General features: G+C 37.0%; 4 protein-coding genes across 4 annotated transcripts; 2 read left to right on the top strand and 2 right to left on the bottom strand.

Annotated features, from left to right (window-relative positions):
- The first annotated feature begins 14676 nt into the window (after window positions 1–14676).
- Window positions 14677–19549, top strand: LOC105040266 (syntaxin-32). The gene is made up of 5 exons (XM_010916722.3): window positions 14677–15327; window positions 17104–17354; window positions 17481–17650; window positions 18163–18366; window positions 19256–19549. The coding sequence occupies exons 1-5, from the start codon at window positions 15090–15092 to the stop codon at window positions 19413–19415; spliced, it is 1023 nt and encodes a 340-aa protein (XP_010915024.1). The 5' UTR covers window positions 14677–15089; the 3' UTR covers window positions 19416–19549.
- A 17166-nt stretch (window positions 19550–36715) lies between these two features.
- LOC105040267 (uncharacterized) lies at window positions 36716–45718 on the top strand. The gene is made up of 3 exons (XM_010916724.4): window positions 36716–37612; window positions 44532–44781; window positions 45072–45718. The coding sequence occupies exons 1-3, from the start codon at window positions 37307–37309 to the stop codon at window positions 45452–45454; spliced, it is 939 nt and encodes a 312-aa protein (XP_010915026.1). The 5' UTR covers window positions 36716–37306; the 3' UTR covers window positions 45455–45718.
- Window positions 45719–48184: 2466 nt separating this feature from the next.
- Window positions 48185–49555, bottom strand: LOC105040268 (F-box/kelch-repeat protein At1g80440). Its single transcript, XM_010916725.4, is given in 2 exon segments — window positions 48185–49363; window positions 49366–49555. Coding segments are annotated over 2 exon segments (1086 nt in total). The 5' UTR covers window positions 49394–49555; the 3' UTR covers window positions 48185–48305.
- A 6923-nt stretch (window positions 49556–56478) lies between these two features.
- LOC140856356 (uncharacterized) lies at window positions 56479–69006 on the bottom strand. The gene is given in 7 exon segments (XM_073253465.1): window positions 56479–56630; window positions 56633–56755; window positions 56925–56974; window positions 56976–57066; window positions 57069–57099; window positions 57193–57260; window positions 68985–69006. Coding segments are annotated over 7 exon segments (537 nt in total).
- Between the last annotated feature and the right edge of the window lie 3083 nt (window positions 69007–72089).

Below are 72089 nucleotides of genomic sequence, written 5' to 3'. Positions count from 1 at the left end.
CTGAGTTATTACAGGGTATTAATGCAAATGAGTAATATTGTTCTTTTATATGTAAACTTATTGGTCAAAAGACTAATGGGAGAGGCATCACACCAAAAATAAAAATAAAAATAATATTGAGATGTATATATAAATAGTAATTTTTAGAGAGGGATTCTTTAAAATTGCATTTGGTTCAAGCATGTTTGTCAAATAATACTTTTAAAAATAATATAAGCAATGAATAGTTATGCTAGTCATGTTTACGGTGGACATGACTATTTCAAGAAGAGTGGTCATAAGTTATTCATTAATATAAAATATATATATATATAATTTTTTATTTATAATATATAAAAAAATTATAATTCAAAAGTAATTTCATAAAAATATATTTTATTATTTAAAATTAAATTAAATAAAAAAACATAATCAATGATGTGACTATTTCAATAGACATTAACTTTTGCTGCTCTTATTTTTCTTGTCCTGAACCAAACCCAGACCAGCCCAAGGTATATGTTTTCTCATAGTCATTAGTTCAGAAATTAACTTGCGGTGACTGAACGTGGCCGGTACGACGGTGGGGCCTACTTGCGAAATACGTTCTATCCTGTCCTTGAAACCACAATCTATACCTGCTCAATTCAATCATGGACCATTAATCGATGCACATGTGGTAGGTGATTAAATGTGACCCAGGATCTGCATTCCATTCCCTGTGCCCACGGTTGTCCTGGTGACAGGGATAATGGGCCACAAGCTATAGAAAGTAGTCCAAGCATGAGCAATTAGTGCGTATCGTGTGCGGTGATTGAATCATGAGCAATTAATACGTATCGTGTGCGGTGGTTGAATCATGTATAAATTTTTTTTTTTTTTTTTCATCATCTCTCTAATTCTCTCTAATTTCATGGGTGATCCAATCATCATGTTCGGTGGATAATTTTCTATACCATGCATGGTGCATAAAAAATTTCACATTCAAGCATACGGATCATTCTACATGGATGAACCGATCTGTTGCTTGGCTAAAGCAATACCAATTTCTTATAATGGAAATGAAGCAACAAGCTCAAAAGAAAAAGTCATGAACGGCCTCAAGACGATAATCTATTCCATCGAAAAGATGCTTATTTTATCTCGAAATTTCATGGATAAATGAAATGATGGACTCTCGGAGCTCTTAAAAATCTGCTTAACCTATTGGTTTTTTTTTTCCCCTCATTTTTTTCTCAGAGAGCTTTGGTTATCTTTGGATGATAGAACAGATATCCAAGCAGGCCTAAAACAGTCCTCGGGCCAGGGCCCACGTTTTAGTATTTGTTCTACTCTCTCTCGATGTGGGGAATTATACTCTACCAAGTGCACGACAAAAGCTGTCCAAATCCCACGATAAGATAAGGGGGCAACAATCCAAGACAAGCCGGATGAAGCCCATGGGAATGAGATCTCTAATTGGTGTGCTTTATGGGTGACATGGTGTAGAAAATAATTTCTCCAAGTGCATCCAAAGCTTATGAGATGATTGTCTTCGAATGACCTCCTTGTAGAGTGCTTTTACAATCATTATGTTGGTTTGCATAATGGGATTTTGGCCTGATGACTTGGAGCTCCAATTTCCACCTTGCTTCGCATCTTGGCTGATCGATTTCAACTTAGGCAGTTTGTTCCTACGCCTGGAGCAATAAAAAATGCTTTCATCAAGCACGTAGCTCGTGCACTGTTAAGTCCATTCCATACAATACTAACCAACGTACATGGCCTCCCATACCGGTCCAGCCTGAGAAAGGGCCACCTTAATGTCATGGGCCTGCTACGAACTAACCAGGCTCGGGCTTGTCCTGGCTGGTTCTTCGGGCCAAGTCACGTTGCGCGGGCAAGTAAAGCAACGTCGTCTCCTGGGTAAGAGATTATAAAAACGCCGTACATAAAAAGAAATTATAAGATCGCTAATGTAAAAAGTAAAAGTGTATCTTGAACTATTTTGATCCTAGAAGAAGTTCAAACAGCATTCCAGAACTTAAGAAAATCCCCGTAAGTAGGGGGTTTTTATCATTTTATGCTTACACCTCCTTCATACTTGCTTTTTTTAATGCATATATGTTGGATACTACTGCACATTCAGCATTGCTATTTTATTTGATTTGTACAATCCTATCAACTTCTAGTCACATGATGTGTTTCTCTTCATGCACCTAAATACCTCGCCTTTGGTCCACGTAAGCGACATTCCATAAGCACCACATGTAGGCTTCCAAGTATGATCCTAATTATTTATTGGCGAGAACGGCGAGGAATGAGGAAGGGTCCTTCCTACATTTCTACGTGGTCCATCTGTAGGTAAGCTTGCACCTATCACTGGAAATGAGAATTTACATGGACATAAAAGAATACCTACTTGGTAGCATTCCTACTTAAAAAAGAACGTCGTTCTGTGATAGAAGTCCGGTGGATTCTCACCTCCACCGCAGTGAGAGGGCTATGGTCCTAAAAGAGGGCCACCCTATCCTAATCCGTGCCCGAATTTGTTAAAAAGAATCACCGTATTGTCATTTTTTTTTTTTTTTGTATAAATAAAGTATTACAAGACTTAATTTATTTTATATTTTTATAAAAATAATTATTTTTTAATTTTTATTGAGATGAAATAAGGATGAGAAATTATTAGAGGGACCAGAGCAATCCAATAATTACTCGCCATGTAACCTCCCTTCTGTTTCAACAATTCAAGACGACAAAGATCAAATCAAGGATGAGGATTCATCCTCCTAGAGTCCTTTTCCTAAATAATATAAAAAAAATTATTTATCTAAATAATATAAATTCTAACTTATTTACGAATCTAATACAAAAGGGATAAAATGCTATTTTGAATGACGTTTTATCCAAGCCACGTCACCCACAATTTCCAGGTAGACGTCGTCCAAAAAAAAATAAAAAATAAAAAATATCATTTAAAATGACGTTTTCCAATTTTTCTCCCCTAAAAAAAAATAGAAAATAAACGGAAAAGAATGAGAAAAAAATAAAATTTATAATTTTAAATTTATAAATAAATAAAAATTTTAATTTTGAATGAAATTTAAAATATAAAAATTCAAATTTTTTAATTCAAATAAAAAAGATAATTTTAGATGATTTTTTTCTTTTCAAATTAATTTTTTTAAAAAAAAACAAAACAAAAATCTTAAAAATTTAAAAAATTAAAAATATCATAGGAAAAAAAAGGAGAAAGAAATGTGAAAGAAATAAAAAAATATAAATTTAAATTTTAAAAAATAAAAATTTTAAATTTAATTCAAAAACATCATTTCAAATTCTTTCCCCATTTCAAATTAATTTTAAAAAAGAATATTCAAAAAATTAAAAAATTAAAAAAATAAAAAGTGCCATTAAAAAATCAAAGATTTAAAAAAATTAGAAAAAAAATAAGAATTATAATTTAAAAGAAATAAAAATTTAAAAATTAATTAAAATAAATAATTTAAAATTTATTTAAAAAATATTCCAAACAAATAAAAAAATAGCCTAAAAAAATTTCATAAAAACAGAAAAAAATGAAAAAAAATGAAAAAAATATATAATTATAAATTTGAATTAAAAAAATTAAATTTTTAATTTGAATTAAATTTTGATAAAAAAATAAATGCCATAAAAAAGTGAAAAAAAGAGAAAAAAATGTGAAAAAAAAGAAATTTATAAATTAAAATTTTTAAAAATAAGAATTTTAACTTTAATTTAAAAAAAATTATTTCAAATTACGTTGTCAATTTAAAATTATTTTTTAAAAAAATTATCTGAAGAAAAAAAAATATTGTAAAAAAATAAAAAATACCATAAAAAAAGGAAAAAAATAGAATTGAAAAAAAATAGGAATTGTAATTCTAATTGAAAAACAAAATTTATAATTTTAAATTTTAAGAAATAAAAATTGTAATTATAATTGAAATAAAAAATATCATTTTAAATAAATAAAAAAATGAAAAAGAATGGGAAAAAATAAAATATATAATTTTAAATTTAGAAATAAATAAAAATTTTAATTTTGAATGAAATTTAAAATATAAAAATTTGAATTTTTAATTAAAATAAAAAAATAATTTTAAATTATTTTTTTCTTTTCAAATTAATTTTTTTAAAAAATATCTAAACAAAAATCTTAAAAATTTAAAAAATTAAAAATATCATAGAAAAAGAAAAAAAGAGAAAGAAATGTGAAAAAAATAAAAATTATAAATTTGAATTTAAAAAAATAAAAATTTTAATTAAAAATTATAAATTAAATTTTTTAAAAAAATAAGAATATTAACTTTAATTCAAATAAAAAATATCATTTAAATTATTTTTATCTTTCAAATTATTTTTTGAAAAAAATATCTGAAGAAAAGAAAAAATTGATGCAAAAAAATAAAAAATTCCATAAAAAAAGAAAAAAGAAAAAAATAGAATTGAAAAAAAATAGGAATTGTAATTCTAATTCAAAAATAAAATTTATAATTTTAGATTTTAAGAAATAAAAATTTTAATTATAATTCAAATAAAAAACATCATTTTAAATAACTAAATTAATTTAAATTTAATTTTTTAAAAATATTCTAAATAAAGGAAGAAAATACCTAAAAAAATGTCTAAAAGATAAAAAAGGGAAAAAATAAGAAAAAAAATAAATTATAAATTTAAATTTAGAAAATAAAAATTTTAATTTTAATTCAAATAAAAAAATAATTTCAAATTATTTTCTCCTTTTATTTTTTTAAAAAAATATTTTAAATAAAATCTTAAAAAATTAAAGAAATAAAATATACCATAAAAAAAGAAAAGATGAGAAAGAAATGGTAAAAAAATATAAGGTATAATTTTGAATTAAAAAAAATTAATTTTAATTCAAATAAAAAATATCATTTCAACTTACTTTTCCCATTTAAAATTAATTTTTTTAAAAAAAATATTAAAAAAAGAATAAATTAAAAAAATAAAAATGCCATAAAGAAGCCATAAATTTAAAAAAATAGAAAAAAATTAAATCATAATTTTAAATTTGGAAGAAATAAAATTTTTAATTTTAATCAAAATAAAAAATATAATTTAAATAAGAAACATCATTTCAAATTATTTTTTCTATTTAAAATTAATTATTTTTTTCATACCACACCGTACGTACCTGTTCGTACCTGTATCAGATCGAGATGTATCAGTACGATCCAATTCATCTCATAATTAAATTATTCGATATATTATTATTATTATTTACATTATAATTTTTATAGTCCTTTTAGCATAACTTTTTCTCTCCTAATGTTCTGAGACACATTCGAGTATGTGTATCCATATGCACAAAGCATAATATCTGATCACTTAAAATTAAATAATATAAAATAAAATTAATATTTAATATTATTAAATAGAATAAAAAATCAAACGTATAAAAAGTAGTACAATAAAAATATAAAAAATACTAAGTACAAATATAATAAAGACTAAGTCCTACAAGGACGTCGCGGTGCTCGTGCTCGCTTGGACCTTCTCAAGAAGGTCCTCGCCAGCTGCTCCTGCTGTGATGGCTCCTCCTCTATATCAGTGGAGGAGATCTGCTGATCATGCTGCTCAGGAATAACTGATGCTGTCGGATCGTCTACGGACTGAGAGACTTGTTCAACCCTCTCATCTGGATACACGGATGGATCTGAAAAGAAAGTATCATACTCATGTGGCCAACTGGTACCCGATGATGTTATCTGGGGATGTAGGAAGAAGAAGGCGCTACCATCTGTGGATCAAAAGATGGTGGCATCTGTGCAGCATCTAATGATGACATCTGCGGAATATGCAGTAATGGCATATATGAAACATTTGGTGACGGCATATATCTCATATCTGGCATCGAAGCTGCTCCATACCAAGGTGCACAGCTATATAGGTCAACACCAATCGCCACCAATATTCTGAAACTTGTTCTCTCTATCTCTCACAGTATCTGAATCCGTTCGTCCTCATCAGTCGTAGATAAAGCACGACGAGCGTCCAACACAAGATCCGACATAGAATCAGTCTACAAAATAAAAATAAAACAGTTAGTATACTGTAAAATATTAAACAAAAATATAACATAAATAACATAAAGTAATTTTCGTAATCTTACCAAAAGACGCACAGTAGAACTCTCGCCCTCGTATCTAGAAACTGCATACCGAGGCTGTCTAATGACTCGCACCGTAATGCTAAAAAATCAAGCCATGTAGTCATCGGTATATGAACGGCCTCTCAAAATTGGATCACCATGAACAATGTGATCTCGACGTGCATCCCAAATATCGATGTACTCTGCATGTCAGATACGTTAGTCAATACGAGCTCTCCCTTGTCGATCAATACGATGAAGTCCTTGGCTGGTATCAAACTGCTCTGGGATGCCCTGAATCTGACCAAACTGCCGCAAACACGATCGAAAAGATGCCACTCTACCACATCAAAACAAATAAGTGACATCCTAGCAGTCCATATGTCATGTCCAACTGTATACATCTGTGGCAGTATAGCAAATATCTCATCTGTATATGGCTCCCACAAAAACTGATAGAGTTGAAATAAAAAAAATTAGTAAGCTAAAATTTTAATAGATTATGAATACTATAAAATGATATTTGTAAAAAATTTAAAATTTATCCGTCTATATGTATCAACTAATGTATCCAACTGGCACCTATAAACCCGTGCCACTCTCGTCGATACGTGATGAACGTTGAATGCAACATTCCATCTGTTTCACAATCTACTCATGTTAAATAAATTTTATCAAATTTAAAATAGTAAGTTTGAAATAAAAAAAATAATATTTCGATACCTATATTCCAATGGTCCGTCTAGTTTGAATGGAACATCAGGATCCTACTGCTCTGATGGCATCTCGAGCAACTGTCGTCGTAATGAACTGATAGTCGGTATACGTTCCATACCCAAATCTGCAAATTTCAAAAAAATCATACATGATATACCCAATATAAAATATAATTAAATATTAAAAATAAAAATTTTTAATTCACATACCTGTAATAATACAAGATAACCACCAATCTCGCTCTGATCAGCATAAGAACCCCACACATAGCTCTGTATAGGCAAGCTAGTACTGCACTGCCCCAACTGAGTCGACGAGCGAAGTCTAAATCCTTTAATAATGGCAAAAATATCAACTTCATTTTATTCGATGAAGTATCGGATAACAGGACACCACTTAACAAACGCAGCACCTGACCCCTAACATACTGCTGCACCATCTCCTCTGATGCATCATCCGCAATATGAAAATATCGATAACAATCATCCAAACACTCAATCCTGAGTCATGAATGATCGAAAAAATATGCGTCGGACTTAAACCATAGCAATCGCAAGCACAAAGCCTGCCACTCCGGAATGGTAAGCGTGGGATCAACTCCGGTAACTGGATCGTCATCAACTGGTAGTCCAGTAAGGATGCCGACATCCTGTAAAGTGATGGTCGCCTCACCAAATGGAAGATGAAATGTGTGTGTCTCTGGACGCCATCTTTCAAGCAAATCGTAATAAGATCAACATCCATCTGTATACGATCAATCCGATATACTCCATAAAATTTCAGATATCGTAAATAATCTAACACTCTATGTGGGATGTCTTCTGTCATCTAGAAGTCAGCATCGGATCGTCGTAGATGAAGGTGTCTGGGCTCCTGTAATAAAATATAATAATTAGATAATATATTTAATTTTTAAAATAAAAATTTAAATAGTAAATAGGATTGGAATGCTTACGTCACCATCTAAAATAGTCTGTGATCGATGGTGCTCCTGCAATGTAAAAATACTGCTATCTTGAGGATCGAAATACCACAGATCGTAAGTCATAATACGCTAATGAATCTAAAATAACGATATTATCACAGGTGTATTAAAAAATAAGACACAATATATTTTAAGAGAAATATATTTTAAACACAATATTATCACACAATACAACTTAAACACAAAATTCAGTTCATCTCAGGATATTAAACACGTATATTCAAATACAATCTCACAGAAATACATAAAATAATGACGAAAATAAATCTTCGGAGCCTTTAATTTCTTCCACTGCTTGAAGTTGAAGTATGTTGAAATATTCTAGGACAGCGACGGTGGTCATAACCCTATTCTCTACAAATGCCACAATGGTTTTACTTCTTATTTGCCTATCATCCATCTCATTTTGTAGTCTTGTTGACTTTGGTCTACCTTTCTGCTTGGGTCTCAAACGATGATGATTAGAAATATATTTGAACATACGTGTATGCATCCAATAATCTTCATGTGGTAATGGATTAAAATCACCGTTCCAAGCATTCATATATGCTGTAATTGTATATGCATCATCCACAAAACCACTACAATGTACAGCAATTTTTTGACACACAGCTAAAATATGTGAACATGGATATTTATACATGCTCCACTTTCCACAAGAATATTTTTTTTCAGCTAAAGTAACAGTATGAAAATTTTCTCCACCTCGTAATCTTGCACTTGCTCTCCTCGTAAGCACTTCATATATACCTCTTTGAAGGTTGAATGCTGTTACTCGGTGCTGGTTAGCTTTAACTTGATCTTCAGCAATCTTAATTGCAACATGAGGAGTAAAAAGATTATTTGGATTCTCCTCTACATATCTCAAGGCTTGGGCATGCCTCGTATTGAAGTATTTCACAAGACGATATATCATTTGAATACAAGCTGTAATTGGCACATTTCTAGCTCCTCGTAAAATACTGTTAAAAATTTCCGACAAATTTGTAGTTAAGACACCATAGCGCAGGCCATCATCATATACCAACGTCCACTTCTCTTTTCTATCTTGGACAACCAGCTCTAAGCCTCTTCATTTACTGTTCTGATCCTACCCATGATAAAGTTGAACTTGCGAACTTGATGAGCATTTCTGCTTGCCATACTGCTCTTTTCAGCTGCACATTTTTAAAATGAGTGTTGAAATTACTGCAGATATATCTTAAACAGTATCGATGATAAGCACATGGTGGATTCCATCCAATAGACTCATCTACGATGGTATTTAATATACCTGGATGCCTGTCAGAAATTAAGCATATTCTATTTCTATCTTTAACGATATGTGTTCTGAGCTGGAAAAGAAACCAACTCCAACTTGCAGTCATCTCCTCATCCACAATTGCATATGCTAATAAAAATATCCCATTCTCTGCATCAATTTCTGTTGTAATTAACATCTTACCTTTAAACTTTCCATACAAGTGCGTGCCATCAATGCTGATTACAGGACGGCAGTGCATAAAATCCTGGATAGATGGTTTGAAAGCCCAAAAAATATAATTTAAAACTCGAACATTGAAATTCACAGTTTGAAAAAAATTTTATGAAACAACTGTACCGGGATTTGCATGTTGAAGTGCGGCTATATAATAGGGTAATTTAGCATAAGACGGCTCCCATTCTCCATAAATATCAATCAATGCCTTCTGCTTTCCACACTATGCTTTCCTGTATGACACTGTATATTAAAATTGATCATTAACGGTTGCCATAATAGCTTCAACTTTAACATCGGGATCTTTCTCAACAATATGTCGGACTAATGTACTAATCATCCTTCCACTGACATGTTTGTGGTCTCGACTCAATTCCATAAACAAACAAGTGTGAGGACCCTCATATTTTGTGATTTAAAAATATCCATATTTTTTCAACAATGCAGCACGAAGTCTCCATTTATAATTTTGAACATTATCTGATGATGCGCATCATACGGACCATAATTTCGAATGCGATTGAACTACATTGTATGTCCGATGCTTCATAATGTGATAAAGATCAACAGCACTCCTTACATAATCTTTATTCTCAAACATTAGACCTTTAGAAAATTCAGTCATCGAGGAGTCCCAAAATTGATTGTCAGAGTTCAATCTTCGACCAGCACTAACACAGCCACCATCATCTAAATTTATATCGTTAAAATATTATGGAGGTTCGTGCAAACGAGGTTGAGGTTCTTCCACATTAATATTAGCCTGAACATCTTCATCATCATTTTCATCTTCACCATCATCATCATTACTGCTACTGTCCTCATCCATCCAACAGTCTTCATCTTCACTTTCATCTGACTCAAAGCCTAGACTATCAAAATTTATTCCACCGACTACCCAATCATCATTTTCTATATGAGTGTCGTCTCCCGCACTTACCACTACTTCTAGCAAAGGAGAAGTCACCATAGCAGAAGACATAGGAGAAGTTACCATAGGACTCTGAATAATTGGACAACTAGGGCCGGCAGTAATGGAATGTTGTTCTACAAAAATGGCCTTAACACTATCGGTTTGCACTATAGGAGTTACGAAAGGTGAGGAAGGTCCAACATTATTATCCGCTTGAGTTAAAAGCCGACTATGATATCCAAAGCTTGGTATATCTTCCTTTTCAATATATAATTCTAAAAATCGGCATTCTGAATATTTCAAAGAAAAGATCAGCATTTCTTCGACATCTTCATCATCATCAATTGGAACTAAGATATATTTGCTCTGCATTAACTGTCCCGACAGATTAGGAGATTTCTATTTCAATTTTATTTCATATTTTTCTTTATCTACAGAAAAACTGCTGTATAAATGATCCAATAATTGTTGACGTGATAATGATGAAGATACTCTAATCATCCGATTTGCAGGGTGACTGTACTGCACATCAGTTTCATCATTCTGTATAATACCATCATAATACAATAGTACACGAACTCGAGTACTAGCCATTTTCTCAGAGAAACCTACAATAAAATCAAAATCAAAATATTTAGTATTATTAATTATTTTATCATTTCAAAAGATTTACATGATACATGCATCATATCATCAACAAATAGGTACAGATAGATCCTATCCCATTCGGGAATTGTATTAATTCTATAGATTAATTATATTAATTAAACGATACGCAAAAAAGATCGAAAGAAATTTCGACAGTATTTCTCCTTAGTTCTCCCCACATGACTCAAAATGTGTGAGGAGAACTAAAGAAAAATACTGTCCGAAATTTCTCTCGAACCCTCCGCATATCATTCGAATAATGTAATTATCTATAAAATTAAATACAATTCTCAAACTGTCCAAACTGGACAATCAATTGACCAATGTATATATTTTATGGTACCCGTACAAAAATATATATTTAAATATATATTTTATACGGATATTGTAGAATATTTTACATTAGTCAATTGACAGGTCTACGTTTTCATGAAATACAATATATTTTAAAATTTTTAAATTACGATCGAATTGAATTTTAAAATACATATGAACCTAATGAGATAAAAATAAAAATAAAAAATAATGAGATAAAAAGAAAAAATAAAAAGATTGAAATAGACGGCCCGCCGCGGGGGCCGTCGCGGAGCGACCGTCGGGGCCCGATGGGGCTTGCTGCCATCGCGGCCCATCACATGGGACCTGCCGTATCCCACTGCCGAGCCCGCCGCCGGAGAAGGGGAGGGTCGGGGCCCGCCACAGGGGGCCACCGCCGCACCCCAGTGGGGCCCGCCGCCCCGACCCCCCGACGGGACCCACGCCCAGCCCCCGCGGGGCCCGCCCGCGGCCCATCGTCGGGGCCCGCCGTTGGGGCGCATGGGCCGTCGCCGGCCGTCTGTCGTCGGCGGCCAAGGAAAAAGAGGGGCAGAGATAGGAAGAGAGAGAGAGGAAGAGGGAGAGGAGGGGTCAGCCAAAGGAAGGGGCCTGTCGGGGCCCGCCGCGTCGGGCCACCGCCGGGCCGCCGCCGGCCGTCTGTCGCCGGCGGCCAAGGAAAAAGAGGGAGAGAGAGAGAGGAAGAGGGAGAAGAGGGACTGGCCAAGGGAAGGGGCCCACCGCGGGGGGCCGCCGCCGGCCGTCTGTCACCGGTGGCCAAGGAAAAAGAGGGAGAGAGAGAGAGGAAGAGGGAGAGGAGGGGCCGGCTAAGGGAAGGGGACCGCCGGGGCCCGCTGCCGGCCGTCAGTCACCGACGGCCAAGGAAAAGGGAGAGAGAGGAAGAGAGAGAGAGGAAGAGGGTGAGGAGGGGGCCCGTCGTCGGGGTGCGTGGTCGGCTGCCAGGGCGCGCGGCCCGCCGGCGGCCCTCTAACGCCGGCGGCCAAGGAAAAAGAGGGAGAGAGAGAGAGGAAGAGAGAGAGAGGAAGAGGGAAAGGAGGGGCCGGCCAAGGGAAGGGGACCGCCGCGGGGGCCCGCCTCCGGGGTGCGTGGGTCGCCGCCGGCCGTCTGTCTCCGACGGCCAAGGAAAAAGAGGGAGAGAGAGAGGAAGAGAGAAAGAGAGAGGAAGAGGGAGAGGAGGGGGCCGGGGCCCGCCGCCAGGGCGCGTGGCCCGACGCCGGCCCTCTGACACCGGCGGCCAACAAAAAAGAGGGAGAGAGAGAGGAAGAGGGAGAGAGAGGAGGCAGCTCACCACCGTCGGGAGCTCGCCGCCGTGCCGTCGTGCCGTCGGAGAGACGTCGGAGAAGGGAGAAGGGAGAAGAGGGAGAGGGGGGAGAAGAGAGAAAATGCCATTCCCTTTGGCATTCTCTCTTTTTTTTCTCTTTTCCTTTTTTTTAATTTTTTTATTTCTTTCTTAATTTCTTTAATTATTTTTTATAATTTTTTAATAAATAAAATTAATTAAAAATAGGGATAGTAATTTGAATGATAATTTTTAATTTGAATTAAAATTATTTTTTTTAATTTATAATTATAATTTCTATTTTATTACATTTTTTCCTCTTTTATTCATTTCTTTTATGGCATTTTTTCTTTGAGAATTCAATTTAAAATTTTATAATTTTAAATTATAATTTTAGTTTTCTTCCATTTTTATCTTTTTGGCATTCTATTACTTATTTTTTATTTAAAATATTTTTTAAATAATTAAATTTAAATTAATTTAGTTATTTAAAATGATATTTTTTATTTCAATTATAATTATAATTTTTATTTCTTAAAATTAAAAATTATAATTTTTGTTTTTGAATTAAAATTACAATTCTTATTTTTTTCAATTCTATTCTTTTCTTTTTTTCTTTTTATGATATTTTTTGTTTTTTACAATATTTTTTTCTTTTCTTCAGATATTTTTTTAAAAAAATAATTTGAAATGGAGAAAGTAATTTGAAATGATATTTTTTATTTGAATTAAAGTTAAAATTCTTATTTTTTTTAAATTTTAAATTTACAATTTTTTTTTCACATTTTTTCCTCTTTTTTTCATTTTTTTATGGCATTTATTTTTCTTTTATCAAAATTGAATTCAAATTAAAAATTTAATTTTTTTAATTTAAAATTATAATTATATAATTTTTCTATTTTTATGAAATTTTTTAGGCTATTTTTTTATTGGTTTGGAATATTTTTTAAATAAATTAATTTGAAATGGAGAAAGTAATTTGAAATGATATTTTTTATTTTAATTAAATTTAAAAATTTTATTTTTTTTAAATTTCAAATTATAATTCTTATTTTTTTCAATCTTTTTAAATTTTTGACTTTTTAATGCCATTTTTTTTAATTTTTTATTTTTTTGATTTTTTTTTTAAATTAATTTGAAATGGGAAAGAATTTAAAATGATATTTTTGAATTAAATTTAAAATTTTTATTTTTTTTAAATTTAAAATTATAATTTTTATTTTTTCATATTTCTTTCTCATTTTTTATTTTTCTATGATATTTTTAATTTTTTAAATTTTTAAGATTTTTGTTTAGTTATTTTTTTAAAAAAATTAATTTGAAAAGAAAAAAATAATTTAAAATTATATTTTTTTATTTAAATTAAAAATTTAAATTTTTATATTTTAAATTTCATTCAAATTTAAAATTTTTATTTATTTATAAATTTAAATTTATAAATTTTATAATTTTTTTATTTTCTTCTATTTTTTTTAGGGGAGAAAAATTAGAAAACGTCGTTCAAAATGGCGTTTTTAAAAATTATAAAATTATAAATTTTTATATTTTAAAAATTATAAAATTATAAATTTATAAATTTAAATTTTTATATTTTAAATTTCATTCAAATTTAAAATTTTTATTTATTTATAAATTTAAATTTATAAATTTTATAATTTATTATTATTTTTTTTTAGAGGAGTAAAATTAGAAAACGCCGTTCAAAATAATATTTTTAAAAACGTCATTCAAAATGATATTTTTAAAAATATTATTTAAAATAGTATTTTTAATTTTTTTTTTAAACGATGTCTACGTAAAAATGATTGATGATGTGGTTTGGATAAAATGCCTTTGAAAATAATGTTTTATTTTTTTTATATTAAATTTTTAAATAAATTAAAATTTATATTATTTAAATAAATAATTTTTTTTATATTATTTTGAAAAAGGACACCATCCTGTTATCCACCGTAAACGTGTCCTGTAATAATTTATCGTAACAATTTCACAGCTGCAACGTGTAGTGGCAGTTTGGGTGTACGGCGTAGCCATTCGTGCGTATTTATTTTTCCAAAAAAATGGAGATCAGAAAATCACAACCGTCTGCAGTATCATACACGTGTATCGGACGCGCTGGATTCTGCTAGCCACGTAATAATGCCCGCTGTTTGTTCCCATGTAGCTCAGCGTCGGCGTGGATAAATTAATTTCATGGCTCTTCATACCACCGTTCTCTCCAGCTGTCGGGGGCATTTTGCTCCTTCACCACGAAGGCAGGCCAAAAGCTCCCCTTCTTCGGATCCATCGTTTCTAATCGCGAATTGGAAGAGTTTCTTCCAGTTTTCTTTAAATCGTCCCGATCGATCACTTCTCCGTCCCCCTTGGTTACCCAAAAAAATCCCAGTCACCCCTCATTCCGAGACGCCGAGCCGGATCTGGGGTTTCTTTCTTCTTGAAATCGCGATTTGCATCGGTTCCTGGCGTGATTGGCCTCAGATCTGGAAATTCGGGGGGAGTTGGTGACGATTTGGAAGAAATTATTTGGAGAAGATTGACGCTGGAACCCTAGTAGTTCGAGTGATTTGCGGTGCTTCTTGGCCGAATTTGTTTGCCGTTGGTGCTGGATTTTGGAGATACCAGGGTTTCTTTTTGGAGATGCATCCGAGATCAGGACAGGCGTCTTATCGGGATCGGACGCAGGAGTTTCTGACCGTCGTCGAAAGGTTAAAGAAGTCTTTCTCGTCCGCGCCCGATGCGCCGAGCAGTAGCGCTGGATCGAAATTGGAGGGGCAGAAGACCGCGGTATCGATTCAATCGGAATTCAACAAGAGGGCTTCAAAAATTGGGCTTGGGATCCATCAGACTTCACAAAAGCTTGGGAAACTTGCAAAGTGTAAGTAAATAATTCACCGATAGTCTTGCTTCGTGGGTGAATAGTCTTTATCGTTGCCTGAGGACCACACTTTCGTGTTTCTTTACCCTTTTCCGATGATCGCCATAAGTTAGAAAAGAACGGGGCTAGAATTACTAGAGATTTGCACCATCTTGGTTTCTTCTTGTCCAAAGGTTTCCAGTATACGGGTGTTAGAAACTAGCCTAAACTTTGTGACATCTTTGTAAGGTCCCTAACTAAATGGTGCTCTAAGAAGAAAGAATGTTAGATCGTCAAAGAGAAAGATAATGCTCAATTTTGTCAAAATTAGTCTTTGCATGGTGTCATTGTGCTTGACAACTGTACTCCGTTAACGGCCTATAACTTGGTCCTTGTGAAGGTTCCATGAGTGATGGTAAAATCATGAATTAGTCAAGAGTGATATAAAGGTGAAGGTGCGAGAAGCTATTCGGAGTAAGTGAAATGGCTTTAGTACCATCCCCTGGTCCCGCTTCTCATGGCTTTATGCTCTTATCTTTGATTTTTATTCCACGATATTCAGAATTCTCATCTATAAAATGATGAAACTTTTTGTTTAAAACTCTTATGATGTTTGGTTCGGTGCTTCTAAAATTGAGATTTTTCTTAAATTCAGTGTGATGTTTAAAGCATCTCAAAATTACAGAATCACCAGTGTGGCTTTTCTTGTCTACATAAAAACTAAGGTTTTATGACGTTCTTTGGAAGGCATCAATCTTTCTGTATCTCACGTTCATAATTTTATATGACCAAGATAGAGTTACATCTTAAACACCAAGAAAAAATTGCAGACATTATATCTAGTTTTGCTTTTCATGATTTCACTTTTCTGGTAATTGGTGGTCTTGGGACAAGAATAGTGGGTAAGGAATAGTTCACTAAGCTTGTAAAGAGTTCAAAGATGAGAAGGTCTTGTCCAAGCCCGATCGTTTCCTGAACCTTTTTACTGATGTCTGCCGAATTCATTAGTAAATACCTCAACTTTTAAATTTTAGAAGTTTTTTGCAGCAAGATCTCTGAGTGATCATTTTAGAGAAAATTTTACACTTAATCGGCCTTCAGATAGAAATGTTAAGATTATTGTGAAAGGTCTGATAGATATGTTATAACTTCAAATCAGAGCTATATTATCTTCTCCAATTGATTTACTTTATCATTAGTAATGTCTTGATGACCTCCTATTTATTGTTGATGCACAACATAACATGAATAATTGTGTATGGGATGAACTTATAATTGGCCTGCAATAATATGGACGATTCTCCTTTGATAATGGCAGAGTGAAAGCCAATTGGTCTTGTATACTAGAGGATTTATTGGACTAGGAATTGTATGATGGTCATTAGATTCTCCTGCTGGTGGGCATGATTATGTTTGTTTGTGATTGTTAGGGTTTTAAGGGTAGGGAAGCTTTTGTCTTTATGATTGTTTAGTTCTACTAGTCAATGCTGTCATTGGATAATGGCAGAGTAAAAGCTATTATATCTTCCTGCTGGTGAGCATGCATATGTTTGTGATTTTTAGGGGTCTGGAGGCTATGGAAGCTTTTTGCCTTAACCATTGTTTGGTTCTACTAGTGAATACACGACATCAAAGTGCATCAGTGTCATGTGTATCATTATAAGTGACCACCCTCTACACAATCTTTCTGTTTTGAAATATGTCCCGGAACTAAGTCCTTCAGATATTGGTTGTGCAGCCATTTGTCTTTCCAATTGGAGATGGTCAACTGCTGCTAAAATCTTTTCGTTTTTGCAGTGGCAAAGCGAACATCAGTTTTTGATGACCCCACGGTAGAGATACAAGAACTGACAGCAGTTATCAAACAGGATATTAGTGCTTTAAATTCTGCGGTTATAGACCTGCAACTCCTCTGCAATTCACAGAATGAAAGTGGTAATATTTCCAGTGACACTACCAATCATTCAACCACAGTGGTTGATAATTTGAAGAACCGCTTGATGAGTGCAACAAAGGAGTTTAAAGAAGTACTGACCATGCGAACAGAGGTAAATTAAAAAGTTTACCTCCTTCATGTTTGGCTTAACCTGCTTTATTCCTTTGGTTTGTTTTTTCTAAATGTTTGTATTCTCTAGGAGCATGAAATCTGACTCTTGCATTTATTATATATATAGAATTTGAAGGTTCATGAGAATAGAAGGCAGCTGTTTTCTTCATCAGCTTCAAAGGATTCAACCAATCCTTTCATTCGACAACGTCCTCTGGTTTCCAGGGGAGCACCTGATTCATCTGCACCCCCAGCACCATGGGCAAATAGCTCAACATCTTCACCGTTATTTCCCAGGTAATAATGTCATGATATATAAGGGTCATAGTGGTGGTAACTGTTACTCATGTTATAATTTGTTAAATCATTTAAGAGATGGGAAATTTTTATTATTTTTATATAGAAAGAGAAATTACATTTCTCTCTATGCATGCATCTTGCAAGATGAGGGGTCATAATATGTCACTTCTACTAATCATCTGGAATCTTGCTGAGAAGTCTTGCGAAATGCTATTTGTCAGTGTTGTTTTCCTGGAAAATGGATTACTCTCTTCTTTTATTTATTCTTTCTTTTGTATAGCCATTCTCAAACTTTTGTAAGCTCATATTTCGATCCAGAAAGCTACCACCTATAGATGGAATAAAATTTGTAGCCTTTCAATAAAAAAGATAGATCTAACTGTGCCAGGGCACTTTTATTTATGGAAGTGTTCATTACTTTTAACAATTCCTGACTTCAGTCCACAAAATCTTCTCTGATGTCTGCTGCTAATTGATATGCTCCTGATGTTTTTTTCCTGGATTGCTAGAAAGAAGATGAATGGGGACCATTCCTCATCAACTCAGCCATTGTTGCAGCAGCAGCAGCAGCAGCAAATGGTTCCAGTACAGGATAGTTACGTGCAGAGCAGAGCAGAGGCTCTTCAAAATGTTGAATCAACAATTCATGAGCTGAGCAATATATTTACACAACTAGCTACCATGGTGTCCCAGCAGGGAGAGCTTGCCATCAGGTTATGTTCTTTTTATTTTTCATTTTGAGCTACCTATTCTTTTATTGTTGTTTTATGCTTGAGACCTTAACTTGATTCAGTTTGGATCGTCTTGCCCTGGCGTTTAAGACCTACAATTCCCAAATGTTTAGGTCATTTCTTATATTGGTGCACTCTAACTTTCTTATGCTTGACTTTTCCCTTTTAGGAAGTCATGATTGAGTGTAGAAAGATGAACATTTTTTTGTGCCCTTCAGGCTGCTCTGTGCCAAAAACTGTAGGAAGATCTGCATTGTGTGCCTGTAATTAAACAAATTCTAGGTTATGTGCATTTTATCTCCACATATACTACCATTTGCTTCTGTTCATTGGAGTGTTTTGTTTGCAACTGAGTTCACTGGATTGCTTTGCTTCTTTGTTAGTTCCCTTTTTTCTTTATACATTACTTTCACATCACATATTTAGACACACAGACCCCACCAGAGCATGCGCATGCACACATGCATAACCCAAGCAAAGAATATCTCCTAGATTTATTTTGTGAAAAGGTCTCAGCATAAAAGGAATTAACAAATTAGAAGACAAAAGTCTGTAGTGAAATAGCTGTAAAGTGTCTAATGAACTTCAGTTTTACAACAAATATGCCAGTTTTTTTTAGCCTCCTTTTTTGTCTTGTGATAGACAATGATGGCTTCGGATACATAGAACTGACCCTAATGGACTGGTTGTTATGGTTTCTTTTTTTTTTTTTTTTTTTTTTCCTTTTTTGGAGTTGGGAGGGGGTGGGGTGTGTTTCCTGGTATGGCCAGTGAGTGTACAGGATATATAAAGCTGACCTTGATGGACTGATTGTTATGATTCTATGATCCAGTGTGGCACTTATGACCAACTGATGTTAAAACTATGACAGGATTGATGAGAACATGGACGACACCTTGGCTAATGTAGAAGGAGCACAAGGGGCACTGCTAAAGTACCTTAACAGCATATCATCCAATAGGTGGCTGATGATCAAGATATTCTTTGTGCTGATGGTTTTTCTTATGATTTTCCTATTTTTTGTTGCATAATTCTTATCAAGGCATTAAGATCACCATCTTTTTGTCCGATAATTGGCTATGCATAGTGTTTTTTTTTTCCCTTGCTCACAAGTTATTGCCACATCTTTTCCATCGAATGATTAGCGGCTTTGCCGTATTTACCATGGCTTTGCTTTCATTGAGTTTGTCCTGTTTCTTCCGATGAGGTAGTTGATGCATGGCCCCGCTGTCTGAGCAGAAAGCGCATAGGTTCTTCAAGACTCCGTGGCATTGCGTCATGATAACCAGCCCCTATTGAGGATGACTATGTTCATCTCTGCGTAGTCTGTGATACATGCGCTTCCCAATCCTACGAGGTTTGGATGGTTGCATTGATGCTGCAATCTTTCTTGTGTGCTAAAGGGCAATTGTTTATGCTTTTTTCTATAAGAAAATGTGAAATTTATTGTTCTTAATTATATCTGCCTTGGAATCATATTTGTATCATTCTTGATCCGAGTTTATTTTGAGTAGGATGATGGTTTTGCAGTGGGAGTGGAAGTTGAGGAACAGAATTATATTTTTGATAGTGTAGTTGGTCACATATTTGGATTTTCCTCTTCAGCTTCCATTATCACGAGAAAAAAAAAAAGGCAGCTTCTGCTTAATTAAGCGGTTCTTGTTTTCCTGTTGTGATAATTTTCTTCCAGGACCCCAAGTATTTCCAGTAGGCTTTGGCACCGCAAAAGATCCGGAAGATTTATTTGTGAACGGGCACGCGGTGGGAGGCTCAAATCACAGTAACTGAGTGGAAATGTAGATACGATAAACACCTTGCCGGGTCAGATGATGTTTGATTGGGGATGGGTACCCGGTGGAGGTGATCCAGGATATTTGGATTTTGACACTTTCTTTCTCTCATTGGCTGATCTTCTTCAGTAGTGAGATGAGTGATGGCTTGCGGATTTGTGATCTCATTATCGAAAATGGTATGCGCTGGCGAGTGCAGGAGATCATTCGATTTTTTGATGATCTTCTTACTGATTGGATTTTTGCCATTTCGATTTCTGTGCACTTTAGCCAGGACGTTAAGATGTGGGATCATTTTTGTTGCATGAGGGTTCCTCTTAGGGATTTCTTCTTGATGTGTAGTTCGGTATCGATCAGGAGGATTGAGGCTGCATGGATTTAGAGAGTTGTCACTCATCCGAGGATGAAACTCTTTCTCTGAAAATTCGTCTGGAACCATCTTTCGATGCGGATACTTCTCAGGGATATGGAGATCCCGATCTCGTGTCCGATTTACGGTTTGGAGGACGAGTCAGTTGAGCATGCCATTTTGCATTACCCTAGGGGTAGTTTATCTGGAAATAGGCAGGCAGCCACCTTTGGGAGTTGAGTATGGATTCATGATTTGTCCCTTTTTTGGATTTCATTCGTCAAAGCATCATCGACAAAATGACTGCTGTAGGTGGTCGGATGGTCTATATCGTCTATCAGATCTGGCTGTCCAGGAACAGCTTGATCTTTGAGGGTGATGTTGTTCCTGCTCATCAGATTTTGAAGAGAGCTATCTGCCTTGCTGTGGAGTACATCTAGTTTGATACTGCTACATTGTCCCTCGGTAATCCCAACTCTTAGAGCTTCCTTGCTGCTCCGGCAGCGATCCGCAGGGTTTTATCCATCTCCTGGGAGCCCTCTCTTTTGGGATTTGTTAAGGTGAATTTTGATGGCAGTGTTAGAGATGGAAGGGGTGGTGCATGCTTCATCATTCACAGTCTTAATACTAGACTTTTTACTGCTGTGTCTCTTATCTTGTTGAGCTTTTCGTTTCGGAAATGAAGCTTTATGCCGTCTGGGCGGGCATCAGCAGCTTCAGATGGATAGGATCTGTATTGAGGGTGATTCTGCTACCATCATCTTTTGAATTCAGTGAGGGATGAAGTACCTGGAGGCTCACCCACTCATCCGGGGTGTCTGGACTACTCTCCATTAGGCTGCTGCGGTTCAGATGTGGAATGTCTATCGGGAGACAAATACTACTGCAGACTAGGTTGCAGCTTTCATTGCAGAGCATTCTAGCGATTGGGTCTGAAGACAAGGTGATGTTTGTCCTTTGATCATGTGGGATTTTTTGTATCTTAACATTTTGGACTATTCTCGCATTAGAGTGGTGTGACCTTCATTTATACAAAAAAAAATAAACATCTTGTCGGGTCACAGTTGCGCGCTTTTGAATCCACAGCCGTTCATAACAATTTTGTGGAGGGTCACCGAAGGGTAAGAAGATCAAAGATTTTTTAATATTTTTGGCACCTCTCTGGAGGGGAATGATTCTGAGCTGGCTTGGGACAAAAGAGGTAATATTAGTAATGAAGTTGGGTTGACGAACATGCCTCCGTGGCCGCTCTGCTCTAACGTGCATGACTAGTTCACAGCAGCTGCCCGTAGTACGTGCCACGTGGATTTTTCTGTTTGCTAGCTAGTTTATGCATGCAGGCATGGATAGAGAGGATGTTTAGATATTCGGAGTTTGAGAAAGAAAAAGGAGATCAAGTTCACTCCAAGCTTTTACTTGCAAGTTTGCCTGATAAGTGGCGGACTGGTGGGAAGGATGTTACCGGAAAGCACCCATCATGGACGCAGCGTCGGTGGAAAGTTTGAGCTGGTTTAGTTTTGCTTCGTTAAAAGATATTCACTATTTGCCAATGTGATGCTATGATTTTGAAGTTTTACATAATATTTCCTTTCCTCAAAAATATTTACCTGCCGCCTTAGGTCTCCTATTACAACCAAGCAATTCTGAGTAAGGTTGAAATCAGATCAAATACAAATCATATATTACTCTATTTGTATATATATTTATTTTGTTTGACGAAGGTAAATATGAATATAGATGTTAACGGCATGCAAAAAGAAATTATATTTATATTTATTTTAAATAAATAAGAAGAAATTAAATATTAAAAGTATAAATATAATTATAGATATAATTAAAATAATTAAAATTTATGGTCATAGAATTAAAAATATTATTAATGAGATGATAAATCAAATTTGTAGCAGATTAATATAATTATTTATTTTTTAAAAAAATTTAATAAGTACCATATAAAATTAAATAAAATTATAAGAGTTGGACATCCACATACTGAATGAATAGTTATTTATCCATATTAGTATCTATATTTCTTTGACAGATATGAATATATATATATATATTAATTGAATGGATGATTTTCTATCCATATCACAGTAGATTCGAATAACAAAACAAATTCAGACACATATTATCCAAATCCACTTTCACCCCTACTTTTTGGGTAAAAAAAAAAAAAAGTAGGAATTTAACATCATTAATTATTACAAGAGGATTTGAAGTATTATAATTGTGTTTAGATAACACAATTAAGACTGAACTAACTACTCTAGTGCCATATATGTAGTCTAAGCTTCTTTTTTTTTTGGTAAGAATATATTTAGTTTAAGCTTTTAGAATGCAAGATACTGCCAAGTGCAACAGAGTTGTAGATCCAAAATGAGCCACACTCAGAAATCATACCCTTGGTCATGTTTGATGACAGTATATAACTGACTTTGGAAAGGCAAATATAAATATTCCCTTGTGCCTTGGTAAGAGGCTGTTTTAAAATTGGGAGGTGGATCCTAATCCTCCCACGATTAACCTTCTCAACACTCTCCCAATGCCAGTTTTATGAAGTTCTTCTCAAAAGTAAAATAAAATAAAAAAAAAATCTATTGAGACAATTCAACTGGCCCCCAATTCTGACTATAGATTGGCTTCATAAATACAGTACGCTGACTCACAATCAGTTGACCAACCGACAGTCGAGCATTCTCAACTATCAACAAACAACCATGATGACTCAGTTAATATTCGACTGATGATCATCGACATATCAGAATTACCGACCGATGCTCATTCGGATCTTCACGACTATTGACAAATAGTCGGCTTATCTTCCCACAATCACATAAAGTCGGAATGTACGGAACCTACATATCTAACTGTTATAAACGGTTATCAACTACGTGTCATGGTCATTAGTGGGCATAAACAGCCCATTAACTCCATGATTATGGCTCGATAATTTAGTGCCATAAAAAGTGAGACCATATGCTCGATGGTTACATCTGAATCACCTATAAAAGGGAGGTAAATGAACAGCATGGATAAGACAATTCTGGACTGAGACTCTGCCATTTCACATATTCTTCATCCGCTGTTCACCACTCTCCACTAACTTAGACATTGGAGGGTTCCTTCCAGACATAATTTCGATCTGTGTGGACTTTGTTTTACAGATGCTCTTCACCAGCGACAGGTGTAATAGGGGATTGGCCGCAACAGATTGGCATGCCCGGTAGGAGAAGAATACAAGCAATCATGCCAAAAATTAGAGCTCAACACTCGACAGGATCAGCAAGGCAGTCTTTCCATCAGGAAGATGTTCCTCCCCCACCTCTAGTGGCAAAGTCCAGTTCTTTGCATCCTATGGTCACTATGGATGCGTAAATTAAAGCACTTATGCAGTAAATGAAGGTATTAATGGAGGCGGTCTAAAGCCTCCAGCAGCAGCTACTGACGGAGGAGCCGGTAGCTCAGTCAGTGCTATCTAGGCACAGCCGCCGCCACCACGGCGTTCACCCTCCTCTTCTCTAGAACAGCGACCGTCTCGACACTCTCATTGAGACGGACAATCCCGTTCTCAGCACTCCCACCATAACATCCATCATTTGTGGTGTTCTCCCTCTCTTTCTCATGCACATAGTATCAGGAAGGGGAAAAGGCCACGGACGCCTTCTGCTTCTCCATCTTCAAGCTCTTCAAGGGGTTCTAATCCTGATTTTTTCCGACAACGGTAGTTCGATGACTATGAATGCAAGTTCAAAGAGATCGACCGCCGACTTGTCCGACTTCAGATGGAAGGTCGGAAGTCTTCGAACGACTATGACTTTTACACTGCTCAGTCTCTCTCTTAATGCATTCTGGATGAACTGATTCCGTCTCGATTCAAGATGTCGCAGATAGAGTCATACAATAGCTCCACCGATCCCATCGATCATTTAGAGAGCTATAAAGCTCTCATGATGATTCAGGAGGCAACCGATGTCCTCTTATGAAGACTCTCATGATGATTCAAGGGACAACCGACGTCCTCTTATACATTGGCTTCCTGGCAACTATTCGAAAAGCTGCTTGAGTCTGATATTTTGGGCTTCAATCGGGAGCATTAACTCCTTTGAGCAGCTTAAACAATCTTTCGTGACCCACTTCAGTACTAGCCGAAGGCCGTCATGAACATCAGACAGTCTCTTCTCTATTAAGCAATATGAGACAGAAACGTTGAGGGATTTTGTGGCTCGATTTAATACGACCACATTTGAGGTCAGGGACCTCAATGAAGATATGACCATATCGACAATAAAGATGGATCTAAAGGGATCCAGATTCACCTATTCTCCAGATAAAACTCTTTTGGACCTATGCTGAATTTTTAGAGCGTGCGTACAAGTATATTCGCATGGATGAAGTTGCTTCTGACTGACATCAAACAAAAAAAAGATCAGAAGAAAAGTAGAGCTCTGATCAAATTAAGTCAGCCAATTATCAATAAGCGAGCTTCACCTTGACGACGGAGTCCAAAATCGAATAGCTATGACAGGTATGACTCCTATACTCCTCTTTCTGCTCTCCATATGCAGATCTTGATGGAGATCGAAGGAGAGAAGTATTTACAATACCTCCCGCCAATGAAAGCACTGTCGAAGAGCCATGATAGGAAGAAGTACTGTCGGTTCTATCGTAATCACGGTCATGATACCAAACAGTGCATCTAGCTCAGAGACGAGATAGAGGTCCTGATTCGATGAGGTTATCTCAAAAAATTTCGATGAAATCATCTGACTCAACCTTCCATCGACTAACAACTTCAGCCGCAAACTAAGAAGATAATTAATAATCGATCAACGATGGGAGTAATCAACATGATCTCGGGATGATCAAATAACTGGAGGGCAACTTTCGAAGAAGAGTCGGTGAAGAAACGATGACTCAATAATATAATTACTTTTTCAAAAGATGATATTCGGAGAATACAAACTTTCCATGATGATACTATCATTGTCTTGACGATGATAGCAAATTATAATGTAAAAAAAAATTTAGTTGATAATGAAAGTTCAACAGATATTTTTTTTTACTCGACTTTCTTCCGAATACGACTACTGACTGATTGACTTAGAAGAGTCTCGACGTCATTAGTCGATTTCACTGGAGATACAGTTACTGTGGAAGGAGAAATCACTCTCCCATTAACTGTAGGAACATATCCTTAACAAAGCACTATTTTTCTGACATTCACTGTCGTTCGAGTTTCATCGACTTACAATGCTATACTTGGACGATCTGAACTTAATGCCCTGAGAGCAGTAGTTTTTACAAATCATCTATTGGTCCGTTTTCAACTAGAAATGGAGTCGGAGAGATACGTGGAGATCAACAACTCACCCGATGTTGTTTGCTGGTCTCCACACAGAATAAATAACCTGAAGACTCTTTATCCGTTGACAAGTTGGATCAAAAAAAATGAAGAAAGGGGTGAACCAGTTGAGCAACTAGTTTTCATCCCACTAAAAGAAAAAGATCCTGAGAAGACAATCCAAATTGGATTACAATTATCTGATCTGGAGCGACAATAACTAATAAATCTACTAAGAGCAAATGCCGATATTTTTACTTGATCGACTACTGACATGCCAGGCATTCCTCCGGAGATAATAATCCACCGACTAAACATTGATCCAAAAGTTAAGTCGGTGAGACAAAAAAAAAGTCTTTTGCTTCTGAAAGACAGAAGGTCATTGACAAAAAAGTTAACAAGCTTCTCACAGCTAATTTCATTAGAGAAACTAATTTTTCTGATTGGCTCGTCAATGTAGTGATGGTAAAAAAAATCAATGAAAAATAAAAAATTTACATCGATTATACAAATCTAAATGAAGTCTGTCTGAAAGATAGTTTTTCTCTACTGAAGATCGACCAGTTAGTTGATTCAACTTTGGGATGCCAACTCTTAAGCTTCATGGATACCTTTGCTGGATATAATCAGATTCGAATGACATCTGAAGATGAGAAGCACACAGCGTAACCGACAAAGACATCTACTGTTATAAAATAATATCTTTTGGTTTAAAAAATATTGGAGCTACTTATCAACGGCTAGTCAACAAAATATTTAAGACATAAATTAGATGAAATATAAAAGTCTATGTGGATGATATGCTAGTAAAGAGCCCTCAAACTTCTGATCATGTTTGAGATTTGGAAGATGCCTTCGACACACTTCGACAACATTTGATGAAATTAAATCCAATCAAGTGTGCATTTGGAGTAACTTTTGAAAAATTTTTTGGATTTCTTGTGTCACAACGAGAAATCGAAGCCAATCTAAGAAGATAAAGACTATCATCAGTATGAAATATTCAGACACCAAGAAAGAGATACATGACTTAATGGAAGGATCGTCGCACTCAGTCGATTTATCTCAAGATTGGTAGAAAGATGTTTGCCCTTTTTTAATACTCTGAGGCAAGCAAATGATTTTTCATGGTCGGATGAGTGCCGACAATCCTTCGAAGATCTGAAAAGATATATGGCATCTCCACCACTACTTACAAAATCAAAGGTCGGAGAAACTTTGTATCTCTATTTGACGACTTCAACTGGAGTAGTTAGTTCAATACTCGTCTAGGAGAATGAGAACCGAATTCAATAATCTATTTACTATATTAGCAAGGTGTTTCACAATGATGAAATAAGATATTCAAGAGTGGAGAAGATGATCTACGCTCTAATCATATCATTGTAGCGACTTCGTCCATACTTTCAAGCACATCCCATTGTTGTCTTGATAGATCAGCCGTTGAAGGCGATTTTATGCCGATTGGATACTTCGGATTGGATGGTAAAATGGGCAATAAAACTTAGTGAATTTGATATACAATATCACCTACGTCTATCGATGAAAGTATAAGTTTTGGTCGACTTCATCGTCGAACGTACTATACCAGACAATAATTTTGAGGATGAATTCAATGACAAAATAAAGTCAGTTGAAACTCTTAAGCCCGACTTAACATCGGTATAGGTGCTACATATTGATGGAGCATCTAATGCACAAGGCAGTGGAGCTAGTCTCATCCTCATCAATTTTGAAAGGATTATAACAGAATATGTCCTTCGATTCAATTTCAAAGCTTTAAATAATCAAGCCGAGTATGAAGCACTTCTAGCCGGCATAAAGATTATCAAAAAACTTGACATTGATAATTTGAAGGTCTTCACCGACTCACAACTGATTATCGGACATGTTAAGGACGAGTTTGAAGCCCGAGACCTCATTATGATGAAGTATCTTTAGAAGGTGAGAGATCTTGTATCGATCCTAAAATATTTTGAGATCTCTCACATCCCAAGAATAGAAAATACTCGAGTCGATGTACTTTTTTGACTTACAACTACATCATTCAACTCACTGGATAGGACATTCGTTGAATATCTTGAACATCGAGTATTGATAAGTCAAAAAAGTGCTACAACTCAATGATGAGCCAAACTGGATGGATCCGATCATCCAGTACTTGACTGATGAAACTCTACCAACAGACCCTTCAAAAGTCAAACAACTCAGATGGACGGCCTCGCAATACATTTTGATGAATGGCCAACTTTATAAAAGGTCATTATCTCTTCTTTTACTGAAGTATTTGAAACCAGCAGATACTGACTATGCACTCAGAAAAGTTCACGAAAAGATTTGTGAAAATCACTTATGGGTAAATCTTTGGCTTACAAAGTCTTACGACAATGATATTATTGATCCATCATGAAGAAAGATACAGCTAAATTTATTCGAAGATGTAAATCATATCAGAAATATGCAAATATACAACATCAGCGGGCCAGTCAGCTGACATCAATTGTTGCACTATGGCCCTTCGCACAATGAGGAATTGACGTACTAGATCTTTTTCCTCTGGCATCTGGTCAGAAGAAGTTCATAGTGGTTGCCATTGATTACTTCACCAAATGGATAAAAGCTAAACGTTTAGCACAGATCATTGAAAGTAAGATGGAAGACTTCATTCAAAAATCAATCATATACAGATTCGATCTACTACATACCATCATCACTGACAATAACTAGTAATTCGACAATCAAAACTTCAAAGAGTTCTGTGCAAAATTTCATATTACACACAAGCTCACATCAATCGGTCATCCCCAATCTAACGGTGAGGTGGAGGTAACAAACCCAACAATTTTATATGATCTTAAAATTAGGTTGAATAAAGCTAAAGATCTCTGGGTGGAAGAACTATATTCGATTCTATAGACGTATCGAATAACTCCTCGCATACCAATAAGAGAATCGTCATTCAATCTGATTTATGAAATAGAAGTGATGATCTCACTTAAGATCAGATTACCATCAGCAAAGGTGGAACAATATAGTAAGCCAAGCAATTCAGAATATCGGAGAGCTGATCTAGACCTACTTTCAAAAGTCCGACAACAAGCTCCAGTTTAAATGGCGGCATATCGATAAAGAGTAGTCCGATATTATAATGCGAAAGTCAAGCCAAAAGTCTTCTATCCAGGAGATCTGGTCCTAAGAAAGATGGAGGTTTCAAAGCCTTTAGACCAGGAGAAGTTGTCTCCAAATTGAGAAGGACCCTACAGAATAATCGAAATACTTTGATCGGATGCATATCGGCTAGAAACTCTTGATAGAACAACTATACCACGAATCTGAAATATCAATAATTTGAAGATATATTATCAATAAAGTTGTTCATATGTATAATATTTAGAATGAAATATTGAATTTCAGAATCATGAAAGCTTCAGTCAACTATAAAATGACAGTAGACTGATAAATAAACGATCAATTCTTATCAACTGTATCTCGATTTTCCACTGTAAAAACTGACACACCGATTATATTTTGATTTTCATTGTAAAAGCTGACTCTAGTCGAATAACTACTTATGCCGACTTAGTTTAAACTAAGCAGAATGTTATGTTGATTCGACCTCGGTTGAATAGAAAACACATCGACTTGACTATGGTCAGTCGAAAGATATTTGGCTTACCACTATTTATCAAATATCTAAACATATCGACTTGACTACGGTCCATCGAAAGATATTCAGTTTATCACCATCTATCCGAATACCTAAAAGATAAAATATATCGATCGATATTCGACTAACGAATAAATTCTATGACAGTTATTATTAAGCATTCGACTAGTCGATTAATATTCGATTATTCGACTATGGTTCTATGACATTGGAAATACACAAAAGAAGAGAGAATTTATACTTTGAATTTTTTTTTCATTCATTAAAAGAAAAGTTATAAAAATTGGAGCAAAGTTCGATTATAAAATTTATCCAAGTACAAAAGAAAAATAAAAATGCTACACCGATCATCAATCAGTTTTTTTATCTCCCTGCTTCGGCATAGCTTCGGTAGCTGGAGCAAGTTCTGGTGCAGTCGGTGCACCATTTTCAGCTGGCGCAGTGCCCTCTTCAGCAGCTTCTTCTTTCAAGCCAAGAGGAACGATGCTGCTCAAGTTCAAATCTGGATACAATTTACCGACCGCATCTCAGCTATTCTCGTATCCGACCAATAGGAAGCAAATCTGCCTTCGAAAATTTTTCCTTGAATTCTTTCGAATTCTTGAAGTTCTCGACGGTCAGACTCAGCGCTTCCCTCACTGACTTTGCTTCAGCTCGTGCGGAAGCTGACTCGGCATCAACCAGTGCCAGCCTTTTCAGGATGGCCCGATGCCTTCCGCACTCTGCTTTAAGTTCATCAATGCATCCATCCCTTTCTCTCCAGAGTTGATGGATGGAATGCTTCTTACTCATGATTCGAGATTTCAGAGATGTGATGTTTTGATGAGCCGACTCAAGATCGGCTTTGGAGCTTTGCCTCCCGTTCGGTTGCTACTTGAAGTTGTTCAAGGGCAACAGTCTTCTCAGCATTAGTAGTCGACACCTTGTACATTCAAGATCGATAAAAGTTGACGATCTTTTGATATTCGCTCTCTAGAGCATGCATATCATGCGTCCACTGAAAACAGAAGACAAGTCAAGTCAAATTAGATAAACAAGTCAAGTCAAATTAGATAAACAAGTCAAGTCAAATCAGATAAAAAAAAGAGAGAGAAATATCGGAAGATTACCCCAAGTATCATCGGGTAGAAAGAAGAGAACATCTCGGCCACCGTCCGGCTCTTCCTATTCTCTCTATCGATCGGGAGAAGTGCAGCTTCAATGAGCCGCTTAGCCAAAATCAGATTGGCTAAGGCCGACTCACCCTCAGCAATCCTGATGCCAAAAAGTGTGGGAAGGCCTGCAGATGACCCATCATCAGTCGAGGTCACCGGTGCCTTCCCACGATCTCTGATTGGCGGTCTCGTGCTTGAGGCCACTGGAAAGTCGGTGCTTGACTGCGTCTGAGAGTATTCCGCTAGAGGAACAGCTGGCGCAGCCGTAGACTGTTCAAGTTTAGCCATAACTCCTGCTCCAACCTGAACCTCCACTGATGGAGCTGTCGATGGTCCACCACAGCTCCATCGTCCCTCACCATCCCATTGTTAGCAAACGGCACCTCGATCGAAAGAAGCGTTGTCGGGGCTGACAATGCTAGAACCGGCTCAGAAACTATTTTCGATGGAATGTTGGATCCCTCTGTCGGTGCTAATGGAGTAGCAACCCAACTCTTCTTCGACGGTCGAGAAGATCTAGCTTCAGTTGCTGCCTTCTTCTTGGCAGCATGTGTGTGGATGTCGGTGGCTGAAACTCGCACCCTTGTCCACATCGCTGCAATCAAAACAAAAAAAAATCAGTACAAAACTCAGAAAAAAATAAAAAGAAAAAGCGAAATGACCGACTATGTTATACTTAAGAAAGTTACCGAACTAAGTCTGACATTATAGAGAGCTTGTTTGGTCATCAGCTCTCATTGCAGTGAAACTTCTATGTCTTTCAGTCAGAAGAAGTTTTTTTGATCATTGGCATCCACCCGACTGTTCTCAATGGGGCCCATTCCTAGATCACCCCAGCACGAAGGAAAACCCCAAGGAGTAGAAGAAGAAGCAAAAAAAATTAGTTCTTCCATCCATGAATGGACGATGGAAAATCGAAGATAAAAGAAAAACCTTTTCTCAAGTTGAAGAACCACCAACCCTTCTCCTTGGGATAAGGATGAAGGACAAAGAAAGTTCGAAAGAGAGAAGGATGAAGTTCAGTCGATATAAGCTGACATAATAAAGAAAAGCTACTGATCAGTCGGACGGAGTTCGGAGCCAGCTGAGCAGGATAGAGATTGTAATAGTCGAGAAGATTCTGGTGAATTTCGAAATCGAAAATTGAAGACCAACCCGAAGGTTCTCGACATAAAACGTGACTTGACCCGAGAGAGGAGAGTTCATTCGACCATCCGCATCAGGAGCAAAAAGCTGATACTACTCTGGGATATGGTATTGTTTCCAAAGCCGATCAACATTGGGCCCAGATAAGGAAGAAGCTTTCGTTTCTCGATTCGAAAGAGAGTCGTCGGCCGAATACTCTGACCGACTATCTCGAGAAGAAGAAGCCTTTTTACTGGCCATCAAAAATGAAAAACTAGAAAGGAGGAGAACAATCCTAAGAGAAAAACCCTAAGAGAAGGAAGGAGGACTAGACCTGAAGTCAAAGATGGTGTGAAAGACTCGAAAAGCTCCTAGTGTTGGGGCAGCAGAACCTTCTGTTGCAGAGAGATAGCAGAACCTTCTATTACAGAAAGACGACAAATGCAAAAGTAAAGCCAGGATGAAAGTCACTTTATATATATAGGACCCCCTAATGGTTCGGATAAAATTAGGATCTTTTTAGATGTTGACATATGACGACAACGAGATCGATCATTGATCGGACAGTTTGATGCACCTACCTCCAGATCATGCCACCTCACTGTTATCTGCATGAACGATATAGAGCCAGTGACATTTGGACATGTGGCTAAGATCTATTAGTCAAAATCAAATCGTCTGATTTTTTGGATGCCGAATTGTCTCTTCGAAACGATAACCTAATGATGATCTCACAGTTATCGAAATAACAAAATAACTGGAGATCTCTCATATTTCAAAAAATTATTAATGCCAGCAGTCGAATCAGGATTCAAAACAGCACATGATGTAACAAGTCCCTACGTCTAACATGGTAGACCACGTGACAATATGCACGTCAGGCTACCTTGGACTTAAAAATGGGGGGTAACTGTTGGGACAATTCAATCGACCTCTGATTCTGACTATAAATCAATTTTATAAACATAGTATACTGACTCACAATCAGTTGACCGACCGACAGTCGGACATTCTCAACCATCAACAGACAACCACAACGACTCAGTTAATATTCGACTAATGATCATCGGCATATCAGAGTTACCAACCGATGCTCATTTAGATCTTCACGACTACAGACATATAGTCAGCTTATCTTCCCATGATCACATAAGGTCAGAATGTGCAGAATCTATATATCTAACCGTTATAAACGGTTATCAACTATGTGTCATGGTTATCAGTAGGCATAAACAGCCCATTAACTCCATGATTATGGTCCGATAATTTAGTGCCATAAAAAGTGAGACTACGTGCTCGATGATTATATCTGAATCACCTATAAAAGGGAGGTAAATGAACAGCATGGGTAAGACAATTCTGGACTGAGACTCTGTCGTTTCATATATTCTTCATCTGCTGTTCACTACTTCCTACCGACTTAGGCATCGAAGGATACCTGTCGGATACAATTCTAATCTGTGTGGACTTCGTTTTGCAGGTGCTCTTCACCGGCGACGAGCATAATAAGAGATTGGCCGCAAGAAGACCTAATAATGATGATAGATGAAATCATGAAATGAATGGAATTTCTAAAACTCATGTAATCACCTCTCGATAATCTTAGGAGATTCTAAGATATAAAATTTGATTGCAACTTGATCCAATGCTAGTTGGGAGCACTAGCAATATTAGCAAAGATGTCTCCTCCAATCATTGAATATAATGTTTCTGATTAAAGGAAGAATCAAACTGATCCTTTGAAGGGCTTTCTTGCCTGTTTGCTCGACATATTATACTCCATATTCCTTTTTTCTCTCTAACAAATTCCATATCGACTCCTCTTTGACAACCGTCCATTATTTTCGCTTCCACTGAAATGAGCCCCACCTTCCATAGAGGTAAATATAAGGTGATTCCTTGCGTAGCAACAAAGTAAGGTTATTTGATGTTATTATTAGTGGGCCTATTATGAATGTGGAGTATTCTTTGATCAAGGCGTGGTACGAGAGAAGATTGGAGAGGTTGCGATTGATTTTCAAAAGACTAAAGTTGAAAAACTTGCAAGCTAAACATGAAAAGGCAATATATTTAACTATTTTTATTGCTCATCATGAAGTGTGCAACAATCAAAGCAAATGCAATTTGACATCAGCTTTTTACTCCAAAGACTTACATTCAGCTAAAGTTCTAGTTATCTAGAAAGAGAGACGTGTCCAACATGTATTCTATTCAAAATTTATATGATAAATTAATTATCAGACAATCTTATCATCAGTGTCCCAACAAAAGTGCCTATCATGAATGTGATGTATTCTTTGATCAAGGCGTAGTAATGAAAGAAGATTGGAGAGGTTGCCATCGATTTTCAAAAGAGTGAAGTTGAAGATTTTACGAGCTAAACATGAAAAGGCAATATAGTTAACTATTTTTATTGCTTACCATCAAGGATACAACAATCAAAGCAAATGCAATTTGACATAAATTTTTCATTCCAAAGATTTGCATCCAGTAAAAAGAATGATGCATCTGTTGACGCAGATTTTTGTCTTGAGATTGGATTAGCTGGATTTAGATGGTGACGGCTGGACGATGGCAACAGAATCTATAAAAAAAGTTTCCAACCGAAGGTGATTTCGATGGAAATCCTCCGACATTTAAGTTAGAAATTTGGCAACAAAAAAAAAAAAATTTCTATTGACACAGATTTTTATCTCAAATAAGAAGGGAAGTCAGAAAAAAATCTATGTCAATAAAATTCTCTTCTGTTGTCAGATTTCTGATTTGAGCATCGGAGGATGTTCGCCGGAGTCACCTCCAGTTAGAAATATTTTTTGTAGGTCCTGCCGCTGCCGTCTAGCCGTCGCCGTCTAACTCCAACTGATCCGACCTCGAGATGAAAATCTATGTCAATGATATCCAACATGTATTCTATTCAAATTTATATGATAAATTGATTATTAGACAATATTATCAACTCTTACGACCCAACAAAAGCTACAAAACCTGATAATCCAATCCAGATTTCAATTATATATCCAGTTACGTGGGATCCTAACCATCTGCGTATGTGCCCAGTTGATGAGATCATTCCCATGACAACCTAATGGTTAAACTATGACAGATGATGCAATTATTCTGTTCTTTTACTTTTCCATTACCAAACCAAATATTTTGATTTTTTGCCAACAAGGTAGCAATCATTAAAAACTGTGCAGTTTTCTACCCAGATAACCTGATCATATCATGCCATCCAAGGAAAGAGAAGCTGTGGATTAGTTTCACTGGTCAAAGAGGCAAAATAATGCGTTGGCTGATGTCAGGGCTATTAGGTGCACCACCGCCACCCTAGGAGGTGATTAGATGAGGCCAAATTGTGCTCGTTTTTGCAAGCATTGCAACTGCAACCCTCGCACGTGTGCCAGGACATTGCCGTTCTGGGAATTGGTAAGTCGCCTTGCACATGCGCGGCTTGTTGCTTGCGCACAGAATTTACCAGCAATCACTGTGTTTCTCGTTTATTATGGAGCTCTGCATGCAGAGCTATGGCGAGCTACTTGGCCTCCTTGCCTCCGTAACCATGTTTGTGGTATAATGTGATCCCCGAGCAAGCAAGAAATTAAGGCTTTTGTTGTAATATGATAAGTTCAAAAGTTTGGTAAATTTGCGATCATTTTACTTGACAGCGAAGAATGAAAATGTTTTCCAAAATTCATATTCTTCGCCAATTGAGGTGGTAAGACGGTCTCATTATCTGTTTGCTGATATCTTAAAGTGCCAACCGCATGGTACCTTTGATCCTCGTTCGCATGGTATCTAAAAGTACACTTTAATGGTGCTATTAGAGGAGATGAAGCAACCGCGACACGTATTATTCGAGACACTCAAGATCAGTTGTCTTCTGTGCCACTTGCGAAGCACGTGGGAACTTTGCAGGGATTTTTTTTTTGGATAAGAATTTTGTAGGGACTTTAACTTGATTGCCTTCATGTGTACGGCAGAAGAGATGTGGCTAGAAATGAACTCTTTAATAGTTATTTAATGGATTAATGCGAATTCCTAGTGTAGGTACGATGTCCCACCTCTAGGACACCAACTATTTGAAGACTCTAAGGTGGACCTTCAATGTGACACATATTGGCTGACAGCATAAGCTCTGGGAGGAGACTTCATCCGCCTCCTACCTTGTATCCCAAAAAAAAACACCCAAAGAATCGTTTAATTAAAAAAAGAGCACAACCTTGGTTCACGAGTAAAGACATGCCGACTCACACCGCTGCCCCACGGGTGCAAAAAAAAAAACTGTACCACCAGCCTCTTTTAACCTTCTCTCATTTTTCTTTCTTACCAAAAAAAACAAACTCTAATTTTTCCCTGGTCAAAAGAAACATTATCCCCTTTCTATCCGTTTTTCTCCTAACACAATCTTTTGCGTCACAACTTTCACGAGTTGTAACCTCTAAACCGACGTCCTGCCCATGCCCCATTCTGGAAAGGTAATAGAATAAACGTTACTGTACCTTCGCCGGTACTTTTACCGGCTGCTCCCTGTTGTCGAGTAAAACTCCCCTGTTCCTGGGACCGCAATGATACCGCCACCGACGTGTCACCCCGATTCCGTGCTCCGTCGGACTATTTTACCATGAACCCCTCTCCCAGCAGACTCTTTCCCGTCCGATGCAGATCGGACGGATTTCATCTTCCCCTATATCCGGATCACTGTGCTACTCCGCAGTTACATTTGACGATAACGTATCCCAGAGCGGTCTAAGCAACGCGGAAGGAATAAGCTTTTCCATCGCGGCCGTTCGCACCAGGTGGCGTAGGTTACTTGTCCTCCAACCGCGTGGACACGGTAAGAAGCTTCGTCACGGCGAGAGCGAGGATCGCTTGTCGTTAATATAAAGAAATGAAATCGACGCACTCGTGTCCATCAGCGACGTTATCTGATACCCTAATCCATCTCTTCCTCTCCCTCCCCTTCTCTCGCTCTCGCTCTCGCTCTTACGGCGTCCTCTCTCTTCTCCGCCGAGAGCTCCCTTATCTACCAAAACCCTAAATCGATCTTTTAGGGCGGGACTTTTCGATCCAGAAACCCCTAATCTCATTTCCTCCTGTTGATCGTTTTGTCCCGGCTTTCTGTAATCGATTTCTTAGTTTTCTCCTTCTATTCTTTTTTTTCCAAACCGTAGTTTTTTTTTTTTTTTTCCAGTATATTGTTCCTCGAAATCTCTCCGAAACCCGCAGTTTTTTTTGTAGAGATTTTCGTTTTGAGGTGATTTGTCCCTCTTTTCCGAAGTTTGTAAGGTGCCAGGAATCGAAACGTTAATCTTTGTTCGATTGTTAGAGCGTTGATCTTGATTTACGGATTCTTTTGATAGGAATAAGTTTTTGTTTCGATTCCGACAGTCTGTTCTGGGAAAGCTTCGGTATTCTCACGGATCGAGGGAGGTTCTTGGTTAGAAACCCTAGCCCGGATCTGTTAGCTGTGGCTTACCTGCGATCGTGGTAGAAATGGTCGGAGGGGGAAGCAGAAGGGACGATGGGCCCTTGAAGATTGGCAGCAACAACGTTTTCGCCGCGCTCGAGACCCTCAAGAAGAAGAAGAAGTCGGACAAGGATAAGAACAAGGGGTCGTCCAAGAACCAGGCTAAGGAGCCCGAGCCGCAGGTGTTTTGGGCGCCGACTCCTCTGACAGTCAAATCTTGGGCTGATGTCGATGACGATGATGACTACTATGCCACCACTGCCCCGCCCCAGTCCGTTTGGGGATCATCGGACACGCAGCAAAACAAGGAAAGCTCGGCCGTGGTAGAGGAGGTAAGTGCTTTTCCATTGATTCTCTTTGGTGGCAAAAATCTTTTCCCCTTCATATTTAGTTATCAAACTTAATTTTCTTGAAATTATCAACTGGAAACTGCTATTCATAAATTGGATTTAAGATTTATCTAGATGACCATCCTGTTTTCGATGTCTTCATTTGTTTCTTCTGGTGAAGTTGTTTTTCTAACTCTTGGATATGATTTGATTTTGATTTGTCATGCATCGACGACCCCTCCCCATCCCCCCCTTTTTTTCAATAATACGATCCTGATTATTGGAATGGGAACGGTAATTTTGTGATACCTTCCATGTTATATATATTATAGTATATCTACTGCTGTCGAAAACCCATGCCATAGGAAAATGCTTCCTGCTGCTCTTTTGTACCGTTTCCTGTTCCGGTTACTATTTTTACTTGTTCCTTGTTTCTATATCTGTCTGTTTATTTGGTGGGTTGAGTTATCTCTCTTTTTTCATGCTTGCATATGTTCGCAGCGTGCTTCTAGATGAATGCAAATCATGTGTTCCCTTTTCTGTTAGCTGTAGCTATTAATTTTTCATCAAATTATCAGATATTGGCGCATTATGTGATGCGCTAACTGCATCTGTCTATAATCTGGCGGCTTGATGTGTGCTCGAGTATTCTGGATGTTAGGAGTCAACAACGATTTCTAAAAGTTCACAAACACACACTCTCTCTTTCTGTATATATACATGTATTCCTATACATATCCATATCGATATTGATGCATACATACATACATATATCTTTATGGAAAAATCTGCTGATGAACTTGCTTGAGGCGTACTGTGCTACACACAAACAATGTTTGAAATGATGAAATGTTGCAAGGTTTTTGAACTGATAATGGTATTAATCTTGTTGACGGAATTATAGCTTGATAAAAATCTAATGACATGACAAGTAGTTTAATGATTCCCATGTAGGTCCATGCATACCATGTTCCTAGGACATAGGCACAGGCACATGCACATGCTTTGCATGTTCAGTATGAAAAGAATAAAAACAAAAACATAGACAGAATAAGAGACAATAAAAATCAACCACAGCTATTATAAATCGTAAAAGGTATATGATATGACAGCCACATTTATTAGATAACAGATTGTTAAATCTATTCCCCGGTGAAATATTCTAATTATTATTAGTAAATAAATTCATTTGGAAAGAGCAATTCTATTGGGGACCCATCCAAACTTGACATTTTCTCTAACAATATTTGCATGATCATGATGAGAGGGTACGAAAGTGCCCACCTCTTTTACCCCTTTTTATCCCTTTGGAGGCCTGTTCATGGATGTATCATCTTTTGACATGCACCAAAGAGAGAAAAGAGGAGATTGTTTCCTAGATTGGGGAGAGATTGGATCCAGTATTGAGGAGAGAGAGAGACAGTCCCTAGACATGGGGTAGGGGGTTGATCCAACCTTGGATTGGGATGTTGTCATGACTCACACTAAATGCGCAATGGATATTTTGGCATTATGCGGCATTAGCGACATGAGAAGGGGGGGGGTGTGGGGGGAGTCTAGTTGGATCGAGATTTTGTGGGCTTATAAATCTTTTTGTCTAAAACAAACTTTATATTTATGAGTATTGCTACCATTCATCCATACATTTGTCGTTCAGTTCATCTGTCCAATATGGCAATCAGGAATTGGTGCGATACATGGGGGGAGGTGGTGTTAGTTGGGCCCCATGTACTGCTTAGGTAATACCTGAGTGCCACATTGGACTGGTGAATTGAGCAGTGATATGACAGGTGATCCCCAGCATTTTTTTTATTGTTTATATGATAAATTTCTCCCGATGAACTTGCTAAATGGTCTACCTAGGGCAAATTTGACTGACCTAACAACTCCAACTTTCTCTTCTAAATATAGCATAAATTGGTGGCATTTATGGATATTTATTTATTTATTTATTTTATTTTTTTTATGATTCACATATACTTTTATGGACCCTCCTTTATTGCACATTGCTGACAAAATGTTTCTATATTTGCTACTAATTCATTATTTTGCAGCTTTCTCTATCATTTCTTTGAGGTAACTAGGGGCTATAATTAGGGCTATGATTTAGAAGATAAATAATTGAATGAGAAATAGGCTTGTGGTTTATCACAGATGGGTGAATGTGAAGTTCTGATTCTTGAGCAATGAAATTCTAAGATCTGATTATGCCTTGTTTTCGGGCATGCATCAGCTTTTCTTTATCTTGAAAGATGTTTATTCGAAGCACACTTGTTGTTTTTTTAACTTCAAACCTGACAGTAATATTACATATTCACTGAACAATTTCATGATTGAATATAGTCCTCTAAGAGATTTTCAAAACTTTTGTGTTGATCGTCTATTTTTTTGACATTTTTATTCTTCTTTATATCTTTAGTGTACAACTCTGTGCTTATTTATTCAGTTCAGTGTCAAGTAGGTAATCTAAGATGGCATAATTTTGGCAATAATGGCTCATACTAGTTGATCTCCCATGATGTATGCCATCACAAAATTATTGGTACTCTTCATTGTTCTGATTGCTTTTTTCACATTTTTATTGCTCATTAGATAATGCTTAAAACCTGTACAGCTTGGCATATGAACGTGTTTATTTATGAATTTTTTGACCATTAAGGCACTATATATGCTTAATTTTATGCATGTTAGAAGCATGTTTTTATAAGAGTTTTGCAGCTATTCAAATTTAGTTATGTAATGTTTTACTCAAGATTGCACTAGAGGCATACTTCATTCAGGTAGAAAGGTGGAACATATGAGGATTATGTATTTTGCTTCCTTCCACAATTTGCATGCCTCTAAATTTGTTATTACTGTCTTTTCATTTCCTATTAAAATATCTCAAAGTCCTTGATAAAGTTGGAGTCAGAGTCACAGTTACAGAACTTAATATTTAAGCTCTGTTTCATTCATGAATAAATATGATGAACCTGAATAAAATCTACTTTTTCAGCTTTATTTGGTTTCTTCAGAGACACTTTTTGGGGTCTTGAATAAGGTCCTGTATGAGGGTTATTTTTGGGAGTTTAGAGAAACTAAAGAGCACCTTTTGGTACATATGCAGTTGCATACTTTTACTTGATTAATGGGGAATGTGCACTTTTTCTCCTTTAAATCTATGCAAGGTAAGGGATTTAATACTTTTAGTTGGTTTATGGGGAACATGCACTTTTTTCTACGTTATTCAAGGAACCTCATTTAAGTTATTTGAGAACCAAAGTGGGCCTTAAGGTTCAATTGAATGTGAATTTTGGCACATAATGTGAGCAATGAGCAATCAAAGTTTTTTTAGAAGGGAAGGAAAATTTTTTCTTTGGAAAAGAACATATAATGAAACAGTCTAATATTTGGTAAACTTGATTGGTTAATGATGATTGGCATCAACAATTATTTGTGTTTGGATGAGCTTGGAAACGATATGGATGTCTTTGGTGATGGTGATGACTTTGAATCCTAACTCCTTTATGGGGACGGTCCAACTTTTGGTCGATATAGTTAGTTCACAATGTTTGACCTAACAAAAAAGCTCTATTATCCTTATGGTTTGTTTGCTTTGAGGTGGTGATGGAGAATGCTGGTGACTTCAATATGGAGAATGTTGGTGGCAGTGTGGTAGTGATGCAAGAGACTGGCGATGGTGGTTGGTGGTACTGGAAGTTTTAAAGGTGAATAAATGTGTAGGTAAATCTTGTACGGGTGGTGAAAAGGAGGTAACCAAATAGAAAAGAAGGGGACAGGTGGAGGACGAGGATGATCAAAACTGTCGAAGGGCTCTTGCATGCTAGAAATTTGGAGAGCAAGAGAATAATCTAAGGCATGTCTCTTTTATAATCCAGTCACAATCTGTTTAATTTATTTAACATTCCCACATAAATCTTTTCCTTTACTTTTCTTGATAACCAAATAAAGCCCTTGTACCCCTTTAAAATATGTAGTTTCTTATGTCAAGGATGTCATTATATGTGCTATGATAATACCAACAAATGAATATGGATGTTTAACGTGGGATTTTCTTCAAAATTGTGGTTGCATCCTCAAATCCCATCGCCCCCCCCCCCCCCCCCCTTCATGGTTGACTGGAGGCACCCCATGTTGGTTGTTTGAGGTGAGTATAGTTAACTAAGAAATTTCTTCTTGAAGTCTGATTTTGTATATTAGATGTAAGGAATATATAATCTTGCTCATGTGGAGCACCTTGCAGGTACTGCAAGCTACCCAATTACTACAGACACCTAAAACATCAGATCAACTTCATGGTTTTTCATAATGCTCTTTAGAGCAATTGATGATTAATTTTGCATTTATGTTGTGATATTTAGATTAATATTTCCGGTGTTAGATAATGCTGTATCCAGAACCGTCCACATGTTTCCCTCTCAACTGTTGCCGCCCACTCACTCATGGTTGTTTGACAGCTATCAAATGGGGATACAATGGTATTAGAAGTTAAGGATCAAGAAGGGTCTTTGCTTGCAATAGATATTTAATTGATAATAGTGGAAGTAATTTTCTTGATTGTAACTCTAGAGAAGGCTGCCAGTTAGCAACAAGTGCTGGTCAGCACCTAATGTAAGTGCTATTTGTTTGAGATTCATTTTGTGATTTAGGTCATTATTCATTTTTCTGGGGTTCATTTTTTTGCAATAAAATCTCTCTGGTTCCTGAGAAAATTGGTAGTGATGATGTGCATCATTTTTATAGTTAATTTGTAATGGACAACATACCTTATATTGTTTGACTCTTTCAAAACCTTGTGTTACCAAAACAAGACCTCCTTTAAGTGATTGAACTGTCGGATTCATATCTAAGCACATCCAAAGTCCAAACCATGTTCAAATAGTATTCTGGGTGATCTGATCTGATTTGTTAGGTAAATTGGATAAGAAAATCACCCTTTTTTTTTTCCAAAAACTGTCTGATCTGGAATCTTTTTGGAGCAATATTTCTGTATATTAGATATTATAATTATGTTTCCCCCTTGTGGTTTATACTTAAATTCTAATGTATTTATTGTACATGTTGACTATCGTGTTGCAGTCAAATAAACCGAGGGGAAAAAATGATAGTATTATTTTTGATGAAAATGAGTTATATCTTTAGTTACTTTAATATCTACTAAAATCGAGGATTCATGCTAATGTTGCTATTTGAATCAAGTTGAACTAAAGGTGAGACAATTTTGATCCCACCTGATTTGTTCCGAGGCATTGAATTTCTGTCAAATATATGCTGCAATCTATGATGACAGGCCTAATAGAAGCACAATAGAATCTATTTTGAGGGCTTAATATAGCATATCTGGCATGTGTCTTATGGTTGTAGTATCTGCAGTGTCATTAATATTTCTAGGAAGCTAGGAAATTGGCTTATCATATAAAAACGTTCATATGGTATCTGCCTGATTGTGAAGGAACATTATGTTGCTAAATTTTTAAACCATTGTTTTGTTTCAACTGCAATATTTTTAACTTTATTAGATGATATTGTCACATTGAATTGGATACTCTTCAGTACTAACATGGAGACACTAGAAGTGTCGATGTAATTATTTGATTGCGGATTTCATCTTTCGAAGATGTCCTTCAAGAAAATCGAGCCACCAAATATAGAGTATAGTTTTTATTGTAAGAGCTGAAGGGTATAGAGAAAATTAAATGATGTTCATGCCTATTGGTGGTGTAATTTTACTGTCTCTTGATGTACCTTCAGAGTTGCCTGTGGTGATAAAGGAAAAAACTTTATTCACTAACTGCAAGAAAAATTGGCAATGATATCCCTAGATCAGAGACATTCACTGGGTAAGAAAAGGTTTTGCTTTCAAGGAATGTAAATCCAGTGGTTTTTAGCAGTATCACTCAAATTCAGAATGGATATGCTATGAAGATAATGGATGAGCTTGATAGATGGCTCTCATGATGATATTTTCAATAAAATTGTTGAAAATAGATTTGATTGGACTTTAGCTAGAATCAGCTTGAGCAGGAATTCAGATCATTTTAGATAAATGAAGGGTGACTTGTTGAGGTTGGAGTATTTCTGAGATGGTGGATAGATTGGGAGGAAAAATTGAGATAGCTTACAATTAAATAAATGGAGTCAAGGAGAGATCTGTCAGTAGAGTTCAGGATGTTAGTCGTTTCTTGAGGCATTCTACTTTGTTTTCTTTTATCATGTGCGGAAATCATGAAAATTGAAAAAGGAGCCACTGTCTAGCGCTCGAGCTTTATGGTTTATTAGGGATACAGATGAAGATAAAACCATTTTGATAAGTACTTGATTAATATTTTAACCAAATTAGTTGTTGTAAAATGTTGAAATGAAGGAAACCTCTGGATACTTTTAACTGATTGTTAAAATCCTTGACCAAGTATCTATGGAGCTGATTTGTTGGGGAATGATGAGGTGTGAAATGCATTTGTTTACAATGTTGAATTCATGCATACGGGGGCTAAATAAAGAATGAACTACACTCAAAAGGATATGGCATGAGCTATAACAAGTGTCCTTTGCAAGGAATTACTTTTGAGCGCTTCTTACCTTTTATCATTTGCTGGAATCTGAATGGGCATTTTGGTGCATATTGACGATGGATTGTTTACTGTTGGTTAATTAGACTAGGTGGAGTTAGAGCTCTTGAAGAATTTATGGAGAATAAAAATGTAAAAAAATTAGAAAAACCGGCGTAAGCACATGTGGATGTTTATGGAAATCCCTAAGGGTCTAAGCTTTTCCTAGTTTACAGAATTCAAGTATGTTGTTGAATGTGCTGTTTGAAGTTCTCTCTGGAAGTTGTCTGAGTATTTTATTTGAATTATCAATTTTGCTCTCAATAATCATTAGGTGTGTGGCTTTTGCCTTACATGGTGCATACATGCTGCAGGAAACTGAAAGTGAAGATGATGGTCTCGATGAAGCTGATGATGATGCTGAGGAAGAACCTGAACACGAACCTGAGGTTCCTGTTGTCGCTGAACCGGTCATCAAGAAACCTCCCCCTGCTGCTGTTCCAGCTAAAGACACAGAAAGGCAGCTCTCAAAGAAAGAGCTGAAGAAAAAGGAAATGGCAGAACTGGAGTCTGTTTTGGCTGAGCTGGGTATTTCTAGCAAAGACGGCAAAGATGAAACAAATGGTAACAATGTGACATTTGACGATATTAAATTCATTTTCTTAGACATGTCATGCATGGACAGATGTATTGGTGCATCTTTTGCATAATCCCTTAATCTGCTCGCATGTTGGCCTCACTGATTTATCTATCCTCACATTCTTTAGCTCGTCTAATATATTATGTTATGCTACACCTAATCTGACGTATGATGTTGAATAATTCGAGTATTGTCCTATTTCTTCCTGTTATTATTGAGTAAAATAATTATCAGATGTAAAATTTAGTATTCTGAATTGTCTGCTTTGCGGCAGGCAAGAAATCGGAGGAGCAAAATGTGGATGGTGAAAAGAAGGAGAATGCACCTGCTCCTTCAGAGAGCAAAAGTTCGAAGAAGAAAAAGGCAAAGAAAGACAAATCCTCAAAGGAAGCTAAAGAACCACAGGAACAGCCTAATGGCTTGGAAACTGATAAAAGCCCTGATGAAGCGGCAGCAGAACCTGAAGAAGAAGATACTGCTGCTATTGATGTGAAGGGGCGGATAAAGAAGGTGGCTTCCGTGAAGAAGAAGAGATCAAACAAAGAGATGGATGCTGCTGCAAAAGCTGCTGCAGTCGAGGCTGCTGCGAGGAGTGCCAGGCTTGCTGCTGCAAAGAAGAAAGAGAAGAGCCACTACAACCAACAGCCAGTGCGGTAAAGCTTTTTTTTTTTTTTTGGATGATGAGTTTCCATCTCTTGTTCGTTTGTTAAATTCCAAAATAAACATCAGTCTATCTTATAGGAAGACCTTAAGAGATCGTTCAGGTTCACTTTGAAGAGTCTTGTGGCTTTTCCAGTCTGTCAATGCAAAGTATCATGTGACGATGTTTGCAGCAATCCGTTTATCAGAGTCTTATGGAACTCTAATGCTTTACTTCCGACGGTTGATGTGGAATTTGTAGCTCTGTTCGCTTGTATTGCCTATTTTTCTCCCATTGATAATTTGTGTGCCGCTATTGCTTGATTGGGTTCTGGCAAATGGCCGCTTGATTGGGTGCTTGACTTGATGCGTTTTATCTCTTTTGGGTGCTGCTTATCTGGCGTAGCTGAAATTTATGGAGGGTTTCAGGAGTTTTGCTTGTCCATGATTGATTCCCAGTCTTAATTGCAGGACCAGACCTGCTTCCCTTGTTTACTTACGATCAACTTTGATGGGGTCTATGCAACCGCCACTGGTCGTTGGTTGATGTTATCCGTTTGTAAGTTCTTTGTATCGAGTAATTGTAATGCCAGCAAGTCACTTTTTGCTGTGATGTCTTGATCATGCCCGCGTACTCCGAGGATATAAGCTCTGCTGGAGGTAGTTGTTTTCCCCTCTTCTGGAACCCTTTGTGGTCTAGTAGCTGTCTTCTGTGTTGGTTTCTGTCGCCGCGAATTGTCATCAAGAAGCCTTCTCGAGTCTTGGGTAGCTGCGATACCCTTCATGGGAGATCCTCCGGTGGGCGTGGTAGATGGTAGTGTTTTAATTTTACTACCGCAATCATTTATTTTAGAACAGCAGTGGGTACACGGTGGCGGCATAGGACTCCAGATGTTTATGGGAACGGTTGGATGTGTGGAATCTTATCTTTATCTCCTCCATAGTCTATAGGGCTAGTTATATACAATTTTATCTCTATCTCTATGCATAAAGAACACTATATTTCAGATCCATAACATCTTGATCATAATGGAGCAATTTTATCGTTATATAGATTATCCAATGGATATTTAGAAAAATAAACTATAGGAATTCTTTTAGGCACACCGTTCAGGATGTATAAGGCATCCAAGTGCTCAGAGTCTCTTGTTTTTTATCTTCCTTTATTTACATCATTTGCAGCTGAAACTTTGTATTCTCGTACTTCTACTCAAAATTGTGATTTTTTTTTTCTTAGGTATTGCATATTGCTGTGTAGATTTTTTTGTTGTCCATTTCTTTAGTATCATTACTGTCCAAATCTTCATGAAGCTAGCTGATTAGTCATGCACAGTCACCAGTAGAGCTCCAGTCTTAGTATTCCCTTTCAAGCACAAGAATTCCGAGGCCAGCGGAGACTTTAGATTGGGGAAATGCCTTGGCATTCGATTTGGCCGTGGCGTCCGCTCACCACTGGGTAGAATTGGATGTGGTCAGTCGCGATCGGGATACCTTTTTTCCAAAGCGGAGAAGAGATGTTTGCAATGAACTAGTGAAATAAAACGCAAGTTTTTCCGGGTGCCTCTTTCGCGTGCTTGCATGTTGCCCGCATCCACTTTGGTGGCAGCGTTCTTTAGAACCCATCTTGGGTCAAAGCATGGGTAACATAGCTAAAGTTTGACATGGACGTGACAAGCGTCTGTGGAGTTTCGTCCAAATAGTGGAGCAATTTTACTAATGTGCTGATGATCCAATGTATATACAAAAAAATAAATTATAGAAACTCTGATTTGTATGAGAAATTATATCATATATGACATGCACCACAGCCATGTATATTGTTAGTCACGACCACTTAGATGAATGAAATTTATAGGAGTGAGCAAGTATGATTGGTGGCATACACAGCCATATGATACCCATATGTAGGATATGTTTTCTCATTCCACACACCATTGAAGGTGCAAGAAGCATCCAAGTACTCAGAATCTCTTATTTTATCTTCCTTATTTGCATCATTTGTAACTGAAAGTTCATATTCTTATATTCTTGCTCAAAATCATGAACTTATTTTCTTAGGTATTGCATATTCTTCTAGATTTTTGGTTGTCCATTTCTTTAGTATCATTGATGTTCCAATCATCAATCTGTCTGATGTGGCCTAAATTTGACATAGGCCAATATATACCTTAGCGGGGAGCCAAATTTAGTGAGATTCTTATTCCTCAGCCGACCTAAGTGAAATATCAAACTCTGATGAGATTGTTATTCTACACTGCTGTTTTTTCTCTCCCGTTGTCTTATTTGGACACTTCTCTTGTTGTTCATTTAAACATGAGAAAGACTGACCGAAGCCAATCTGGCAAGATCAAAATTTTTCTTCGAATCAGTTTTCGTTTTTCAGCTCCGCAGATCGATCAGCACCAGATCATCACCATCTACTCATGCACCGTCACCACCAGAGCTCCAGTCTTGATATTCCCTTTTTTTTTTTTTTCTTTTTTTTTTTGTTAGTACCTTGATATTCCCTTTCAAACACAAGAATTTTGAGGCCAGCGGAGACATGATATGGCGGAAATGCCTTGGCACGGGCATTCAATCTGGCCGCGACATCCACTCACCACTGGGTGGAATTGGAAGAGGTGACTCTCGATCTGGATCCCTTTGTTTCCAAGGCGAGAAGATATGTTTGCTATGAACTGGTCAAGCACAAGGCACGCTTTTCCGGGTGCGCTTTCGCGTGCGTGCGTGTTGTTAACGCACCGGACAAGTCTAAATTTATTATGCAGAATAATATTATATATCAAAATTTTTATATACAACAGGGTAGGAAACTCGCGGAACAAGGATGATTAAAGAGGAACAAAACAAAACAAAAGAACCCGCCCGTCTAAATTTCCAGGCAGCACCCGCCCTGAACATGACCGGAATATGCCGCCGGCACCTCAACCTTCCTCCACGCGGCGGGCCCCTTCCCTTCACCGACTTCCAGAAAGTACCCGATCTGGGCCCCACCGTGGATGCCCGACCCCAGCACCATCAGATTCCCCTTCCATGCCACCATGTGCAGCGCCACCCTCACATCTCCCGGCAGCTCCGCCACCCTCCGCCACGCATCCGCCTCCATCACCACCACGTGTCCGCCCGTGCACATGTACAGCTTCCCATCGGCCCCCGCGACGCAGGTCCTGGGACACGCGGCGCTCTCCAGCATGCGCTCCTGCACGGGGCCCCACTTCCACGCCGCGACGTCGAAGGCCTCCGCGGAGGGGGAGAAGCGGCCCTGGGCCTCCGTGGTGTAGCCGCCGATGACGTGGAAGGTGCCACGCAGGAAGACGCCCTTGCACTCGTCGCGCTCCCTCGCCATGTCCGGGAGCGCCACCCACCGGTCCCTCGCCACGTCGTACGCCAGCGCGGACCGCAGCGCGTTTTTGCTCTCGTCGTGCCCGCCCGCCACGAACACCGCCCGATCCGCATCCGACGCCGCGCACGCGAAGAAAGACCGCCGGGGCCCCGGCATGCGGGCCCCGCGGCGCCACGTCGCCGACACGAAGTCGAAGACGAACACCTCGTCGGAGGCGGCCCAGGTGCGCGGGTCCCATCCGCCGGTGACCACGAGCTCGGTCCCGACGGCGGCCAGCTGGCAGAAGAGAGGGAGGCCGTGGTGGAGGCCCGGGATGGGCGGGAGCGGGGCCCAGGCGGCGGTGGAGGCGTCGAAGAGGGCGAGGCGGTACAGCGGGGCGAGGGTGGCATGGTTCTTGGTGGCGGGCGGGCTCGGCGTGGGCTCGGTCTGGGCGACGACGACGAGTGGGCGGGCGAGGCCGGCGGATTTGCGGAGGTGGTGAAAGGGGGACGACTCCACCTCCTGCTTCCAGAGCTTGCAAACGGAGCGGGCCGTGCCAAAGGCGTCGTGCGGGACGCGAAGAAGGCACTCCCGAGCGATCTCTCCGGAAGGCCTGGTATCAGATCCTCCATCATCCAATAGAGATAGAAAGAGATTGAGGAGAAAATTAATTTGATTCGGAGAAGAGGAAGAAGAAGAAGTGGGAAATTTGAGTGAGAGATTAGGAACGGTTTCTATTTTTGATGATTTGAGTGGGTTTGGGTGAAGGGAAATTGGGAGAGTGGGGACATATATATAATGGGGCTTAGGCGGTTTTTGATTGCTTTTGGTTCCGAAGGTGGAGAGGAGGAAAGGTCGGGGCAGGAATAGATGGGCGGAATCCGCAGCACTCGGGCCGCAAGTCCCCAAACTGAGACCCCGGTTGCGTGGGATACGCTGCGGACCAGCGGTCCTCCCACAGATTCCGTACTGGTAATGCAGCAGGGATAGCTTCCGATGGCTGAGATCGAATAGCGGACGATAACCGGCTATCTCCGGTAACAACATAAAGACATCTTAGATTTTTCGATAAGTCTGCGAGACATCAAAGTTAACGGCGTCACTTTACTTTATTCTCAACCATCAAGATCTCCGCTTGTGGCCACGTCACCTTCGTCACAACATCTCGATTGTATCCCGCGCTGCCCACACGAAAGAACCTGTTAACGATCACTTTACCATTATACCCTTCATCTTCTGGATGCCCAGGAATCATGGAATAGGTTGACAAAAAAAAAGAATTTTCCAAATTTTAGACCCTTGACGAGGTCCAAAAAACTTTTGTCCTTAAAAAAAAAAAAAAAAAAAATCTGAGAGCGGCGGCATGGCCGTCTGAGACTTTTCAGAATGTTCTATTTCCGGTGCCTTGACTTGAGCTTTTTTTCTCTTCAATTTATATTTCTTTTTTCCTGATTTTCAACTTCCCTAGATTAACACTTAAAACGCTTCCTTCCTTTCCAGTACCTTGACAATATATTTTATCTTGTGTGGCAGAGCAGGAAAGACAATCCGCCTTGATCCAACTTGACTTGATCCAATGGAGCACGGATCAAAAATTCCAGCTACTGACAAATCTAAGGCAAATCCGAGTCAATTAAACTCTTGAAAAGAAAAATCCGGGAGAACTTTATATCATTCCTGTATGGTTATTCAAAGGATAAAATAGATAAATCTTATGAGCATGGAATCTCCACGTGAGCCCCACCATATAATACTGTCCAGACCTCTATAACTTCTATTAGAAAATCGACAACCATTAAAGAAAATGGTCCATAGGCGTGCACTGTACTTACAGTTATGACTTCAAATAATTTTGCTCATACTGTAGAGGATCCTGGTTGAATTTTGATATGCATTTGCTTTAAAATTGTTGCCATGGCTTATTGGTTTGAAAGGTAAAACACTACTTTTTCCCCTTTTCTATTAAGAATTGCCATATTACAGCGGTTAAACAAGCAGACATCCCAGGACTACCTCTTTTTTTCTTTTTTTTTTGGTTGTTGTTGTGGCGGGGGTTTAAATTATCAGTTTTTTTTTTCCATAAATATGTAGGACTCTACGGGGTCTATTTGGAAGCATCACACATTCAACTTCAGAGGTGAAATGGGTATATTTGTCTGGGATAAATCCTATAGGACGTTTACCTCAGCTCAATTCTGGTTCCAAAATAAAAGGAGACGGGTGCTCGGTGGGGAGAGGGTTTGCGTTAAGATGAGAAAAAGGGTTCGGCGTTGGTTTTGTGCGAAGAAGGAAAAAAGATCGCGGGGTGGATTTGTCAAATTGGCGTTCGGGGTGGGATCGATGAATTGAGATGCATGATGGGTACGGGTCGTCACTCGTCAGCAATCCCGCGCAGTGCATGCCAAATGGATGAGGTATTGCTTCTCAACCCGCACGGCAAGTCGAGGGGGACCGAGTGGGGCCGCCCTCCTTTTTCCGGTCACGGGGGGCCAGAAACCGTGGCCACCGCAGATCACACCGCCCATCGGCTCGTGGGCCGGCCGGTGGATGCCGGCAAAACTGCGGTGATTTTTTTTTTAAAAAAGAAATACACAAAACCGCGGTGCCTCACGGACAAGCGCCAAGGTCTCTTTCAGTATTCTCATATTATTATCTTGCAATTATATAAGACTCGATGTCTTAAAGAAGTCAAGGAAACAATATTGTAGTTTATTTTCTAACAATACATATTAATATCCTTTTAGCATCAGTTGATATGCTTACCTAAATCATTTTATGTAATCATTGACAACTAAGTGATTTTTCCGACACATATATGTGTTTCTTTTATTTTATTGAAACATATGATGCCACAATTTTATAACTACAGAGTGATATTTATTCATGAATCATCAAAAATTTTTAGAAAAACTATAATCTATTCCCAATGTTAATGGATTTACTTTTGAAAAGTCATGATGCCCACAAAAAAATCTTGTATATTTTTATATTAAAATAAAGTCAATTAATAGATTAATAGAATAACATTTCACGTTGCCGGAGAATAACTTTGAAAATTTCTTTTGTCAAGTAAAACTATTTTGAACTTTTATCAATAGATAAATATAATTATAATTTGATTCCTTTGAAAGATTAAAAATAGATAAACCTTGTGTTGCAGCTTGTCCCGGTGAGTTAGACAAATGAAAGCCAAAAATTATTGCGCCTTGGATGTTGAACAGAAGGAAACGTGCAAAATAAGTTTCCTTGTGGAAGTTGTCCGATAAGAGATTCTTCGATGCTTAAGTTAGTTGGAGAAAAAGAATAGCCAGAAAATCAATATGATAGTTCAAAAGCTTATAATTAACAAAAATATTGCTTACCTAATCCCCCATAACTTACCACCTTATATAATGCTATGAAAGTCATTACTGTGTAATCTCCGTCCCTGAATACTCGGGATATGGGAGTTATGAAATTTAGTGGTTGGTTACCTTATTAACTACCATTGAGGCCAAATAATGGACTGCTCATGAGTGACTATTGCGCTCTACGTTCGCATGTAATTAATGCTCGTGTCGAATAACCATCGTTTGATCTTCAAATATACGAGATTTAGATTATTGGTATGGCACCAAGTAAGTTGTCAGTCATGTGCCGACTTGTTGTGATCCCATATAGAATCAAGTCGGTCAAATATTGACTATATGTTGGATAGTCGTTGGCCAGCTCTCGATTATATGTCGGACTAAGTTAGTCAATCATCGATTTGGTTAGATTCTATAGATTTTGTCGGTTGAATGTCGACTCGACTAAGTCCTGTCGATCTAAATCGGCTTGATCCGTAGCACATCACTTAGTCAACTGAATACCAACTAGTCAAGTTCCATCAATCTGAGTTGACATAGCCCACAATAATGTAGGCTTAGTTGAAGAAGAGAAATAGTCGTCGCACATTTAGTCGGTGAGGAGGCGAGGAAGAAGATTAGTTGGCAAAGTGACGAGGATCTATCCCAATACTTTGGATCCACCCCTATCCCAGCTTCACTTCTTAGCTCCTCCAATCTTTTTGTATCACATGGCAATCTAAACTTCCTCCGTAATTGAGGAGCTACCCGCTACAATAACATATTTGGTTCCTTATAAGACTGCACGGCACTTATAAAAACACATACATTGAGGGCAGTGGCGGAGCCTGATATCAAATGTTGGAAGGATAAAATAATAATTCATTAATAATTTTTTTAAAAAATATTTTATAATAAATAATAAAATAAAAATATATATAATCAAAATATTATAAAAATATTAATAAATATTTAATTTTATGTATAAACAAAGATAAGTAAAAAATATCACCTTATATTATCTGCAAAATAATTTTGATTGTATAAAAATCTCAATAATCTCTTCCACGTTAAAGATTGACGAATAAATAAATAATTAAAGAATAAATAAATAACTATTTTTTAAAAAAATTGATTATTTTTAATAAAAAATAATATATAAATTAATTATATAATTTTTTCTCAAATTGATGGATTCGTAATGTGTGTAAGATTAAAATATTAGAGAGACCATTATATATATAAATATATAGATAATAAGTATTTTAAAATTTTTTGGAGGGCAGTGGCCCCTTTCTGGTCCCTCTTATGCTCCGCCATTGATTGAGGTACAAATGAATGATCAGCCAATTCTTTGTTTGGTTTGGATTGGTTTCCTTTCTTGCCAACTTTGATTTCCCTTTGGTCCCTCTTACGATCCACCATTGATTGAGGGCAGAAGTGAATGATCAGCCAATTCTTTGTTTGGTTTGGATTGGTTTCCTTTCTTGTCAATTTTGATTTAGATATAATTTTAATTCAAAAATTTAACTTCTTATTTATAAGAGCATAGCAAAATTGAAGTTTTAGAACGATATTATGAGATTCAGTCAAATTGTTCAAAATCCATTGCTCTCGTCAGAATCCAATCTAGATGAGCTAGTGAACAGCAAGTGGTCGATTTTGTTTGGATTGTTGTGCTCAGATAAAAGGGTCTGCTCAGAGCCAGGAGTCTTATCAAAAAACAAAATAGGAAACACTAAAAATCATCAAACTTTGTCCAGTGGGGAACTTTCCAATGCCGAAGTCTGGCAAAGATTTTGAAAAATAGTAAAGACTTCAGAAAAAGCAAGAATATGTCGTCAGCATAAACGTTAACATAACTGTATATATAAATTACCTGTGAATCCCCCAGATATAGGAACAAAAATCATATGGGGCGCACACTATAAAAGATCATATAGATGGACTTCACAATGTATCACATATCCCTTGATTCTAATTTTAAAATATGAATATAAAAACAATTTTTTCACTAATAAAATTATCAGTCTCATGATTAAAACATTTTATTTCTTCTTATTTTCGATATAGTGATATATACTATATGACCATATGATACACACTAAATATATAACTAGATAATATATACTATAAATTTTTTGATACATACTCAACAACAATCTAATACACACAATTAGATTGATACAGGTTTATCGAACTTAATATTCATTAGTACACAGTATATGACTAGTTAGAGCTGAAACCAGATCAGATACGGATGGAATACTAGTATATCTATATCCATATTTATTTTGTTTGATGAATACAAATACGGATATTATTCGGATGAAAAAATTCATATTCATATTTATTTTAAATGGATACGGATACAATTTGGATACTAAAAGTATGAATATAATTATGGATATAACTTAGATAATTAAATTTTATAACTACAGAATCAAATATATTACTAAATATCTGATAAATTAAGTTAATAATATGCTTATAAATTATATATATTTTTTAAAAATTAATAAATACTGTATAAAATTATATAGGATTACATGTAGATTCGAATATTCGGATACGAATCGGATAGTTATTTATTCATATCCATCTTCTTTTTTTTTGACGAATGTGGATATGAATACGGATATTAGTCGGATCATGAAATTTCTATCCATATCTGGATTGATCGGATATAAAAATAATTTGGATGGATAATATCCATACCACTTTCATCCTTATAGCTAGTTGATACACATCTAGCAAATATTCATCCAATATTTTAATACACACTATAGATTAAAACGATACATAGTTTTCAAAACATAGTATTTATCACTATACAGTATACGAGCAAATGATATATACTAAATAGCATGTTGATACATACTGTAAGCTTTTTTTATACACACCCAACAATGATCTAATATATACCTCGAGGCCTTTTTTCTCTTTCTAATTTTTTTTCTTTTCTAAGATCTTTGCATCTAAAAGTTTATGAAATTTGGGTATCATTTTATATAGAAGTGTGTATTGAGACGTCAAATGATTATTTTACTAGATGTGTATCAATTGACCTTATACTATGTATTAGTGAACAGTGACGAATCCAAAAAATTTTATCACTGAGGCATATTATATATAATAATAATAAAAGTACACGATTCTCATAGATCCAATATATAACAAAAGATAAATTACATCATCATTTTTTATAATTATCCTCTATGAGTTTTTATTTTTTGAAAATGAACCATTATATCCTCATTAGTAATAATTGTAAGTACATCTTTTTCTATAAAACTAAACAATCATTTAGAAATTGATCACTCATTCAATTGCGTAAATCTATCTTCACAATGTTCATTGTAGAAAACATCTTTCAACAATTGTAATTGCTATAGGCAAAATCAATGCTAACTTCAAAAGTCGATATACCAAAGAATGAAAAAGATTTTTCTTTGTCTCTACTAGAACTTTAGAAAGCTCCCCAATCTCCTTCAAGTCTATAAATTTATCATCTGTATGCATATCATCAATGTAGCTTTCAAGTTGAATATCAAGATACATGCGTTCACAAAAAGAGAAGTTTTTAGGGTAAAAGTCAGTCAACTTCTTCAACTTTAGTATATCAAAATGACAAAATAAATTTTCTGACTTAAGCAAGCTACACAAGTAAGCAATTCAAAATTTACCTTATTAAAGCAATCATTAAGCTCTTGGAGCTGCATATCCAAAATAGTATAAAAAAATTCCATACGGTAGTGATGCAAATTGTTAATATTGGTTCAATGCCATGGGTTATCTGGATTAATAAACTCTTCATCCATACTCAACATTTCAATATTGTGCTCATCACAAAAAGAAGAGATCTTACCCAGGAGAGTGTCCCATCCATCATCTCTAACATTCTGCAATTCCACTTAGCAACGCTCGCTAGTGCAATAGCATTTAATATATCCAGATCTTTACTTTACAAAATCAAGGCAACTAATTTGTTATCCCCAAAATAGTAACATCAATTGTAAATTAAAGGCAAAATCAAATGATCGCAAATATCTTAAAAAATCACATGCTTGAGCTTTCTTCCTTGAATCTGTAGCTTCGTTCTTAACAACTTCAAGCACTTCAATTATATGAGAGAACAATTCAACCAAACTCATAAGTGACTTGAAATGAGAACTCCAACGTGTGTCTCTTGCCCTCCTAAGGCTCATCTCATGATTTAATTCCTTTCCCAATTTGAATAACACCATCACTTCCCCTTGTTCAACTTTGTTCAATTACAACTTTCGAAGCAAGTCTTTACATTTACAGGAGCCTCTAGCAACATTTAACATGGTGGAGATCATACTAAAAAAATCAGCAATATTAAGATGCTTTTTAACAACAGCCACAAGAGCTCATTGAAGTTGATGTGCAGAACAATGAACATAATAAGCTGAGCTGTTTTCATCCAAAATCAAAATTTTCTGGCCATTAAATTCGCCTTGCATGTTGTTAGCCCCATCATAGCCTTGACCCCTAATGCTCATTAAGCTCAATCTATACTCAAAAATAAAGAATCAATTACAGATTTAAGAGATCAAGCAGAAGTTTCAGTCATATGAACAACACCAATGAATCTCTCATTCACTAATCCCAATTTATTGACAAATCAAAAAACCACGGCCATTTGTTCTTTGTCGGACACATCAATAGATTCATCCACTAGTAATCCAAATACATCATCCCTAATTTCTTTAATGATAGCATTTACCACTTCTTGTGCAAAGAATGAACAATGTCTTTTTGTATTTCTAGAGCTTTCATTTGATTATTTCTGGAGCATTTCGAAGCACAACTTTACGTACAGCTTCATTTTGCCCAGCTGTATACTCTATCATTTCAAAAAAAAATTCTTATTCAAGATTCATCTGACTCATCATGACCACGAAAAAGTAATCCTAACCATAACAATAATCTAGAAACATCAACTGAGGCATTTAGACAATTCGATACTCATTTTTTGCAAGATTAAAATGCTTATGAAGAGCAACTTGAATGGACTACTTTTTCCTCATCAAATTTTTGCATCTTTTAAGTGTTTGATTATGAAAACTATTAACTCCACTAACATGATCACCTAGTCTCTCTGTTTTGTTCCAACAATTAAACTCATTTGACACAAATGTATCATTCCCACCTTGATTCACAAATTGGTCTTTGAACAAATAGCAACACAAACAATATGCTCTATCCTCTTTTATGCTATACTCTAACCACTTTCCATATTTATCAAACCAGTCTGGATTAAAATGGCGTGATCTTGTTCCAATTAATCTAAAAGAAAATTCATGGCTCTTAGGTTGGCAAGGACCTTTGAGCCAATAAAATCATCTTATTTCATCTCTTTGATTGGGGTGATAATCCAAAATTTTATTTTTTTCACCAGGATAAGAAGGAAGGGTGTTCAAATCAACTAGTTTTGGCATTAAAGGAGTGTTAGTTGATGCATCACTATTTGCTTGGGCTGCCGCTTTCACTTTCACTTTCTCCTTCTGGTGTCGGAGGGAGTTTTTTTTCAAAAAATTCTCCATAATTTTATTGAAAAAAATCATAAAATGATAAATTCTTTAATCACTAATAAGCTTTTCTATACATGATCATTAATTAGTTTAAGGCAAATACAATTAAATCAATAAAAGCTTACTATTTGACAAAGACATTATATGGGACGGCTGGAGAAGAGAAGAAGACAATATGCGAATCGTGGAGCAGTGGGTGCCCGACATCGGGCGGAGTCGTGGAGAAGAAGGTTAGAAGGAGGAGGGTTTTAGACTTTCAGGACGGGGCTGTGGCCGGCAGAGCCATAGAGCAGTGGGCGACGGAGGAGTCACGGACGCGAAGCAGTGGCCAATGGGCACTAGCGCAGTCGCGGAGAAGTGGGCTCAGGCTTGGGGCCACCGGCGGCAGAGTCGTGGAGGCGAGCAATAAGCACCGGGCGCGGGCGGACAGACGAAGTCATGGTCTCATGGAGAAGAACGCCTAACATGGGGCACTGGGGCTGGGCCGGCGGATCACAAAGCAGTGGGCTCGGAGGCCCGGAGGAGTCGTGGAGTCACGGAGAAGGGAGCTAGTGGACGGGCAGAGTCACGGAGTCGGCAAGTCACGGAGAAGAACCAATGGACTTTCACTGCAACACCATCGGGGGCTGCTACATGGGGCTGGGGCCGACAGATCAACGAGCAGTGGGCGTCGGAGGGCGGAGGCCCGGAGGAATTGCAGAGACGAAGTCGCAGAGAAAGGTGCCATGGAGTCGAGGAGTGCAGAAAACAGGAGAAAAACATACAGGGGTTTTCACGCTAGGTGCTGGGGCAGTAAAAAAAGTTTAATGGAAATATAGGCTTAAGGCTTGGGCCGTCTGGGACCATGGGCCCCCAATGCCAATACATTGGATCCACCCCTTTTAGTGAATATTAAATTTGATAAATTATGTATTAATTTATCTATAAATATATTTTAGATCATTACTATATGTGTATCAAAAAATTTTCAATATGTATCAATAAGCCATCTAGTGTATATCATTTACTGATATGCTGTATATTTATCAATGCTATATTTTGAAAATTGTGTATTACTTTATCTAAAGATATGTATTGGAATGTTGGATGAATATTTTGTTAGATGTGTATCAATTAGTTGTGTACTCTGTATTGATAAAACTAAATTCGATAACTATGTATCAATTTAGCTTTTGATGTATATTAAATCATGACTGAGTATATATCAAAAAATCTTACAGTATGTATCACCTAATTATATATTTAGTGTATATCATATGGTCATATAGTATGCATTATTGTATGCTGAAAACGAGAAAAAAAAAGAATATTTTAATCATTAAATTAATAACTCTATTAGTAGAAAAAAATTTTGACTTTTAGACTCATACTTTAAGATTAATATAAAAGGACACATGGCATATTGTAAATCCGTCTCATATGACTTTTTATAGTGCCTGCCCCATATGATTTTTAGCTTGTATAGAATGAGGATTGATGATGGTTATCAAGAAACATGAAAGTGTCCATGATAATTACCAAGAAAGATGGAAGTAGTTTTTTATTGCTTGATGAGCAATAACCGCTCGCATGTTATACACGTCTTAGAGATTAATTGCGTAGGACATGAGTGCATTGGTCGAGCTATATCCACCATCCACTGGCGGAGCTTTACGGTCTTTATGGTGCCTTTAATGAAGGCCATGTGACGAGCTTCTATTGATCGGCTTGATTAGATTAGCAATGACCGGAACTGGGGAGCACCATCCACTAAAGTTAATTTACTGGTTTTTTGGTAAGGGATTTATATCAAAACCTTGGGGACTCGTCTTTTGGTCTAACTGGATCGTTCTTCAATGAAATCTAACACGACCGGTCATGTCAGCCAAACGGATCAGATTTCAAGAGATGAACCCGTTTGGGTTATGCTGATGTCAGGTGGCCAATTCAGACCATCACACTCGTTTGTTGACCTTCAGGACAATGTAAAGCTTTATTTTTAATGCCATGTGATGCATTTGAAAGAACAAGTAGAGTGGAGAAAAAAAAAGGGGGTCATGCGAGGAGGGTTTAATTATTCTATGTCATTTTTATGATATCAGATATGTTTTAACTCCTAGATGCACGCAAACTAGTCATGGGGTAAATCTGATACATTGGTCAAAAGGTTAATCTTTTTCTATCAAAAAAAAAAAAAAAAAAAAAAGTTAATCATCCATGAAACAAAATATTTTTGTATATATAAAGATAAATTAGATTACTACAGTGAAAATGGTCATTAACGATGCTATTAAGGTTATTTTACGATGCTAATAAGCGTCGTCATTAAGCTTTACGACGCTTCAAAAAGCGTCGCCAAAACGTCGCTATGTAAGAGTGGAGATGAAAAGCGCCGACGCTTTTTAAAAGCGTCATTATTTTTTAACGACGCTTTAAAACGTCGTAAAATTAAATTATAACGGCGCTTATAAGCTCGTTAAACTTGTTTTAACGATGCTTATAAGCGTCGTTAAACATATTTCTAACAACGCTTTAAAGCGTCGCAAAATTCAATTTTAACGGTGCTTTTTAGCGTCGTTAATGACTCCGCGTCCTCCACTCTACCAAGATGCTTTTCGAAGCGTCGGCTTTTTTGTCTTTAACGACGCTTATAAGCGTCGTTAAAATTATTTTAACGATGCTTATAAGCGTCGTTAAAATTTTAAGAGAAAAAAAAATACAGATTTTATATACAAAAAAAAAGAATACATACATTCCTGCACAAATTATATCAATTATTCTAACATAAACCTGTACAATCACCACATTCACACCTGTACAATCACCACCATTCACACCAAAAGCAAACTTAAATAGCAAATTTAACCAAACCAAAAGATATTATTTTATATAAATAAAAATAAATACTAATCGTCATTACAATCAAGAGTAATATAAATAAATATAAGAATATAATAAAAATAAAATAATGTCAATCCGCAGGCGGATGGTCGTCGTTGTCTCCACGTGACGTGCCGCTGTCTCGACGGGTGCTAATGTGCTAGGAGCCTACAAGAAACATATCAAAAGCATGATTTGCATATCTATAAATAAAAATATATAAATCATTAAATTAATACAAAAATATATATTTAATAATATATGTTTACCTGAGATGGACCATACATCTCTAATAAAGATGTAAGGTGATCAATCTGTCCCCTCATGGCCTGCATCTCGGCACGGCTCTGTCGCATCTCCTCCATCTCAGCGGCACGACTCTGTCTAATCTCCTGTATCTCCGCCTCGAGTCTGCGAATGCGTGAATCCTGAGCATCTGATGCAGCATGCTGCGTATATCTACTAACCTCAGATAACTGAGTGGGGGTGACTCCTACTCCATAACCCCTCACTCGGTCGTAGCGCTCTGTCCCATCAACTCTGTGAACACCTCGGCCTCGATACGGCTCTGCTGCGTAGATGCTGCGGACTCGTCGTCACGCTCCGCAATGAGAGATGTAGCCCTCTCCTGTATTTTTTTTGAAAAAAGAGTTATACATTAATAGCTAACAAAATTAAATTTAAATCATTGCAAAAAATAGAATATTAATAATACCATACATATAAATCTCTCGACTCATCTCAAACAAAAGTACCATCCTGATGAGTATGAGTCATCCGATAAAACTCCACTTGTCCGATTCCTCCATGCTCATCCACCTACACAAATAATTTCAATTTTAAGCAAACAGTTATAATAATTTAAAAAAATATATGAGTATCATGATACAGACATGGTCCACGATAAATAATGATATTAGTTATATAAATATTTCAACATAAAAATTAAAAGTTAATTATGAAAGTTTAAGGAAATACAAACTCCTGTCGGAGTCGTGCATAACTCTTCGACCCCGATGTATGAGGAACAGACTGAGCTGCTCGTGCAGCTCTACCAATAGCAGAATAAGTCTGTAAAATAAAGTAAAGAACTTGTTATATATATAATATATAATAAAAATAATATTTTTATAAAATATTTAGAAAAAAAATAATAAGCAGATAATATACCTGTGTCCTCTCGGAGAACCAATAATGAACCAACTCCATCCACTGATGAGGGGGTACATCAGGAGGATAATTCCTAACAACCTCCTCCTCTGTCATACTCTGTCTCATATAGTCCTTCTTCAATTGTACTCTATATTCTTTCCATTTGCGGTTGAGAGACTTCATTACAAAATCATGAGTGGATGGAGGAGAACAAACTTGCTCTATAAAAAAAAAAGTTAAATAAAATAAATTATATAAATGATTAACAATTAATATACAGTATGAACATCAATTCATTACCTCTATAACTCGGAGGAGCTCAACTTTGTACGTTGGAAGCATGTCATTCCATTTTGCATAGCCCAATGGACATAGCTGAGGCATCCGAGCAACAGTCCCCAAAAATAAGTCAATAAGCAGGCAGCTTTCTTAATTGGCGACCTAGCTAATTGCACTCCACAACAATCCTCTCGCCCTCACGCATCTGCCACACATCTCGTACTACTGTGGATCCGCGTCTGGGGCGTAATCTCCCGGATCCGTCTGCAAAAAATACATAAAAGTAACTATATCATAAATATACATAAAATAAATAAAAAAAATTACATGAAAGATAATATATACCTGCACGTGTATCTCATCATCTGGCTGATGAACAGGAGGATCGTGCTGTGCTGATGATGAAGGACAGGGCTCAGAATGCTGTGCAGCTGAACTGGCTCAGGCTGCTGTGCTGAAGAAGACGTACTGGCTCTGTCTGTGAAAACTGGAACTGCACACCAGCATATCGTCCCCTGCGACGCATGATGTCACCTAGCATTTATATAAATAAAAGGTAGAATCAGTTAATATATGGAGTAAAATAATACAATAATTAATGCAAAATATATACATCATAAATAATTATTACCAGTAACAATCAAGCAGTAGTGTTTCTTCAAATTCTGTTCTAACCAACGTCGTCGTAGCATTTAAATCATCAGCTGGCACAAAATTGTAGGGCATACATTGTGTATAAGTGTCATCGTCATCATCCTCCACTTGGTTTCCATATCATATAAGTCTCTAGGTTTTGTTTTGATGACAGTAAACCAATCTTTATCTTTTGTGTCTTGTACATAAAATACTTGACGAGCTTGAGATGAAAAAATGAATGGGTCATCCTTCAATAACACACCAGTGTGTATCAACCTTGAAAAATTTACAAGTGTAAATCCATTTGCATCTTGTTTCAAACCCCTTGGTGAGTTTATGTCTATCCAATCACATCTAAACAGTACTACTTTAAATTTTTCATAATAATCCAACTCATAGATATCTTTAAGTGCACCATAATAGGATTTTCCATCCGCTTCCGCCATAACACCGTATTCTGTTTTTTCTAAATTTCTCCCATTCTCTAGTATGAAATTTAAAGCCATTAATTATGAAACCGTTATGTCTATTCACAATCTTGTTAGGTCCTCGAGCAAGAGCTATTAGTTCATCTGAATTATTTGTCTCCATCATCTTTGATACCTAAAAAAAATGATATGACGAAGTCTGTTGAGTTATCTGATATTAAATATGTATCAAAAATTAATATATCCCATAATTAAATATAAATCACACCTGATTCGAAAGCCACATAAGGAATAACTCGACCAACCATCGCTGTTCAATCTTGCATTAGGAGAATGTTATGATTGGCTCGTCTCTGATAAATTAAAAATTCACTGCATAAAATATAAATATATCATTTAGAATATTATATCTAATATAAAATTTAAATTTTGATGTCATTCTTAAATATACTAACTGCGATGGTCAGATATTATGTCACTATGAAGTAACACATAACGATGTACTTGTGCTAAGGATTTTTGATCAAGTACAATACTTTCAGCTCTTCCAAGAATTTTCCAGCAGTTAAGAACTTATACAGTTCTGCATTCTCCACAAAGTCATTATGCCGTTGAGGTCGACTAAAAATAGTCTCTACACCTTGAAGATATCTTGAACAAAATATCAAACATTCATCGCAATATATGCTTCAGCAATCGAGCCTTCGGGATAGGCTCTTATTCGCACATAATCTTTAAGACGCACAAGATCCTTCAAGAATTAAATATTTATTAAAATATCAGTATGCTGTTGTTTCTAATAAAATTATCAAAAGATTTAAGGTTTGCAATAATACCTCTCAATAGGATACATCCATCTATAATGTACCGGTCCACCAACTTTAACTTCTGAAGCTAGGTGAATGAGCAGATGTACCATAATAGTGAAAAATCCAGAGAAAAATTTTTCCATCTGGCAAAGTGTAATTGCAATATCGGATTCTAACTGATCAAGTTTCGAGGATCAATAACTTTGGAACATAATGCCTTAAAGAATGACGATAATCGAAATACAATTGTAACAACTTTTTCGGCAATGACGATCTTAAAGCTATTGAAAAAATATCTTGCATCAATATGTGACCATCATGACTTTTAAGATTTGAAAGTTTTCGATCCTTTAGATGCACACATCGTGAAATATTTGATGCATATCCATCGGGTACTTTGATACTTTTCAAAACTCCCAAAAAATTATCCTTTTCTCGAGTAGACATTGTGTAACATGCAGGAGGCACATAAATTCTATCATTAGCAAGCATTTTAGGATGAAGTTCTGTCGGATACCATTTCTTTTAAATCAAGACGTGCCTTCATGTTATCTTTGCTCTTTCCATCAAGGTTTAAAAATGTTCCAAGTAAATTATCGTAAACATTCTTCTCTATATGCATGACATCAAGATTGTCGAATAAGATTATGTTTCCAATAAGGTAAGTCAAAAAAGATACTTCATTTTTTTCATAAATGTTTACTTGGCTGTTGTGTAGATGCTATCTATGTGTCTTCCTCATTTTCATCCTCAAAATAATTGTCTGGATCTTGAAACACCTCTGCATCTATAGTACTGATACTGACTTCCTCTGGTAACCCTTCGTGCACTGAGCTTTCAACATCATCCCTTCCTCTTTTTTTAGAGGACTTTGAGTGCTTACCATAGCTGTAATTGATGCCATCCATTTGTCTATGAACATCAGTTTCAGAAGGTGGAATAGGGGCACATCCCAATTCTATAGTACCATCAAACAAATCTTTCTGAAATCGAAACGGATGATTTGCTTCCAACCATCGACGATGTCCCATGTAACAAAATTTACCTCCATGTTTTAACCAAATTGAATGTGTTGAATCTCCACAACAAGGACATGCGACCCGTCCCTTTGTACTCTAGCCAGATAAATTGACATATGCTGGAAAAACTATTAATAGTCCATAACAAAGCTGCCCGTAGTTTAAATGTTTGGCCGTTGGAAGCATCAAATGCATCAACACCCTCCACAACTGTTTCAATTCCTCTATTAAAGGCTGTAGAAAAATATCAATATCATTGCTGGACCCTTATCTCCTGGAATAACCATTGACAAGATAAGTGATGATTGTTTCATGCACATCCACGGTGGCAAATTGTAAGGTATCAAAACGACTGGCCAAGTGCTGTAGGTAGAACTCAGGGTCCGAAATGGATTGAAGCCATCAGAAGCTAAGCCAAACCTAACACTGCGAACATCAGAGGCAAAATCAGGATGCCTATCATCAAATGCTTTCCATTGAAGACTATCTGCTGGATGTCTCAACATTCCATCCTTTGTACGTCCTTCATGATGCCATCTCATTGATGAAGCTATTTTTGATGATGCATAAATCCTTTTCAATCTAGGTATAAGAGGAAAGTAATGCAATACCTTGGCCGGTTTCTTTTTACTCCGCGTTGCATCCAATTCATTCAGTACATCGTCTCGATCTTCTTTTTGTGTTATCCATCTTGAAGATCCACATACATTGCATGACTCTTGATTAGCTTTTCACCCCGATATAACATACAATCTTTCGGACAACTATGAATCTTTTCGTATCCAAGATCCAATTTCTTTACTACTTTCTTGGCTTCATAATACGATGGTGGTAAACGAGTGCTTTCTGGAAATGCATCCTTTAATAACTTGAGCAGCATGGTAAAACTCTTTCCAGACCATCCATTCAAATATTTTATATGAAATAAATGTACAAGAAAAGAAATCTTAAAAATTTCGTACAACCGGATATAATTCTTCGTCTGCATCTTTCATTAAGGTGTGATAACGAGCTGTCTCATCATTAGATGTATGTATGGGCTCCTCAACATGCATACGTTCCGTATGCGTACATCCATCAAACATCCCAACTGTTTCTTGTATATACTGGATTTTTCTAAATTTTGAACATCAAATCCAAAAGCATCTGTGATCAAACCCCTTATATCATCATCTCTTGCAGAATTGTCTTGTAGGCTAGTGGATCCAAAATGAGTCAGGGGTTGGTTACATGATGATGGCAACATAGATTCTCCATGAAAAATCCAGTCGATATAACCTCTTAAAAAACCATTCCATACCAAATTTCTTCAACATTTTGTGGATCTAAAGAAGAACTATTTATAATTTTCGACATGGACATAAAATCTTTCCATTCAAACTACTTTTCTCCATACCAAATTTAATGAAGTCATGAACTCCATCTAAATATTCTTTACTATTTCTTGGTTTATTTATCCAACTTTTGTCCATTGTAGGATAAAAATGACCGAACTTGCAATTTATCTAAAAATAAAATAAATTATACAATCTATATTAATGCAATGAGTAAAAAATATCAGTCATTTCATAAAATCCAAAAAAATAACAACTAGATAAAGTTTACATAGTAAATGCTTGCTATCATCAACTAATAGGTAAAGAAGGTCCTATCCCATTCAGAAAATGCATTTCTATAGGTCAATTACAGAAATCAAATGATATGCAACAAGAGCCAAAAAAAATTTCGGCAGTATTTTCCTTAGTTCTTCCGTATAGGAAGAACAAAAGAAAAATACCATCCGAAATTTTTTTCGAACCCTCAGCATACCATTTGATTATGGTAATGACCTATAGAATTACTCACATTTTCAAACTGTCCATACTGGACAATCAATTGATCAATGTACATAATTCTTTTATCCGTACAAAAATAAATAAATGTACGGATACAATAGAATATGTACATTAATCAAAAGACGGGTCTATGTTTCTATGCAATGCAATTTTTTTTAAAATTAATTCATAATTAACTTGATTTAATACCTGATATTAACTTGGAGAGTAGTGGACAAAGAAACTTGGCCCAGCTTAATCCAGATGCTTAGTCTTCATCAGTCACGAAGATAAGGATAACGTAGGCCACACGATATCAGGGTCCAGCCACATAACGAGCGCCACATGTCAGATAAGCAATCAATCAGGATTCATGAAACTATGAAATTATCCATTCATCAACCATGTATCACAACCTTAATTAATTGTACTATATATTTTCGGGTGAACCTCATAGAGAGATACTAAGAGGGTGTGGTTGTAAATTGATCTAGCTCTATATCATTTATTTTATGCTATACATGTTTACCATATTTGATAATTTAGGAGAGGTGTGGATGAAGATGATCATGACTTATACGTTCGCTCCACAAGTACATATGAACCAACCATCATTCGATATTAGATTTTTTATTTATTTTATTATCTTTAAAAAATCTCAATATTATTCTAGTTATGTGCTATCATGTGCTGATTTTCTGTTCTTTTTCACCCCTCTTTTTAGATCATGAAAAACTTATTACACCAACCAGATAGTGACCTACTCAGTGTTTTATGTAGTTAAGCCAATTTTTATAATTAATTTTTCAAATCATGTCATTTTATCCTCTATCTGGCCAAATAAAATCGAAATCTAATTAGCATATATTTAATTGGTGCTAGTTTTCTATATGTATATGATTAATTCTATCATCAAGAGCTATAATATATTAGCTTTGCTGGTTGGCACCACTCCTGTGTATAATATTTCTTTTATTTTTATATTTTTGGTAAGAGCTAGGTTGAAGTTCAAGTCCTGATGGTGGTGGCATATCTTCAAAAACTGATTCCTCCTTTGAACAATCTACTATTTTCACTAAATTATAAATATTTTATCGCTGCACAAAAATGATCATTACCACCGTCAACATGATCAGAAATAACAAATAATGACGACATCATATACAGCTAATTTATCAAAAATAAAATACAGTTAATTACATATAACACTATTTCTAAAAGTCAGAATAATAACTCAAAATAATATTGAATTTGATAGAGAATGATGATGTATCTAGAATTCAATCAAACATATGAAACGAATATTTTATACCGTCAACATACAGGAGACACCATAAAGCATGAAGAAAGTTGTTTTCTTTTTGCCCAAAAAGAAGGCCTTTCTACTTGAGGTTAAAGGCCTTGGAGAAAGACTTTGGGAAAACCATTTGAGATTAAATCTAAGCTGGAAATCATTTCATATGGACAACACCTAGTCAGCTGCAACAAAGTCCACGTTGGGAACTTTTAAAACCCACAAGAAAAGATGGAAAACTGACACCCCAAAAAATGAAAAAATAATTCATAACAGTAGAAATTATTAGATGGATATCCCCAGTGGACCGATTCAAAGCCTGGGGCAAATGTATGGTGGATAACAGGATGAATTGTCATCCTTGTTTTAATCTTAAAGAGTATACACACAAGAAGTAATATTATGGTGAGTGACAATTAGATTGGTCCATCGGACCTGATCATTCTAATAATTCCTCCAAATACGTATAATATCGAAATCAAAATCAGCCATTTACATTTCCAAACCTAGAAAGTTCATGTTCCAAACCCTCTACACCAGCTGATCTCCAGCAAGTATATAATAACCCAAGAATCGAGAATATGGAAAGATCAGAAGCATTCCATGAATTCAACCCAAATCATCAGTCCAATAGGGGCAGTTGAAGTAAGCAAGCTCATGCGCATACAAGTCGACGATAACATTAGGTCTCTATCCCTGTAGCTTACAGGCTCCAGGGTGATCCATGCTAAATCTACCAGCTCTACGACAATCAAAGCTGCTAACAATTTCAAGCTTGCATCCCAAAAATCCAACAAAAACCGCTATTATATAATTAAGCTATTGTGCTGAGCTACTCACACAGAATGCATCAATTGCTCGTCCATTCTCTCTTGCATGGCCTAGTGCACATATGCAGAGGAAAGAAAGTGTGCAAGCAAAAATGCAACACCATGGATTTGGTATCATATTCAGATTCATGTGAACAGAACACCATCCAAATGTACAAAATGCAACATCATGTTAAGCATGGACATACCCCAAAAAATAAATAAATAAATAAAAACACCAACCATAAACAGAACCAAATGCCATCTCTCAGGTTTTCTCCTTCCCCTAAGATCTCTTCTACGATGATTAAACTCTCAAGGGACCAACTCAAACCACCACAACTCCCACCAACCGGAAACAAAGAAACCCCTCCGCTCCACTCTCTCTTAGGTGTTCGCCTTCCCCTCAACGAAACCTAAGAAACCCCTCACACAAACCCCAACCGAAACCTAAGAACTCCCCTCTCCCTCTCTCAGGTGTTCTCCTTCCCATCAGATCTCTGAAAAGAAGAATGAATGAAAAGAAAAACAAGTGAAATGGGGAAAACATTTTACCTTTCAAAATTTCTGTGGAGCGGCCGAGCAGGCTTTGTTTCCCTTCGATTTTCCTCTAGTTTTTAGATTCTTCAGGAGTCGGATGGGAGGCTTGGGGTGGCCGAATGGCGAAGTGGGATGATGGGAAGCTTGGAGCAGCCGAACAGGGAAGGAGGAGGAGGAGGGCCGGTCGGGTGGCTGCTTCCAGGAGGGCGGACGGCTATGGCTTGGACCGCGCGGGCGCGGCGTCGACGGACGCAGCAGCAGAGGGGAGCGGCGGACGGAGGTGAGGTGTGGACGGCGGTGCGCGTGGACGGCGGGTGCGGTGCCGGCGGCGGAGATGGGCCGGGGTCGGCGGAGGAATGGGTGGAAATTAAAGGGGCGGCGGTAGATAGATTAGGGCACGGGAGGAGGGGGTATTAAACAATCTACCGACGTTTTTTAGCGTCGTTAAAAAGCATCGGTATTTTTTTTATTTAACGACGCTTTTGCTAAATGCGTCGGCGTTGACCGTGCTCAAATGTTACGACGTTTTTAAGCGTCGTTAAAAAACGACGCTTTTTAAAAGCGTCGGCAGGTCAGCGCAACCTGCGATGCTTTCCAAAAACGTCGGCAAAAAAAAATCGATAATTTAATATTTTTTGTAGTGGATGTTCCCTGCAGAATTAGCAAGAAGAAAAGTAGCATCCTCTTTGTTTATCGGGAAAGAAGCATCCTCCTTCCAATTGGATATCGAATGGTGCTTTATTCTTTCAAACACATTGGATCAGCGGCGAACTCAAGCTGATCCTCTCTCAGAGAGAGAGAGAGAGAGAGAGTTGTCACCATCACGGAACCAAATGCTGACCTTCGGCTCGAAATTAGAACTTTCGTCGGAGGATTTCCAGGCCTTTGTGTCAACCGTGAGAGACGATGCAAGAAATTAAGCAACTCTTTCCAGTTTTAGACAGCGTTGACACCCTCCAAAAGGAGCAAGATTTGAAAGACAACCATGGCCCCCGAAGGAATGCCTGATATTACCGGGTTTAAGAGAGTTTGGTGTTGTTGGAATGATTGCTTCTACGTTAGAGAATGCTTTGAAGTTATATACCGTGTCGGCTGTTTTGACTTACTCAAGAAATAGTTCTTTGAACAAGTCTAGGTCCAAAAGTTCCCACGGCGAGCAACCGGGCATGAAACCAACACGTTAATACGTACAATGTTTGAGGCTTTGTTTCACCTCATTGTTGACATCACATCGTTAGCCGTTTAGTGCGTTAAATAATATGGTCCATGGAAGGAAGATCCTAAATAATGTCACCTTCTAGAAAGACTTGGATTATAAAATAGGCAACAAAGTTGGCTACGGGACTTGCCTTCTGAAAAAAAAAATATTTATGGAGTTTCCAAATTAAGTCATAAAGAATTAGTAGCCCCAGTTATGTGATGTGATTCCTTTTTTTTTTTGGTAAAAAGGAGGAAGCAGAAGCTTTATTAAGAAGCATAGTTGTAACAGTTTACAAGCAACATCATATACAAACATTGCACCACCTTCATATTTCCCAGTTTACAATCATATTTCTCAGAAATAAGTCAGGACCGTCAGGAACAAAGAAACAGGCCTCGTGCAGACCGTTGCATATACCACCGTGCCAACGTCTCACACATACGGATCTCCAGAAGAAACAGTAATGTGATGTGGTTACCTAACGTAGCAGTAGGTCCCGGGGACTTGCAATCATAGGCGCCAGCTTTGAGGTGGATTTTTCCTTCTTTTTTGGGTACGTCCAAAGCTTTTAGGTGCAATTAATGTGCATGCAACCGGACAAGATGCTAGCAAGCAACGTACAGCTCCAATTTCACAGCAATGACTCTTCGTTAGTCCCAAACATGGAGATAGGGTTTCAAGATTCTCATCGTATTAACTCTATCACGCCAGAAACGTGCATGGAGCTGTTACATGCAGCAACCGGCTGAAATTGCCATCGCAACATCCTATGCTCACAAGCATAGCTTGTGAAGAGTTTTAATTGGTTGAGTTGGTTACATTATTTGAAATTGGAAGCAATTATTTTGAGTTAAATCCCGCCCTGGCCTTGGTTCTGGTTAGACTTCTCCAGCCACTCCTAGTTCTCAAAACAGTAGCTTGGGAGACCGATATTAATATTGATACATGCTTAATTTTATAAATATGAAACTTAATTATGTGGATGAGAATGATTCGTACTTGGAGGTGAATATTCATAATGGCATGACATTATGGAAGCAATTTGGTCAATTCCGATTCCAACCGACGGTGGCTTGTTAACCTTCAGACGGTGACAGGGGGGGGGGGGCCTTTTCAGCAGTAGAGGCTACAGAGTGAGAGAGTGAGTTTCCAATTGGGTGCAGGTTAGGTCCCATGGCCATAGGAGCATTTGATGACCGATGCCATGCCTCTCGTTGGATTTGCCCCGTGTTTTTTTTCCTGTATGAAAGTCAGAGTCCTTGAAAAATCTGCCTGTAGAGCCTGCCCCGTGCTTTCAAGATCAATACTTCCTCAATAGACTGAAAAGCGTTAAGAAGCCCCGTCACGATATAAGTCTTCATGATACCTTTCTCCTCTCCTTCCATCTCATATATGGCACTACACATCTTGCTACTCTTCCATGAAGCCTCTCAAGCTTAACAGCCCTCTCATCTTTAAAATTATTTTTGAGATCCAATATCATTCATTACCATGATTCTGAGATCCAATATCATTCGCCACCATGATTGCCACCAAATTTTGGCTTGTAAAGCTGAATGAATTAGTTGAAATGATAAATAGTAATTGATCGTGCAACAATTTAGGAT

This window comes from Elaeis guineensis, chromosome 3, assembly GCF_000442705.2.
Source record: "Elaeis guineensis isolate ETL-2024a chromosome 3, EG11, whole genome shotgun sequence".
Lineage (NCBI taxonomy): Eukaryota > Viridiplantae > Streptophyta > Magnoliopsida > Arecales > Arecaceae > Elaeis > Elaeis guineensis.
Note: the sequence above shows the minus strand (reverse complement) of the source record. Positions and strands in the feature narration are given on the sequence as shown.

Bases quoted from the DNA above. Each gene is read 5' to 3' on its own strand.
- LOC105040267 (XM_010916724.4), top strand. From the start codon at position 37,307: ATGGTCGGAGGGGGAAGCAGAAGGGACGATGGGCCCTTGAAGATTGGC. The intron at 37,613-44,531 runs GTAAGTGCTTTT...TACATGCTGCAG, and splicing joins GCTCGGCCGTGGTAGAGGAG to GAAACTGAAAGTGAAGATGA. The intron at 44,782-45,071 runs GTAACAATGTGA...GCTTTGCGGCAG, and splicing joins CGGCAAAGATGAAACAAATG to GCAAGAAATCGGAGGAGCAA.
- LOC105040266 (XM_010916722.3), top strand. From the start codon at position 15,090: ATGCATCCGAGATCAGGACAGGCGTCTTATCGGGATCGGACGCAGGAG. The intron at 15,328-17,103 runs GTAAGTAAATAA...TCGTTTTTGCAG, and splicing joins GCTTGGGAAACTTGCAAAGT to TGGCAAAGCGAACATCAGTT. The intron at 18,367-19,255 runs GTTATGTTCTTT...AAACTATGACAG, and splicing joins CAGGGAGAGCTTGCCATCAG to GATTGATGAGAACATGGACG.